The 72089-nt window shown below is 42.7% G+C and overlaps 1 protein-coding gene across 5 annotated transcripts; it reads right to left on the reverse strand.

Annotated features, from left to right (window-relative positions):
* Positions 1-20751: 20751 nt before the first annotated feature.
* On the reverse strand, positions 20752-52487 carry COX18 (cytochrome c oxidase assembly factor COX18). Of its 5 annotated transcripts, XM_089679601.1 has the most exons (7): positions 52358-52487; positions 40470-40959; positions 34109-34209; positions 31021-31187; positions 25284-25405; positions 22577-22684; positions 20752-20934 (listed from the first exon to the last, which is right to left on the reverse strand). In XM_089679601.1, the coding sequence occupies exons 2-7, from the start codon at positions 40950-40952 to the stop codon at positions 20761-20763; spliced, it is 1155 nt and encodes a 384-aa protein (XP_089535727.1). In that variant the 5' UTR covers positions 40953-40959; positions 52358-52487; the 3' UTR covers positions 20752-20760. The 5 variants fall into 5 exon arrangements, with proteins under 5 accessions (XP_089535727.1, XP_089535731.1, XP_089535729.1 ...); XM_089679605.1 differs by lacking the exon at positions 40470-40959 and having other exon boundaries at positions 34109-34213; positions 52358-52372; XM_089679603.1 differs by lacking the exon at positions 52358-52487 and having other exon boundaries at positions 34109-34213; positions 40470-40608.
* Positions 52488-72089: the final 19602 nt, after the last annotated feature.

The following is a 72089-nucleotide window of genomic DNA, read 5'->3' on the forward strand; positions in this document are numbered from 1 at the left end:
TTAATAAAATGCACACTTATAATCTACGGTGATGCTATTTTTTTTAAACTAACACTGACCAAAATAGAACAAACAGCTTTTTTTAATATATTCCTTTTTTAATATATGGATTGCATAGAAAATAAAAGTAATTTTTGCGATAAAAAAAGCACAAAATTTAAAAAATCTTGCCTGTATTTCATTTGTAAGTAATGTTGCAATTGTTAGTACCAAATTATCATTTTATTGTTGTTAATAATGGGATTCATGTATAATTAATACTTAATAAAATGCATACTTATAATCTGTGTTGATGCAATTTTTTTAAACTAACACTGACCAAAATAGAACAAACAGCTTTTTTTAATATATTAATTTCCTAATCTATGGATTGCATAGAAAATAAAAGTAATTTTTGCAATGCAATTTGTTTAAAGTTTTGTTCGACCTGAACAACTTTATGTATTATTTTGTTGTCTTAAGTAATCATCAAGTTATCTCTAAACAGGCTCATGGCTAAAAAGAAAAACATTGCTATGGTCCATGGGTATACAAGTAATTAAACAAACAAAGCATGTGTGGTTTGGTCAGTCATCCATACTGTAGATGATGTTCTTTTGTTAGGTGTGTGTATATTAATGGTTGCTGGGATAGTATATTATTTAAAACAGAGTGACTCACAAAAAATGTTAGTGCTGGAAAACATGAGAGTGACTTGTAAATTCTGCAGGTGTTTAAGCTATTTCATTTTATCATAGTAACAAAGACTGGACAGATGCCATGGAATAAGGAAATCTAGGTGAGGACACGGGCCACATAAACATACATTTATAGCTGCTCTAAAGTAACCGCATTAGCAGTGTTCCGGATACTTTTGACATTAATGAACCCAAATAAATTTGTTTTCTAGACTCATTTTCTGTTCACATGTCTGCAATACTATAACGGAAAAAGAGGAAATGCACTGCATATTTGTCAAAGTGTCTTCAAGCAAAACTCCAGGCAGATATAAAAGCACTAATGAATGCAGCTCCAGTCAGTAATGTAGCATAAAACCCCAAAACAAAGATCTATTATTTTACCTGGTTATTAAAGGTGAAAATGAAGAAAAAAGCCTAAAAAAAGAACTAATGCAGCCACCACATCATAAATTGGTGATCTGAAATTTAATAAATATTAGTTTTGGGGTTTAATTCCACTTCAATAACTTAATAAATGTATTTTTTAAATGCAACATGTGAAAATGTCTGCAGCACTTAGACTGGGTGAGTAACAGGCGGTATAAGCAGCCAATAAGGTTACTTATGCACATGTGCTAACAAGAAACATTCTGAGAGGAAAGAGCAAAGTGAGCAGAGAAAATTGAAAATTTTCAAATACTTACTGTAATTTTCCTTTCCTGATGAACTCCATGGAAGCATACGTTTGGGTTGCTCCATCCTTGCTCCTAACCCAAAAGACCCAACTCCCATAACTTTTGAGGCTTAGCCAGAGACCGCATTCCATAACTAGCCTACTCATGACACTGCAAGAGGACTCATGCTGCCATGGAGTCAATCAGGAAAGGAAAATGATGGTAAGCATTTGATAGAAATAATGGCTTTGAAATGACAGAGCTCAATTCTTTAAGGACCCGTGGGTGTATGCCATCTGGTCCAGGTGCTTTATTCACCTTTATTTTGTCTAAATATTTTTGGATCATATCAATTGTGAGCCAATGTGGATCATCTGGAGCTGTGTCAACACAATGCCCATTATGGACAAGAGCTCCCCCATGCTCCTTTGTATACACAGAGCTGAAGAAGGCATTTAATAAATTTGCTTTTTCTTTGTCCCCAGTCACCCACTCTAGATTATTTTGTATAGGGCCTACATGCTCGGACTGGGCCTTTTTACTATTAATATATTTGAAGAATTTTTGCGGGTTTGTCCTGCTATCTGTCGTTCATTTTTGCAGCCTTGATTTCCTTGTTACATATTCTATTACATTCTTTGTAATAATTAAAAACTTTTTTCTTATTATTTATAGCTATTTTAACTTTGGCCGTAAGCCACATAGGTTTACTTTTTAGCCTTTTAAACTTGTTGCCTATGGAAATATATTTTGCAGTGTGTTCACATACAGTCTTTTTGAAGAACTCTTATTTCTGTGTTGTATTCATCAATGCCAATATTCGCTCCCAGTCTAAGTCTTGGAGAGCAGCTCTCAGCCTTGGAAAATTAGCTCTCTAAAAGTTGAGTGTTTTTATTGAAATCATGTTATGGTCATTGCTACCCAGATGTTGTTTTATATGGACATTAGTAATAAGCTCTGCATAGTTTGAGATTACTAGGTCCAGCAGAGCATCATTCCTAGTTGGGGCCTCTATGAACTGTACCATAAAAATGCCCTGTAGTAGGTTTATACAATTTTGTCCTTTAACTGTTCCTGCAGTGTCATTTCTCCAGTCGATTTCCGGGTAGTTAAAATTCCCCATTATTATCACTGTCCCTGCCCTTGCAGCCCTTTCGGTCTGTGCAAGGAGCTGAATCTCTACCTGCTCATTAACACTGGGAGGCCTATAACAAACTCCAATGATTACCTTTGTAATACGCACCCCCATGTGCAGTGCCACCCATAATGCTTCAGCCTCATCACACGCTCCAGCAACTAGGTCCTCTTTCACGCTCTGAGATCACTTCTCACATAGAGACAGACACCAACACCTTTCCTTTTCACCCTGTCTCTCTGAAAGAGAACATAGCCAGGAATATTAATGGCCCAGTCATGTAAAGAATGAAGCCAAGATTCAGCAAAACCAATTAAATCATAGTTCTCTTCATGCACAAAAGCTTCCAACTCACCTATTTTGCTTGGCAGACTTCTGGCATTGGTGAACACTTGAATTCACTGTCACCTTTTGTACCCGTATGTTGCACGTTTTTTATTTTCATACAAATGGTACCAATTCCAATGGTTGTTTGTAACACGGGAACTTTCTTAGCACCTGCCATAGCCCTCATCCCATCATTCCCCATTCCACCCACCAATAAGGACTCACCCCTATCTAATTTGCCTGCCCCATTACAATCTAATTCTCCCACCTCCCTCGATCCTAGTTTAAATACTCCTCCATGGCAGCATACATTTGGGAACTGACTAGCCCAAAAAAACAAAGGTGGGATGCTAAAAAAGTAGGGTCTCAATCACAGCACTACATCATAGCCTACAAAAATCTTACAGATACAGTATAAGGAATCTAGCCACACACTACAATGAGCTAGAACAGCCTTAATGGAAGACAAATATTCCTGGCACTCTTTCACAGGGAGCCCATGAAGTCTACACACTCCTGGTTGAGTGTGTTGTCACTGCTAACATAAGAAAAAAATATTAAGCCTTATAAGCCAGTTGGCTAGCCAGAATGACATTTCTGTCCTGCTGACAAATATTCCTGGTACTCTTTCCCAGGGAGCACATGAAGTCTACACATTCCTGGTTAAGTGTATTGTCACTGCCAACATAGGAACCAAGCCTTAAGCCCTATAAGCCAGTTAGCTAGCCATAATGATATCTGTCCCGCTGGTTCTCCTAGAGAGAGCAACAAAGAGGCGTCCTAAAAATCTAAGCAACCTGTAGCTGTAGCTCTAGCCTAAAGCCCAGATCCTGGAAAACCTCCTGACTGAGGAAACTGCTTTCATAACTGATCCTTTACTCAAAAACTGGACTGAAAGAGATCCCATCTGGATCAGCAAACCAAAGGGTCCCAAAGGCCATGATCCTGGCAAACTACCTGGCTGAGGATGTAACCCTTAGAGACATTGTCATCATGGCTCAATCCGTACTCTACCTGGACTGAAGGTGATCCCACCTGGAGTTGCTGACCACCAAAGGATCCCTCCTAGCCCAAAACCCTGATCTTGGCAAACTTCCTGGCTGATGAGATAGTACTTAGAGTGGCTGTATTCCTAGCTCAGTCTTTACCCAAACTGGACTAAAAGGAGATTTCATCTGGAGCTGGCAAGGGAGTCCAGAGCAAGAAGTAAGTCTCACATAGAGAGTCTTAGCTCTCCCTCGAGTCTCATATGCAGCCCCCCATCAAGGTATTGGATGAGTAAGGGATAGTCCACCTATGTAACACTGAATATGACAGGGACTGCAGAGATCTGCCCTCCAAAATACTTTCAATAAAAATTACCTAATTAAAAAAAAAAAAGAGCGCTTTAGATCAGTTGAAGTCCAGAATGTACCTGACCCGAGGACTGAGGCAGCAGAAAACAAAGCAGTCCAAATTGAATAAGCTTTATACAAATCCTGTTTTAGGATTTATAGATATCAATTTAAGCCGGCCATAGATGGTTTGAATCTTGTCCGGTTCATCAGGAACTGATTGAGATATGAACCTTCTATGGGCAGACTGAATGTATCCAAGTTGCCTGATTGATCAATCAACTTGGGTACAATCAGCCAGCCGGATTTTACATGTAATTATTGCTAGCAGCTATTAAAGCTGCTAGCAGTAATCACTGCATTCCCAGCTCTTTGCTATCAAATTAAGCTCGCCCTTAAAGAGGACAATTTCAGCTCATGCAAAGCAGACAAGATCTCTCACTTGTCAGAATTATTCTTTAGGGTAGAATTAATATTTTTCATCCCAACTTCCATTGCATTGGAAAAGAGGAAAGGGATAGGGCAGTTTCACAGGCTGCAATTGCAGACATATATACCCCCTAAGGTCAAAACCAACACAAAGTTACTACCAGAAGATGCCACACCCCCCAAGGACACATCCAGTCATCATGATTGAGTATACCCCTGAAAGGCACAGTATCCTCTTATGGAAAATTCATGCATCTGGTTAATCCCATGAAGGCCACGTCAACCAAATAAGTGACTCCTTATGCTTGAAAACCTCTTCCACATGTATACTAGACCTCTTCCACAGAGCAATCGATGCATCTGCAGGGCGATTCAGATACCAGAGGCAGGAACACAGCTGCTGTATCCTCGTTGGGCACACTTAACAGCCACCAACAGATAGCAGGGCTCCCAGCCACTGCAAATGCCCACCAATGGCAGGGCCCACTCTCCAGGCTTCAATCCTCTCCATATGTGTGCCATAACACCACCCCGCTTATAGTTGGGGGATATGGAGATAACTCATGTCATCCTGTTGAAGCTGGAAGTCTCTTGGATGTCACAGGATTCTACTTGTATCTGCGCAGATGTTTCTGCAAGAGACCCGACCACTGATGCTCCCAAAAAGGTAGGAAAAACTCCAGGCATCAAGGGTCTTATGAGCAGATATGGTAACAGAGAATGTTTGTTGTCTTCTTGGCTGAGGCGTGGGGCATAAAAACCCGGGAATATTCTATATAAATACACTATATTGCCAAAAGTATAGGGACACCCCTCCAAATCATTGGATTCAGGTTTTCCAATCACCTCCATGGCCAAAGATGTATATAATCAAGCACCTAGGCATGCAGACTGCTTCTACAAACATTTGTGAAAGAATGGGTCGCTCTCAGGATCTCAGCGAATTCAAGTGTGGTACAGTGATAGGTTTCCACCTGTGCAATAAGTCCATCCGTGAAATTTCCTTGCTACTAAATATTCCTCGGTCAACTGTTAGTGGTAATATAACAAAGTGGAAGCAACTGGGAACAACAGCAACTTGGAAAATGACAAAGCGGGGTCAGAGCATGCTGAAACACACAGTGTGCAGAAGTCATCAACTGTCTGCAGAGTCAATAGCTAAAAACCCTTAAACTTGGTATGGCCTTCAGATTAGCACAACAACAGTGCATAGAGAGCTGCATGGAATGGGTTTCCATGGATGAGCAGCCGCATCCAAACCTTACATCACCAAGTGCAATGGAAAGCATTGGATGCAGTGGTGTAAAGCACGCCACCACTGGACTTTAGAGCAGTGGAGACATGTTCTCTGGAGTGACGAATCAGGCTTCTCTGTCTGGCAATCCGATGGAGGTATCTGGGTTTGGCGGTTGCCAGGAGAATGGTACTTGCCTGACTGCATTGTGCCAAGTGTAAAGTTTGGTGGAGGGGGGATTATGGTGTTGGGTTGTTTTTCAGGGGTTGGGCTTGGCCCCTTAGTGCCAGTGAAGGGAACTCTTAAGGCATCAGCATACCAAGACATTTTGGACAATTTCATGTTCCCAACTTTGTGGAAATAGTTTGGGGATGGCCCCTTCCTGTTCCAACATGACTGCTCACCAGTGCACAAAGCAAGGTCCATAAAGACATGGATGAGCGTGTCTGGGGTGAAGGAACTTGACTGGCCTGCAGAGAGTCCTGACCTCAACCCAATAGAACACCTTAGGGATGAATTAGAGCAGAGACTGTGAGCCAGGCCTTCTCGTCCAATATCAGTGCCTGACCTTACAAATTCTTTTAGAAGAATGGTCAAACATTCCCATAGACACATTCCTAAACCTTGTGGACACCCTTCCCAAAAGAGTTGCAAATGGTGGGCCAACTCAATATTGAACCCTACGTACTAAGATTGGGATGAAGTAAAGTTCATGTGCGTGTACAGTCAGACATCCCAATACGTTTGGCATTATAGAGTATATGGATTTCATATGTGCATGTTTGCAGGTGGCATCAAACTTTGTAAACGATGGGCTAGTCGGCTGACAACACTGAGCCAGTCCATGCTCTGGGGAAATCCAGACTTTAATGTCAGGATCCACCCAGATGCCTGAACCAGCGGCTAGCTCAGCTTCTCAGCAAGCTGCTGAGAGCTTGAGCCAGCCTTTCTTGCCCCCTCCACAGCTCGGTGCTCTAGTGACAGTCACCAGCTCTCTGCTCAGTGAAGACTGAGAACTGAGCGATCAGAGGTCTTTGATCGTTCAGTTCTCAGTCTAAGAGGTGGCAGGGGACAAATGCAGCATTAGACCAATGCTACATCCACCTAGGTGAGTAGGAGTTTGTTTTTTTTATATTCCCATTCCCATACTTCGATTTTAAAACTTTCTTGGGGGGGGGGGTGTGACTGTAGCTAGAGGGAGTAGAGATTGTTCCTTGGGTTGGTGGCCACTGAGAAAAGTGCCTTTGGTCAGTAGAATGCCCCATTGTTGGTGTCAACAAAAGGGGCAGCGTGACATTGTTGGCATCAGTTGGAGGAATAGTAGCTCATCATTGGTGTCAGTGAGAGGAATTTAGCCTGATCATTGGTACCAGAGGGAGGAATAGTGTCTCATTGTAAATGTCATGGAAGGAATATTGCCCCATTGTTAATGTTAGTAGGAGGGATTTTGCACAATCATTGGTGTCAGTGGGAGAAATAGTGTCCTATTGTTTTTCTCATTTTGAAGAATAATGCCCCATCATTGGTGTCAGTGGGACAAATTATGCCCCATAATTTGTATTGTAGAAGGTATTATATTCCATCATTGATGGTAGGAAAAGTGGCCAATTGCTTGTATCAGTGGGAGGTATACAGTAGTATCCCATAGTTGGTGTAACTAGGAGGAAGTACTGTATGTCCCATCACTGGAGTCACTGGAAGGAGAAACACGTTACATACACACGCCGGAGTGAGAGCAATAATTCTAGCACAAGACCTTCTTCGTAACACTAAACTGATGACCTATAGGGGCTTTTGAAGCATCGCCTATAGAAAATATAGGGCACTGAAGGTTGTCGCCATTTCATAGGCGCACACAGATTTAAAGTTTGGCATGTCTATTTACTTTCTGCAACCTCATCTTTTATATTTTACCCAAAATTTGGGTAATATTTTGCATTTGTTTGCCCTAAAATTCACTTTAGTGTGTTGTAATGAATGTTTGCGTTTCCTAGACCTTTGCGGTGATATCGTGTGACATAAAAAAATGAAACTGCCAGTATTTTATTCTCTAGGGTGTCTGTTTTCAGAAAATATATAACGTTTGAGAGGTTTGTGTAATTTTCAAGCCTGAAATAATTTTTATACGTGTTCAAAAAAATGCAAAAACAATTCTGGCAGCAAAAAGGTTAAAATCTGGGTTAAAATCACTGCATGGGCAGTGACAGCTAATCACCCCACCAGAGGCAAGTTCAGCAAAGACTGGGGCGGAGTGGGGAGGGTATAAGGTGTAAGTTCACCTTTTCTTTTTTTGGGAAAGGGTGACTTACAGGTTTAGGAGTGGCAGGTATGTGAGGTTGTAGGGGTTGTCAGTGGAGTGGTTAATCTCCAAATTCCTACAGTTAGTACAGTAAAACAAACAAGGAATGAAGCATCACAGAGGGTTCCTTTAAATAGGGAGCACAGTGGATAAATGGTTAGCACTTCTGCCTGGCAGTACTGGGGTCGCTGGTTCAATTCCCAACCACAGCACCACCTGCCTGGAGTTTGTATGTGCTCCCTGTGCCTGCGTAGGTTTCCTCTCACACTCCAAAGACATGCTGGTAGGTTAATTGGATCCTGTCTAAATTGGCCCTAGTATGTGTATGTATGAATGTAAGTTAGGGACCTTAGATTGTACGCCCCTTGAGGGTCAGGGACTGATGTGAATGTACAATATACAGTTGTGACCAAAATTATTCAACCCCCACTGAAATTGAGTGTTTTGGCCAGTTTGACATTGCTTTTGATCATTCAGTCATCTTGCTTACATTTACATTAAAGAGGCACTTGTAGGTCAGACAAATATAACATAACAGTTATAATGAAATAACCACAAATGTCTTTTCTGTGCTCACAGCATTATCAGTTTTATTCAACCCCCAAGTGACATTCAATCTTAGTACTTAGTACAGCATCCTTTTACAGTTATAACAGCTTTTAAACGTGAAGCATAGCTTGACACAAGTGTCTTGCAGCGATCTACGGGTATCTTCGCCCATTCTTCATGGGCAAAGGCCTCCAGTTCAGTCACATTCTTAGGCTTGCGCACTGCAACTGCTTTCTTTAAGTCCCACCAGAGGTTCTCAATCGGATTTAAGTCTGGTGACTGCGATGGCCACTCCAAAATGTTCCAGCCTTTCCTCTGCAACCATGCTCTAGTGGACTTGGAGGTATGCTTGGGATCATTGTCCTGTTGAAAGGTCCAACGTCTCCCAAGCCTCAGGTGTGTGACGGACTGCATCACGTTTCCATCCAATATCTCCTGGTACTGAAGAGAATTCATGGTACCTTGCACACGCTGAAGCTTCCCTGTACCTGCAGAAGCAAAACAGCCCCAAAGCATGATTGACCCTCCACCATGCTTCACAGTAGGCAAGGTGTTCTTTTCATCATAGGCCTTGTTCTTCCTCCTCCAAACATAGCGTTGATCCATGGGCCCAAACAGTTCTAATTTTGTTTCATCAGTCCACAGAACACTATCCCACAACTTTTGTGGTTTGTCCACATGGCTTTTGGCATACTGCAGTCGACTCTTCTTATTCTTTGGAGACAGCAAGGGGGTACGCCTGGGAGTTCTGGCACGGAGGCCTTCATTACGCAGTGTGCGTCTTATTGTCTGGGCTGAAACTTCTGTACCCACATCTGACAAATCTTTTCTCAGTTCCTCAGCAGTCACACGGGGACTTCTCTCCACTCTACGCTTCAGGTAGCGCACAGCAGTCGAAGTCAGCATCTTCTTTCTGCCACGACCAGGTAGCGTTTCAACAGTGCCCTTTGCCTTGAATTTGCGAATGATGCTTCCTAAGGTGTCTCTTGGTATGTTTAACATCTTTGCAATCTTCTTATAGCCATTGCCCTTCCTGTGAAGAGAAATCACCTCTTCTCTTGTCTTCCTGGACCATTCTCTTGCCTTCACCATGTTTGTAACCACACCAGTAAATGTCTAGAAGGAGCTGAGTATCACAGTCATTTTAAAGCTGCCTAATTGGTGCTTATTATGCTTGATTGCTGCTCGGTGACATCCACAGGTGTTTTCAATACCTGATGGAAAGCACCTGTATGAACCTCTGTTCTTCAGAGTGGTAGTCTTTAAGGGGTTGAATAATTGTGGCAATGAAGAAACCACATAAGAACCATTTACTACTGTATTACATAAACAATTGATGTCATTTTAGTTGCATTTGGGTAGTTACAACGTCCTTGTAGGATTTGATTCTGAATACAATTCCAAATGTACACTATAGTCCCTAAACCCCTTTACAGCATTGGGGGTTGAATAATTTTGGTCACAACTGTATATGTAAAGCGCTGTGTAAATTGATGGTGCTAAATAAGTACCTGAAATAAATAAATCAAATTCAATGATACAGAGATAATCTAAAGCTGTAAGTTACTGGTTGTAAAATATTTGAATGCTGGTCAGAGTGCCAGCTATCTGGATTCAATGCAGAAGAGTAGTTTTATTCTCATTATGGGACTGGCACTGTGAAAATGTCAAGCCCTATCTGCTGTATGTCACATTTTAGCATGTTGCAACAGGTAGCAGGAAAAGCTGTTCTTTTGGAGAATGCCTTTCCACTGCCTGAGAGGTAAGGAATATTAAGGGTTAATGTTATTTAAATTTTTTAAACCTCTAGTGCATTTGATGTGTTTTCTTTCTTTTTTCCTTTAACTTCTGGACAGATTTGTTTTTATTTGTTTCTGCTAAGGTAGTAGGATAATTATGAAATACTGCATATGTTTCATATTTATCAACCTGTAGATGGTGGTGCGACAGACAGCAACATCAAGATTTCTTCTGTGATTTAGTGCTATGCTATGAATAGCTTGAAAACAGCTGCACTTACAACTAGATTACAAAGAAGGATCATTGTAACAAGCTGTGATACCGTCAGCTGGTGCAGGTACCCTATAATTTATAATGTCATCTGGCTTGGTGGAAATGTGCCCAAGAAAGTACACAGAAGGGGTTTGGGTACAGACCTCTGGGCATTTTACAGCTGCTGTTTTTGGCTTTTGGCATTTTTTTTCTACAGCCAGTAAACTCCCCAGCATGTTATCCTATGTGTCCTTGCACACATAGGCTTTCATCAGTGCTTTTTGTCAGGAGTGCTTTCTGGTTGGAAAAAAACCCCAGAACTAGTGGGTCTCAAGAGGAAGTTTTTAGCTGTAAAAATGCTCTAACGCTGATAAAAGCTGAAAAACACTGATAAAAGCTGAAAAACGCCAATTAAGGCTGAAAAACGCTAAAAAAACTTGGCTATCTGGCGTTTATGAGCATTTTTGAGCCTGAAGATTTTGTGAGAGCATTTTGCTAAAAAATGCAAATGCTGAAAAACACTAAAAAACGCTGAAAAGCACTAATACAAAAAAGCTAAAAAAAACCCTCACGTTTTTATTGCAGCATTCTACAGCTAACACTACTGGCGTTTTTATAACATCCAGTGTGCATGAGTCCTAAGAGTTTGCAAACACATCCTTGAGGCTTAATTGAAATCCTTGAGGGCAAACATACACCCATAAGGACACGCGATAAGCAAATTGTCTAAAAAATTTTGCGGAACCACTGATTGAACGATTTTCTCTTCGTTGATGAGCAGGATGTTTTAACCGATGACGATATTGTGAACAAAAAAAATCTGGTTGAACAACAGTGAAAAATGTCGTCGTATCTCATACGAACAACCGATTTTCTATGCGGTGGTATGACGGTCGTACAGAAAAAATCTATCAAGCGCTATCATGCATGAGCGGAAACAGATGACCCGGATGTTTATGTCCAAGGAATCTTCATAAACATGAACGAAAAATCCAAATGTTAAAAGTAGATTGGCCTAATGAGATAATGAAAGCAGAATTCTGCATATTATATTTTATGTATCACTATTTATGTATATAGGTCATGTAATAAACTATATTATACTCATTGCTGTTAATTGTTGTGTATATCGCCGAAAGGGCGTGGCTACAAGGTCACACGCACATTGCATCACTTCCACTTGTACGGAAGACGTCAACCCTACGTATTGCCCGACAATTTTTTTAGACTGGTTAATGTGGGCCACATTTTCGACTAACGAACGAACACCTCTCAGTCGTCGGATGACCGATCGGTCAATTTTCTAATCGTGTATTCCCACCTTTAAAGATCCTCAGGTGGGTACATTTATTCCGAACGCTGAATGTGTTAACTTCTTTTCAGTGTGTAATATAAAGCTTGTAATTTGACCGTGGCCTACTTGCATACAAACAGGATATAGGTAATGACTTGACGGACAATTTATCGTTGCACTATTCTGTATTATTAAAAGGTGATAATATACACTGTTAGATCATATCAAGTACAGCAATAACCATTTCAGCTTAGTTCTTTTTTTAAACAAAGCATTGGATGAAAATATATTTGGAAATGATTCCAGTGTTGTAAAGTTTAATAGCACTGGACAGGTTAGTAAGAAACAATGTTAAAGGTATTTCCATCCCTTTTCTATTAAAATAACAGACAGACAACTGCATGAATGACCCACTTCTCTTTGAAAGGGAACACTTGTTCTCTACTGCCATCTATTGGGATATAAGTGAATTACTTTTTATATTTCCAGGTGTAGAACTGCATATAAAATGTTGCATTGCATGTCACTAAATATACCCAGTTAGTTGATCACTTGCAGCTGTAAATATCACTAGATGTACAATATGTATCTAAATCCATTTTTACTTTATTTTTAATCGAGTAGGGAAGGTTTAGACTCTGTCAGGTTGCTTTTTCCCTGCGCTCGCTGGGAAAATTGTCACCAGTACCAAAAGTAAGGATAAATCCAAAATTGAAATCTTCAACATGAACATTTGTTCTATTAACCACTAAGGCTCCATTCACACCTATGCCGTTTGCTTTTTGTCCGTTTTGCAGTGCTTTTCACAGTTCATTTTGCATTTTTCTACACGCTTTTTTGACACGTTTCACGTTTTGTTCAGCATTTTTTTTTTTTTAAAGTGGGATTTTTTTTCGTTGCTGAGCAGAATAAAAATGCAAAGTGCAAAACGTGGCAAAAACCCCCCTTACTTGAATTTCAGTAGCTTCTCTATTGAACTCTATTGTAGCAAAAATGCTGCTTTTTGCTTTTAAAAGTCTCTGACCCTTTGCAAAAATGCAGCTGCTCCAAAAAGCATAGATGTGAACATGTTCCATTGGAAACCATGCTAAATGGACTGTAGTGCGCTTCTGCACAAAACACTAAAAAACGCATTGGTGTGAACAGAGCCCAAGAGAGTATTTTCCTTAGTTTGAAGAGATTTTCTATCACCGTTTGTTGTGCTTCCAGACAGGATTAAGAAAAAAAATCTTCCCAATGGGACCCAGATATTTCCTACTCTATCCAAAACCAATAAAAAAAATTAGGCCTCAGTTATACTTTACTGCAAGAGAAAACTTATCAGCAATACAGTTACTGTAGATATGAATCATCTGTGTATTTAAACCAAAAAGCAAACATGTATTATATTGCAGATTACCAGTTCCTAGATTAGTTTTCTTTTTTTTTAGGCTTTCTTTTATTTTCACCTGGTAATCTGGTCTGCTGTTTTTCAACAGAACAAGCTGTCCTGCAGATGTAGCAGTTAGAGGGTTGAAACAAATCATTTACCACTGACAGGGGTGCTTAAAATGATAATCTTTTATTTATGTAAAACCTTTATCTCAAAAGAAAACCTGTTGCTGTAACTGCTTATAAAGTATTAGCTGGAGTTTGGATTCAGTTTGTTCATCTTACACTCCCCTCCCACTTAAAAACAAAGTGCATTTATCCTTCCCCCCCCCCCCCTTTCCCTGTCATAACCTAACCCCCTGCACAGATGCATACTTACCTCGATTAGCCACCGTTCTGCTATACATCCAAGTGCATAGACTTCACAGTCCTGATTGCATCTGTGCAGTGCAAACCCATAGACTTCTGTCAGGCCTTGGGACACAGTCCCATAGAAGTCTATGGAGCACTAATGTGGACAGGGGAGTAAAGACTTGCACCACTGAATGTAAAAGAGTGGAACAGAAACTGTTGGATCAAGCTAAGTATGCATCTATGGGGAGGGAGGATGGGTTAGGTTAGGTCAGGGGAAGAGGGCAAGAAGGATAAGTGCACTTATCCTTTAAGGTTTTATATTTTGTGCAAAGTAATTTAATAGCTGAAATTAGAACTGATGTTGTAAGTGTAATGTATTTAATACATTAGTACTTGATTACCTTTTAACACTTGTCAAAGCTTCATTCGATGCCCTGTATCTGAAGGACCAAGTCTTTCAAGGATCAGCAATTTGAATGCTCCAAGTCACATCAAAGACATCAAGTAACAATGTGGAAATGTAACGCTCATTACAAAGGAGCGATGATTAGGGTTTAAGGTAGATGAAAGTCTCTGGTTAGAAAATAGGGATTTTCATTTTGCTGAAACTTGACCCTGTTGCTGGAAGAACAACAAAGAAACTGAACTGTATCTCCTATGTTCTGCTGAAAGAGGCTCGCTCACCACAATACAGTGGAGGGTCTGAGGTTCTTAATTAGCTGTGTTGTAAGTTACAGAGACTTAGCCGAAGGTATTACATTTTTCTTAGACCTTTTATAAGTATTCTAGAAGGAAGTAATTAGGAAAATGACTGAAGTCTGTCCATGGTGTGGAAATGTGGAATTATTTAAGTAATGATAATTTAGAAAACAGTGCACGTTCCTATTATTCTGGGATCCGCATATACAGTATCTTTACGGGGACAACGTAAATAGGAATTAGGCATTTTCCTTTATAGATTAAAGCCAGTAACTGCTTTTAAATGGAGATAACGTTAAAGGCCGAAGAGATATGGCATTGCAGTCTTTTTTTTATCAAAAACCCTCTTAAAGAGACCTAAAGTCTCAGTGTTGTTGGTTCTGATGGTCATTTGATTCAATTACTGTGATAAAGTATCTGCCCCCTTTTTAGTTTTCACAGCTTTTCCCCAAATTTATCTTGCTGTTTTTGTCCCAAAGTGGCATTGTGGAAATAACTGCTTACAGAAAAGAAAATGCAGCTACAAAAAATAGGAAGTACAGTATCTCAAAATAGGACATTTGCAGAAATCCCATGTCTAACTGATCCTGCAGAGAAAAAAAAATAATTGGCTGAAATTAATTTTCCTTGGTAGTCACTTTGTTCTTCTGATTTCCGCCAGTATCAAAGATGTATGTTTAGTGCATAAGCATACACACACACAGTCAAAATGATTGTGTTTATGCCACAATTGTTTTATAGACTGAATGGTGGCAATTAGATCTTCCAGTCTTTATTTCCAATTTATAGCAAACCTAAAAAACTGGAGCTCATGGCCTCGAATTTCTAATCCACTTTCCTACTAACGCCTACAAATTTCAGTAGCTAAAGTGAAGCTGAAAACCCAGGCCTGCATAACCCCATGCACTCCTAGCAGGCCTTCAGTTTTGTAGTAAACAGTACAGGAGTGATCACAGACAGAGGGGAGGATCCTGTGTCCTTTTGTATTTATCCTACAACACAGGACTGGTTAATTTGTACACCAATGGGCATCCAAATGCAATACCATGAGGGGTGGGCAACACAGCAAACAAATATTTAACAAGACTGAACTCCCCCAAGAAAGCAAGACAGAAAAGAACAAAAAACAGGATCACACAGGGCCGTCTGTTGGACCTTCTGGCTGCAGCTCAAATCTGACAAGGTTGGAATGTCCACCTGGTAAAACTGCAACTTGTGGGAACCCACTGGAAGGACAAAGAGGAAAACTGAATGCTTAAAGAGCTGAGAGTTAAATGTTCGCAGTGGGGTTGCTTTACAAAAACTGGAGAGTGCAAAATCTGGTGCAGCTGTGCATGGTATCCAATCAGCTTCTATCTTCAGCTTGTTCTATTAAGTTTTGAAAAAAAGAACTGGAGCCCGATTGGTTTCTGTGCAGAGCTGCACCAGGATTTTTCACTTTCCAGTTTAGTAAATCAACCCCAATGTGTACGTACAACCCAAAAAATGGAGAGAAATCTCCCACTGATATTTTGAAGTAGGACAAAATGAGGAATGAATGATGTACTGGGGAAGGAGGAAAAAGGGGAACCTCCTTGGGAAAAAAAGAAGTCTTTAAACTTCAGGACAACCTTAGCCTTGTGCAACAGCATGAAAGGCTCCTTGCAAGAGAAGGCTGCCAATTCAGAGATTCGCTTTGCAGAGGTGATAATCATGAGAAAGGCCACCTTGCAATAATCATGCAAGAGAATAGCCTTTGTTGGCTCAAGAATCAGTTTCTGAACGGCCAAGAACACTAGGTTGGAGTTCCACTTCAAGGAATCATCAGGGGGAGGAATATGTGTGATTGTAACGAAGGAAAGAGGACAAAGCTTGCAGAAAAAGAACTACCGTGGCAGAGATTTGTCCCTTGGTGGTTTTTAAGGCCAAATGCCAGTTTTGACCAGATTTGATAAAGGACAAAACATGTCTCACGGAGGTCTAACTCCCACCATGCAAAATAAGCTTTCCAAGTGTGGTGGGAGACTTTTCAAGAAGTCAGTTCCTAGCTTTCAGCAACATATGGAGAATACATATGAAATTACCTTGTATCTCAGAATTGTGTCTTCAACAACCATGTAGTCAAAACCAGCAACTGAGAAGCAGAATGGTGAACCATTCCCTGAGACAGGAGGTCCGCACGATCCAGGAGAGACCACAGAGGTGTCTGCCAGGAATCCGAGTATATCTGAATATCACATCCTCCTGCTCCTATTACTCCACTCTCCCACTGACCCGAACACCTCCAGCTTGTTCTATTAAGTTTTGAAAAAAAGAACTGGAGCCTGATTGGTTTCTGTGCAGAGCTGCACCAGGATTTTTCACTTTCCAGTTTAGTAAATCAACCCCAATGTGTACGTACAACCCAAAAACCCAAAAACCGTACAAACCCCCCCTCCCTATCCTTCTCCTCCGAGGCCCACTGCGTCCGACTATTCTCCCCAACCCCCCTGAAGATTGCTGTGATATACCGGCCTCCTGGATCCATACCCCACTTCCTGGATGACTTTTCCTCGTGGCTACCCTTCTTCCTCTCCTCTGAGCTACCCACCATCATCCTTGGGGATTTCAACATCCCTGTCAACCTCGACAACCCGGACACATCCCATCTCCTCCACTTAACCTCCTCCTTTGCACTTGCACAGTGCATACAATCCACCACCCACTCCAACAGTAATATTCTTGATCTTGTCTTCTCCAACCGCTGCGCTCCCCACAACCTCACTAACACCCCCTTTCCTCTCTCTGACCACAACCTGACTACCTTCTCTATCTCCTCGTCCTCCAACGCCTACCCCTCCAAATGTCACACTACTACCAGCCGTAACCTCTGCAACCTTAACCCTGCCCCCCTCCACTCTGCAGCTGATCAACTCCATGACAGCATCCTCCCCCTGTCCTGCCCCGACTTGGCTATGACTGCCTACAACAACACGCTGTCAACAGCCCTTGACTCACTAGCGCCTTTAACCACACGCAACATCAGACCCCGACCGCTCCAGCCACAGTCGTGCCCTGGAGCGACTATGGTGCAAAACCAAATCCCAACAAGCCTTCACCCGCAACAAATCTGCCTTCCACACCTACACCTCCTCCCTCCACGCAGCCAAACAAGCCTACTTCCTGACCCTCATCAAGACCCTCTCCTCCAATCCTCGCCGACTCTTCTCCACCTTCAACTCTCTACTCTCTCCACCCCCATCTCCACCCAGCACCTCACTCACCGCCCTTGAGATTGCCTATCACTTCAAAAACAAGATTGACACAATTCGCAAGGACATTGCCGCAACTCACACGCCCTCTCAACCTGTCCCCTCTCACACAGCTACCCCCTCATCCCCCCTCCCCCTCGACATAACCCGCAGGGACTTCGTCGCTGCTCAAACTCCCTCCAATCCCGTTCCCCCTCACTCAGCTACCCCCTCATCACCCCTCTCCCACGGCCCCACCACTGCTCTGACCTCCACTTCCACCCCACCCTACATTCCTCATACTGAAGCTCCCCCAACACTCCGCACATTTGACCTTACTACCATCGAGGAAGTCTCCAAGATCCTCTCTGATGCCCGCCTCACCACCTGCCCCCTCGACCCTATCCCCTCACAACTCCTATGACCCCCCTCCCCCTCCATCCTACGCTCCCTCACCCACATCTTCAATCTCTCCCTCTCCTCAGGCACTTTCCCCTCCCCTTTGAAATGCACACATCACCCCCATACTTAAAAAGCCCTCTCTGGACCCCAATGACCCGAACAACCTCAGACCCATCTTCCTGCACCCATTTACATCTAAACTCCTTGAGCGCCTCGTCTACACCCGCCTATGCTCTCACCTCAACGACAACCACCTCCTCGATCCCCTACAGTCTGGCTTCCGTCCCCTACACTCCACCGAAACCGCCTTACTCAAACTCTCCAACGACCTTCTAACCGCCAAAGCTAATGGCCACTATTCAGTGCTCCTACTCCTTGACTTCTCTGCAGCCTTCGACACAGTCGACCACCCCCTCCTCCTCAAAAAACTAGACTCCCTCGGCCTCAGAGATTCTGCTCTCTCCTGGCTCTCATCCTACCTGTCACAATGCTCCTTCAGCATTACCTATAATGCTACCACCCCTCTCTGTTGGGGTCCCTCAATGCTCTGTCTTTGGGCCCCTTCTCTTCTCCATCTACACCTCCTCCCTTGGCCAACTCATACACTCTCACGGCTTCAACTACCACCTCTATGCCGACGACACACAAATCTATCGCTCAACCCCCTACCTCACCCCCTCAGTCTCTGCCCGAATCACACACCTACTGAGCGACATATCAGACTGGATGTCGCTCCACTTCCTTAAACCGAACCTCTCCAAAACCAAGTTTCTTGTCTTCCCCCCAGCCCGGACACCACCCCCCATTGACTTCTCCATCACATCCAACAACGCCACCATCAAACCCGCCCTGCAGGCCAGAGTACTTGGTGTCATTCTGGACTCCAACCTATCCTTCCAGCCCCAAGCCCAATCTTTAACAAACTTGTGCAGGCTCCACCTCCGCAACATCGGCAAAATACGCACGTTCCTAACCCCAGAAAACACTAAACAGCTCATGCACTCCCTCATCATATCACGACTCGACTACTGCAACTCCCTCCTCACTGGCCTGCCTCGCCGCTGGCTATCCCCGCTTCAGTAGATCCTGAATACGGCTGCCAGACTCATTCACCTTTCCAACCGCTCCGTTTCCGCCACCCCCCTCTGCCAATCCCTCCACTGGCTTCCGGATGCGCAACGGATCAAATTCAAAATCCTAACACTGCTGTACAAAGCTGTCCACCATACTGCCCCGAACTACATCACTGACCTAATATCCAAGTACCGCCCAGCACGCACACTCCGCTCCTCACAAGACCTCCTTCTCTCTAGTTCCCTGGTCTCCTCCTCCCATGCCTGCCTCCAGGACTTCTCCAGGGTGTCACCCATCCTCTGGAACTCCCTGCCCCAACCCATCAGATTATCACCTACTCTCCTCTCCTTTAGGCACACCCTGAAAACCCATCCCTTCAGGGAAGCCTACCCCACCCCCTGCTAACCTGCCGACCTCCTCCACTCTTCCTACCACTTCATCCCCCACAGCTATTTCCTCCTGTACCACTATCCCCTCCCTCCTAGATTGTAAGCTCCAAAGAGCAGGGCCCTCAATCCCCTCATGTTTTGCATTATATTGGTATTGTTCTGTCACATGTTCTGTCCCCCTTTGTAATGTGCAGCGCTGAGCGAACTATTGGCGCTTTATAAATACTGTATAATAATAATAATAAAGAGGATCACCAATTCTTCATAGTAGGCAAGGAAGGAGCAGCAAAGAAAACTAGCAAAAACACTGAAGCTATGCCCAGGAGTAGGGGGAATTATGCAGAGGTGGGTTTTCAGCTTTGATGTGCTAGTGTCCAATCACCTGGAGGTGGAACATAACCCATTGTTCTAACAATTAACCAATTGTGTACCCTGTGATGTATAACATACAATGGTTTATGACCCAGGGTTTCAAGAGTATCATTACAATACAAATAAGGAGACTGTAACAGCATTTTTTCCATCTTGATTTATTTATTTTTTAAGCTGAACTTTGGTGCGATATAAAAAGATAAAAAGATAACACTAAATTCCCTTATACACTTATTACATGTATATTTAATGTAGAAATTTGATTTGATATAATTCTCCCCAGCACCCAGACTGGGAGGAGAGGGATGGAAGCACTAGAAGCCGATCTGACTCTGCAGTGTCCAAATCTGTACTAATAAATAGTAAACATGCTGAAGGTAAGAAACTGAGGAAGCACACTGTCCCAACAGCAGACTTTTAAAAAATTTAATTTTTAAAAAAAATGTATGAATATCAGTAAATGAATGTTAATCAAAAATCACTAGAGTTTCCATTTAAAGGAGCATTGGTATACACTAGCAATTGTAACCACTTATGTGCAGATGGTAATGGCAATCTCTTAGATTGTAAGCTCCAAGGAGCAGGGCCCTCCTAACCCTCTTGTATTGAACTGTATCATTGCTGTATTGTCTCCCTTTATATTGTAAAGCGCTGAGCAAACTCTTAATATATAAAATCCTGTATAATAATAATAATGGCCAACAATGTTTGGAGTAGAGCAGTATCCAGCATTGTGACAGTAATAAATAAATGGTCATGATAATTACTTTGCTTACATTAAATTATAAAACTAATCTCCATTCCATGCTTGCAGAAATGAACAAATGTCAGGTGCAAATGAACAGAAGAGACTTCATACACATGTGTTTTATGACAAAATTCATTAGAAACAAAGTTTATTTCTACAATAAAAAAACTGTACTGCGGCAGACAAAAAAACAAAGGGCAATGTATATCACAAGAACTATTTTTTATTAAAGTACTTTGTTATGAGTGCTGACAGTAGGTCTTTGTAGGGGGTGTCAGAGTAGGCCTTGGTCCGTGGAACTCTGAATAGTCGTTGTACAGCTGGTGATTTTAGCAACAAATTTTGCGATAAGCCTACAAAGCTGGAGGAGACCCAGTACAGGGCCATACACTGCAGAAAATAGAAACAAGTCTGTATTTAGGAACATTCAGCATTCTCTGGCAGTTCAATCTGTAAACCGGAGTTAACACTAGAAGTTCCGCAATACGGAATGTAAGAAATGCCCACTCACCGGAACCACACTTGATACAGTGCAGTGTATAATAGTTATTCCCTGGTGTCACTGGAAGTATACATCTGGTTCAGCCCTTGGAAAAGTATCCCTCTTTAGATCAGACAGGTCCAGGGTCACAGCAAATAAGGCTCTCCCTCTGACGATGTGCGTGGCACGTAACGCGTAAGGAGGAGCCTGCTCGCGCCGTTGACGTCACGCCGTCAAAGCATCGTGGAGCTCCGGCGGCCATTTCCTTCTAGGGACGAAGCTGTGTTACTCCGATTCCATCCAGAGTGGGAGGTTTCTATTTGCTGCAAAAGTAACACCCACACATCCCTTAAGGGGAACTCTGTGTCGGAGCCTTATTTGCTGTGACCCTGGACCTGTCTGATCTAAAGAGGGATACTTTTCCAAGGGCTGAACCAGATGTATACTTCCAGTGACACCAGGGAATAACTATTATACACTGCACTGTATCAAGTGTGGTTCCGGTGAGTGGGCATTTCTTACATTCCGTATTGAGGAACATCCACTGATCGGGAATAACTGAGGACTATTGATTTAAGCGCTGCACTATTTCTTTGATATTATTTATTGAGGTTTTACTGGTTGCCTTGAGTGTACAGCTGCTGAACTGATTAGCGTTCACTTTTTTACTTTGTTTACCTAACACTAGAAGTTATTTTCATTCAACTCAGCGGGCTGAACGGAAAAAAAAAGAAAACAGAGAGATTGCCATACTAACACAAGCGATGTTAGCGCAGTGACCTCCCCCGCTGCCAGCGCTGATTAGATGTGGTTCAGATGCTGGTGCTAGTTTTTCAACACGCCTGTTCAACAGAAGCTGGTTCCTGCTGAACTGACTGATTTTCAGCCTGTGTTTATAAGGTTTAAATGTGTCACCTAAAGTGCATATTTGTGATATACCCATAATTAGGAGGACCAGCTGATTACACTCTGAGATAATGTTCGGGGCTTGAACTAGTTATGTTAGAGCTGTTGTGGAAAAGAATCGATTGGAATTAAAATTTTCTCTGTTGTCTGCAATTAAGACATCAAAGCTGCCAGTAAATGAAATATCTATCTCAAAAATGTTTGGTTAGAACAGACAAATACATCAAAAACCTTATTTTGTGCATTTTTGTATATATTATCCCACATTCCAGGTGTACAGATTGCTTACTATGGTTTTAGTGATTACCCATTACATTCATGTATACCTTGTGTATTGGCTAGCTAAGGTCTCACAAGCTGCAGGTAGTATGGATTTGTCCTGTTTTTCTGATGTACATGTTATTACTATAAGCCAGATGGATCAACATGTTCTTCCTGGGGTTATTTCCCCACAGCCACCAATCACATTCAAACTTGCAGAGCAGGTCTGATGCTGACTGGTGGCTTTAGGTAAATAACTCCAGTGCCAAATAGGATCATGCTGACACATAACACTATATGTGTAATGTATTTTGTAGGTTCACTGCTGTCTGTGCTTCTTTATCGGATAAACCATTACTGACATAGTAGTAAGTAACCACTTACCGAAGGAACGGTGGCTGCAATGGGGATCATCACAACAGACGCTGCCCGAAGAAAGTTGGTTATGTATCTCTGAAATTTAGACAGCTCAATCTTACGAAGGGTAAACATCTGTGAAAAGATGGAAAAGCATACTGAGGGAAGTGTCTAATTTTAATGTTTCTCCTGACCACAGAGGAAACCATGAAATGGTCTCCTAATTTGACTGGTTTCAGGATTATAGTTGAGTCAGGTAAGGATTCTGCAGGACAATAGACACAGCCACACCCCACAGTGATCAGCAGCAGTCTTTCTGGGGACTATTCTGCCCCACCCTGAGAAAAATTAGCAAAGGGCATGCCTGCTTGTAACCCTTGTCCCTGCATCACTGAAATATAACTGCTTGCCTGGGCCATCTGACCTTCCATGTTTACAGTATGTGACATGAGCAAAATAGCCTTCTAGCTGCCTAAATTGGCTATATGCACAGAGACTAGAGAAGCCAATGAATTCACCATTATTTGAATTAATCTATTTCTATATACAGTTTAAAATAATGTGAGAAAAATTCAAACTATTTGGAAACAAATGTAACCAAATTATAGAATACAGTAACATATGATAAGCTCAGATGCCAAAAGGAAATTAATGTGTATGTGAACTCTAACAATAAACTTTCTATATGTAATTTCTGTTCGTCTGTCAAATATACCCTTGAAAGATCTTTGTTATTTCTGTTCAATAAGTGCAAAAAAATCAGTTGATCCTGCCAGACATTTTGTAACCTGATAATTTTTGTGCTCTACACCTCTGCTCCTACTTATCAGTAAATCAGTTTCCAGCTCTCTCGCGCTATGTGGATTACAGAACACCACCCTCCCCCATATTATATAGAGGAAGGTGTTCTGAAGTCCTAAAACACTTATGGTCCTAGGATGACAATGCTGATCCTCCTTATATACAGTCCAATAAGTGAGTGAGTATCGTCACCAAAGAGTAGCATATTTGCCAATAGTCCCAGATATGCCCGTACAGTCCTAATTTTTACACAGCTGTCCATGACTGTGTCCTGGGTTATGTCCCAGGTTCACAGTAATCTGCAGAAGTGTCCCTAGCACTGGGCACCTGGGGCATTTGTCTATCTCTTGGCGAGTGCTCCCACTGGCCCAAGTTCTGACACAGCAAACCATGCCAACACTGTTGAATTGGCCACTGCCAACTTCTCTTCCCACCAATTAGATTGAGTGCCTGCTCTGCAGGCAACTTTCAGGCATGAGAGCCAGTAGCAGAAAAGACCCCTGTCCAGGCTGCTGCTCTGCTCACTATGATGTATCTAGTTGTTGATTGGCTCACTTCTTCCTGACACTGCCCTGAGTCACATATGCTCCTGCTAAGTAGACGATCCTTGGCTTTGGCCAGCAGGCAGTGAAGCCAAGTAGGATTTTCCAAGTGGAATCAAGCTGTAGCCTCCAGCATGGGACAGCAATGCACCAGCAGCATGGCAAAATGGACTGAGGAACACCTGAGCTTCAAGAGCTCCAAGCCATTACCTTCTGCCCCTTTTAAACCAGATTACAGGCAATGGATGACAGGGCAAGATTAGTCTCAGCACCCACATTATCAGACTCTTCCAGCACTGGAATAAGCACTATTAAGTCCCCACCTGTCACAGCTGTGGCCTCTAGCTGGAAGAAGCTAACAGATAAAAGTAAAGCTGGTCAGACACCAATAGATTTCTTTCATTCAACCTGCAGGCTGAACGAAATAAATCTAGCTCCTACATCCATACTAACAAGGTACAGATAGACTCACTTCTCACTGTGGATATTGTATTCTAATAGTCAGAATACCTGAACAGTGACTGCATCAAATTGGATCAGCCAACAATTTTTGACATAGCGCCATCGAATTTTCAGTTGAAGGATGTTGGGTGAACAGGGCAACCCACTGATTGTATTTTTGCTGGTTCATTAGGAATTGTCCAAAATTCATTAATAGGTGGATTGTATCTGGGCCAATTTAGAAGGGGCTGCCCAGTCAGGGAAAAAAAATACAAATTCTTGAATCCTGGGCTCCCTTGGACCTCGGATTTGTCCCAATGCTGTTTCCCGTCTTTACTACCTCCACCCTTGGTGCTGGGTGGTGTATCTATTCTGCAATGGTACCCGCTGCAACAGGATAAGCTGAAGTGAGCCAGCAGCAGGCAAGGAAGGCAGCAGTGAAGGGTGGTCCAGCAGTCTTGCACACTGTCACTTAGGCTCATAGGTAAGTGAACAGAAGTGGCAGGCTGAGTTATAAGCAGGGAGGAAAAGAAAATGATCTGCGGGCCTCACTCACCACAAGGTTACAACATGCAGTAACAGCCCCCCACACTGAGCACCAGAGGATAAAGAGAATATCAGTTTGTTTACCAATATATATATAATTGCTTGATAAAGGTTTTAAAGGGTACAAAATATTCTTTTTTAATTTTATACAAACTAAAAGAAAATATTTAGAATGCCAATTTTTTTTAGTATCCTCAAAGCCTCAATATATTGGAGATATTGTAAATGTATCCACTGTGGAAGGTAGATATCTATATATCATATCCTTAGACTTCTATTTCCCTCAATAGTAATGTACATTTTTCCAAGGTTTAAATACACTAATACATTGGAGTGGATCTCTGACATGTATCCATAAAAATGTACACAAAAGGGCTAGTTTCTTTATAAGAGTATATTTGTACCTCTACAAGAAGCAGGTTGATGAAACCCAAAGATATTGGGAGGATCCAAGTAGAATCTGGAACAGTGAGATCAGGAAACCAGAGTGTCCCCCCTTCCTGTAGTTGCTTGTGAAGCAATTGCCCTGAAAACAGACATTTTGTTCATATCAGTAAACAAAACAGTTTGATGCAGTTTGATGAGTCTCCCATGAGTGTTGTTTGGTGACAAAGAAAAATGGAAAGTAAATTATACCCTCTATTCCTTGTTAATGACACCAGGAGTCAAATGATGAAGATTTGTATACAGATAATAAAAAAAACAAAAGCAAGTATAAAAAAAGTGGCACCCTCCGAGGGACCCCAGCTGAAAACATCTCATTTGATCTCTGCCAGCTTACTCTGAGCAAACTCCCAGAAGAGAAAGCAAAGAGAAGGTGCTTAAAATGGCACTAAATTTTGGGTTAAAAAAATTCTATTCAAGCATGTAATATGTATTATGTATGAGATTTGTATTAGTGCTGTTGAATCTCCTCTTCCAGTGGTTGTTCATAACAAGGTTTGCAAAAAAACCACATGTAACAGAAAAAAGGGTAATTAGGGCACCCACTTATCTACATGAATGGTCCTAGGCGATGCCATGTCTTTTCTGTTAATGTCCCCACAAACGCCAGTGAGTACAACCTGGAAAAGCAGCATCCAGTTGAGTTCAAGAAAGAAGAAATGGCTCAAGGCCAGCTAATGAAGAGATTGAGATGCTACAAGCACTTCCAAGATCTCACCATTCCCATCTCCTAACACTGATATGTTAGAATTAATTTCCTCCAAATGACAAAACAATGGGAATGGAAGTGCAGGACTACATATTTTTTTTAAATAGAAGTAAACTTCTATGAAAAACATTTTTTTTTCTAGGGCACACTGTTCTCATCGTGTATGCAGGAGTTAGAAATGTTTTCTTCTACAGTATAGGTCTGTGAAAGTTTTTGTTTAATCAAGTCATGGTATAGCTCAGCAATGGGCAAACTACGGCCCGCGGGCCGTATACGGCCCCGCGGACCTTTTAATCCGGCCCGCGGAGCTAGGCTCCTCTCACAGTTCGCCCTGAAGACCGGCGTAGCATGAAAATCTCCTATGAGGATCTGTCCCCCTCGACGTATCTGCGCATGTGCTGGAGATCGCCGATCGGCTGCTAATGCCTGAAACTGGCACATGCGCAGATACGTCGAGGGGGACAGATCCTCATAGGAGACAGATTTTCATGCTACACCTGAACGGCGCGGGACACGGCGAGAGGAACGCGCGGAGCAAAGGTAAGTGAATTGACACAGGGGGGACTTGGGGACTTAATATGGGGGATGAATTAATATGGGGAATGAATTACTATAGGGGGGATGAATTACTATATGGGGGATGAATTACTATATGGGGAATGAATTACTATATGGGGGATGAATTACTATGGGGGGTGAATTACTATGTGGGGGATGAATTACTATGGGGGATGAATTACTATGGGGGACGAATTACTATATGGGGGATGAATTACTATGGGGGATAAATTACTATGGGGGGATGAATTACTATATGGGGGATGAGTTACTATATGGGGGATGAATTACTATGCTTACTATGGGGGAATATTACTATACTTACTATGGATGACACATACACATCATTCATCTACTCTTGGTCCGGCCCCCGGGTCCAATATATGAACCCATTGCGGCCCTCAAGTCAAAAAGTTTGCCCACCCCTGGTATAGCTCATAGTAGTTGGCCACATTCAACTGGACTTGCTCTGTGATGCTAAAGAGCTTTCACTGCTTATTCATGCCACATCTTTAATTCTACCTGCTATTAGCTTCTACGGCATGCCTTTTACAACTGCAGTCAGGAGTATTAATATTTTACTCTTATTTTACCAAATCATTGAAAATGAAAAGAAAAAAATGTAAGTTATGCTTCTGGGAAATAAAGATGAAACTGGACAACATCTGGTGAATAATAACTCACCACCATTGTGAATAATACAGCTGATCTGCACTTTAGAAGCCCTGGACTGACTTTGCATATCCAGATTGTGACCCAACCAGTATTACCTACAGTGGATATAAAAAGCCTACACATCTCTGTTAAAATGTCAGGTTTCTGTGATGTAAAGAAATGAGGCAAAGATAAATCATTTCAGAACTTTTTCCACCTTTAATGTGACCTATAAACTGTACAACTCAATTGAAAAACGAACTGAAATCTTTTAGGGGGGGATAAACATAAAAAAATAAAATAATGTGGTTGTAGAAGTGTGCACACCCTCTTATAACTGGGATGTAGCTGTCTTCAGAATTAAGCAATCACATTCAAAATCATGTTAAATAGGAGTCAGTACACACCTGCTATCATTTAAAGTGCCTCTGATTAACCCCAGATAAAGTTCAGCTGTTCTAGTAGGCCTTTCCTGGCATTTTCTTAGTCGCATCCTACAGCAAAAGCCATGGCTCGTAGAGAGCTTCCCAAGCATCAGAGGGATCTCATTGTTAAAAGGAATCAGTCAGGAGAAGAGTACAAAAGAATTTTCAAGGCATTAGATGTGCCATGGAACACAGTGAAGACAGTCATCAAGTAGAGAAAATATGGTGCAGCAGTGACATTACCAAGAACTGGACGTCCCTCCAAAATTGATGAAAAGACGAGACGAAAACTGGTCTGGGAGACTGCCAAGAGGCCTACAGCAACATTAAAGGAGCTGGAGGAATATCTGGCAAGTACTGGCTGTGTGGTACATGTGACAACAATCTCCCGTATTCTTCATATGTCTGGGCTATGGGGTAGAGTGGCAAGATGGAAGCCTTTTCTTACGAAGAAAATTATCCAAACCTGGGTAAATTTTGCAAAACCACATCTGAAATCTCCCAAAAGCATGTGGGAAAATGTGTTATGGTCTGAATGAAACCAAAGTTGAACTTTTTGGCCATAATTCCAAAAGATATGTTTGGTGCAAAAACAAGACTGCACATCACCAAAAGAACACTATACCCACAGTAAAGCATGGTGTTGGCAGCATCATGCTTTGGGGTGGTTTTTCTTCAGCTGGAACTGGGTCCTTAGTCAAGGTAGAGGGCATTATGAACAGTTCCAAATACCAGTCAATATTGGCACAAAACCTTCAGGCTTCTGCTTGAAAGCGGAACATGAAGAGGAATTCCATCTTTCAGCATGACAACGACCCAAAGCATACATCCAAATCAACAAAGGAATGGCCTCACCAGAAGAAGATTAAAGTTTTAGAATGGCCCAGCCAGAACCCAGACCTGAATCCAATTGAAAATCTGTGGGGTGATCTGAAGAGGGCTGTGCAGAGGAGATGCCCTCGCAATCTGACAGATTTGGAGTGCTTTTGCAAGGAAAAGTGGGCAAATAAAGCCAAGTCAAGGTGTGCCATGCTGATAGACTCGTACCCAAAAAGACTATATGCTGCAATAAAATCAAAAGGTGCTTCAACAAAATATTAGTTTAAGGGTGTGCACACTTATGCAACCATATTACTTTAGTTTTTTATTTTTACTTCCCTTCACCTAAAATATTTCAGTTTGTTGTTCAACTGAGTTGTACAGTTTATTGGTCACATTAACCACTTGTCCTCCTGAGGATTTACCCCCCTTCCTGACCAGGCCATTTTTTATGTTACAGCGCTGCGTTACTTTAACTGACAATTGCGCGTTCATGCAATGCTGCACCCTTATTAATTTTTTTTCTTGCCCACAAATTGAGCTTTCGTTCGGTGGTATTTCATCGCCTGTGCGACTTTTATTTTTTTGTGCTATAAAAAAAAAGACCGACAATTTTGAGAAAAAAAACTATATTTTTTACTTTTTACTAATTAACATATCCAGTAAAAAAATCCAAAATTTATTCTGCTACATGTCTGCGCTAAAAAAATCCCAATATGTGTAAATGAATTGGTTTACGTGAAAGCGTTTACAAATGGAGGTATAGATACTGGGATTTTTTTTTTTTACATTTTTACTAGTAATGGCAGCGATCAGTGACTTATAGCGGGACTGCGGCGGGCATTCTGACACTGGGGTGAACTAACTTGGTTTCACTGACATCCCCAATGAAACCAATACAGTGATCAGTGCTAAAAAAAAAGCACTGACACTGTACTAATGGCACCGGGCAGGAAGGGGTTAACATGAGGGGCGATCAAAGGGTTAACTATGTGGTGTGTCCATGTGCTTCACTGTAAGCACACTGCTTTGCATGGCTGTGCTGTGCACAGCCATGCAAAGCAGTGTGCAGGAGCTGGCAGGGAGGAGAACTGTTTTGTTTACAAACAGTTCTCCCCCCCCTCGGAGATGCTCGGCAATTACCAGGGGTCGGCAAGTAATCACCATCTGGGACCCGGTGATTGGCGGCCGCGGATGGTGGCACTGGTAGGGCACGCGCACCCCCTACCCAGAAATGCAAAATCATATATATATATATATATATATATATATACACAGTGGGGCAAAAAAGTATTTAGTCAGCCACCAATTGTGCAAGTTCTCCCACTTAAAAAGATGAGAGAGGCCTGTAATTGGCATCATAGGTAGGCTGGGTCTTCCAACATGACAATGATCCCAAACACACCGCCCGGGCAACGAAGGAGTGGCTTCGTAAGAAGCATTTCAAGGTCCTGGAGTGGCGTAGCCAGTCTCCAGATCTCAACCCCATAGAAAACCTTTGGAGGGAGTTGAAAGTCCGTGTTGCCCAGCGACAGCCCCAAAACATCACTGCTCTAGAGATCTGCATGGAGGAATGGGCCAACATACCAGCAACAGTGTGTGCCAACCCTGTGAAGACTTACAGGAAACGTTTGACCTCTGTCATTGCCAACAAAGGATATATAACAAAGTATTGAGATGAACTTTTGATATTGACCAAATACTTATTTTCCACCATAATTTGCAAATAAATTCTTTCCAAATCAGCCAATGTGATTGTCTGGATTTTTTTTCTCATTTTGTCTCTCATAGTTGAGGTCTACCTATGATGCCAATTACAGGCCTCTCTCATCTTTTTAAGTGGGAGAACTTGCACAATTGGTGGCTGACTAAATACTTTTTTGCCCCACTGTATATATGTGATTTTGCACACCCATGCCACCCTGTAGCAGCGTATCTGCTATAGGGTGGTCGGGAAGCAGTTAAAGGTGGAAAAAGTTCAGAAATGAGTTATCTTTGTCTCATTTTTTCACATCACAGAAACCTGACATTTTAACAGGGGCGTGTAGACTTTTTATATCCACTGTATACTGTTTGGTGGGGATGACACTCCCTGAATGGCTGACTCCGGAAGAAAGAGCTTTTTAAACTCCCTTACTTTCTTTTTCCACTGTTCTTTGTCTCATTCTTTACAAACCATCTATATCTGGTATTAACTTTCCCAGCGTGTCTTACTCAACCCAGATGAATAAAAAAAACATCATCTGTTCAGGTCAGTATAGGTACAAAGACTTGAGCATATTAAGAGGTTTCCTCATGGTCTCAAGAAGCAGTTTGGATTTAGAGTGATAGAATAAAGAGTAACTTCTGTGAACATGGTTTCACCAATACAATAATAGGTCTTCCATGCTCAACCAGTGACACAGCCCTACTATGTTACTTTGCTTTACTCTTATACTGTAGTCACTCTCTTTTAGTTTACTCTTGTTGCATGTCTACATTAAACCCATTAAAATTATAGGAACATTGAAAAATCAAATATGTGACAATTACCTGTGGTGGATCCACTCGTAGAAAAGCTGAAATTTCTCAGAGCCAAAGACACAAATATCCACATGGGGATTTGGATCCACATAATCAGGCTGGCTTTAACAGGGTGACAGTTATCCCGAACATACAGTTCAGTTACTATTCTTTTCATGTTTTTACGAAAATGAAATCTATTTTTAAAGAAAAGGAAAATATACATATAAAATACTATCATAACATACATCTTTTTAGTTAGCTGCAAAAGTTCTGCAACATAGCATGTGTGCTGAATGCAGGACAGTGATCTCATATAAAATGTGTCTACAGGCTACATATCTATGTTAAAAGCCTCTGATTATGGAGGGCATCTCTAATTACCAGGCCAAAGACTAGTTTCAGGGTTGTCACTCACAGCACAACTGAACTGAACACATAAAAGGTATGCATGGTTATTTGATGATTGTCACTAGCAAGATTGGAATATCTACTGTATGTCTAGAACTGATTTGAGAAGAAAAAATTAAGCAGTCAGGTTGGAGTCTTCAGATGACAGTTCCTATCTCTCCTGATATTAGAGTGGTGACAGATGTGTTTCCTGTGCACATAGATTGGGATATGACGCAGTCAGGAGATAGGAAGATCATTTGGCACTGGGCTCATCTGCAAATAGTTGATGGCCTGTGCTGTCAGAGGCAAAATTAACACCTGCTTTCCACAAATAAAAAAGTTCTCACCAGGAAATGAACATTTTGTGTTTGGACTAAGAAAATATAATTAATGTAAAAACATGTATTATTAAGCAATGTAAAAAAAAATCTCAATTTTGGTTTCCTTGAGATTTCACAGAACAATTTGTATAGAACAGTAGTAAAAGTGCTTGCCCAGACTACAGATCAGTGTTTCTCAACTTAATTATATTATTTACCCCTTTACAACATCAAGCACCTGATAAAATACTCCTTGGTATGTGTCAACTTAATCCATGTATCACCTAAAGTATGTATTTTCAATCCAATAACCAGAACTAATATTTCCATCCACTTTTTGGGACTTGCATCAAGTATCAACCTGTAACTGGGATTTTGTCCTCATTCACTGTATTGCTATAAGCATTTGGAACATACAGTGCATCCAGAAAGTATTCACAGCGCTTAACTTTTGCCACATTTTGCTATGTTACAGCCTTATTCCAAAATGGATTAAATTAATTTCTTTCCTCAACATTCTAGAAACAATACCCCATAATGACAAATAGAAGGAAGTTCGTTTTAAAATCTTTGCAATTTATTAAAAATAAAAAAACACATGTACATAAGTATTCACAGCCCTTGCTATGACACTCAAAATTGAGTTCTGGTGCATCCTGTTCCCACTGATCATCCTTGAGATGTTTCCAAATCTTGACTGGAGTCCACCTGTGGGAAATTCAGTTGATTGGACAGGATTAAGAAAGGCCTAAACCTGTCTATATAAGAGCACAAACTAAGCCATGAAGTCCACGGAATTGTCCGTAGACCTCCAAGACAGGATTGTATCAAGGCACAGATCTAGGGACGGGTACAGAAAAATGTCTGCAGCATTGAAGGTCCCAATGAGCACAGTGGCCTCCATCATCCGTAAATGGAAGATGTCTGGAACCACCAGGAATCTTCCTAAAGTGGGCCACCTGGCCAAAATGAGCGATCGAGGGAGAAGGGCCTTAGCCAGGGAGGTAACCAAGCACCCGATGGTCACTCTAAAAGAGCTCCAACGTTTCTCTGTGGAGAGAAGAGAACCTTTCAGAAGAACAACCATCTCTGCAGCACTCCACCAATCAGGCCTGTATGGTAGAGTGGCCAGACTTAAGCCACTCCTCAGTAAAAGGCAAATGGCAAGCCGCTTGGAGTTTGCCAAAAAGGCACCTGAGGTACTCTCAGACCATGAGAAACAAAACTCTCTGGTCTGATGAAACAAAGATTGAACTTTTTGGCCTGAATGCCAAGCATCATGTCTGGAGGAAACCAGGCACTGCTCACCACCTGGCCAATACCAGCCCTACAGTGAAGCATGGTGGTAGCAGCATTAAGCTGTGGGGATGTTTTTCAGCGACAGGAACTGGGAGACTAGTCAGAATTGAAGGAAAGATGAAAGCAGCAATGTACAGAGACATCCTTGATGAAAACCTGTTCCAGAGCGCTCTGGACCTTAGACTGGGGCGACAGTTCATCTTTCAACAGGACAATGACCCTAAGGCATATTTGAGAGACTAAAATGGAACAAGTAATAGATATGTATTGTCGGCAATTACATAAATTTTAATTGTAATGTCCCTAGCACCCAATCAGATTCCAACTTTCATTTGTAAACTAGCACTAGAATAATTTTAGATGGGAGCTCACCGGCTACACATTGGGTTTTAACTCTGAAATGCATTTGTAAAGCAGTTTTAAAGGAACTACAGAGTGGAATCCGAATCTTTAATTGTAAGCTACGGAACAGTGTTCGCCTACTGCTGGTTTAAAACGAGAAGTATAAGCATAGCTTTTTTGGCCATTCTTCTCCTGGGGATCACAGGAGCGCACATATTTCTGCATTCCTGTGTCCCAGATTCAGCTGACAGCGGACCAAAGTCCACTGTCGGCAGACATCACAGAGCCGGTTTAGGCTCTGCATGGATCTCAACAATAGGGTTCAGTCTCTCAGCATGCTGCTGATAGCATGAGAAAGCTGTTCCTGCACCAACCACAGCCTGGTGCATCAGTGAGTCTGCAGGGGCAGAGCAAAGAGCAGTCACTGCCTCTCTGTCACTGAAGATGAAGAAATGAGTGATGAGCGGTCTTTGATCGAGAGTCCTTGGTGTACAACTGGTGGGGTACAGCTGCAGCATTGGATTGATGCTGCAGCCATCTAGGAGTGTATTTATTGTTTGTTGTTTTTGTAAGCCCGCACTTTTCTTTTAACTTAGATTGCTTTGAAACTTCTATACAAGCCCCTAAAAGCATGCTACATGTGACCTTTTTCACTGGCTCATGCTCTTGTACAGCACCCTACAGGTAGTTTTGGGTACCACCTTCACATTTCCTCTTCTGCACTGTTACAGTGACTATTTAGTCGTAAGTACTCTGAAACTTACTTTGCATCTTTATCACTCCATCCTTGCTGCTTTCCATAGACAGATACCTCGTATTGAAGTTCTTTTGCTAAACGTTCAATCTCTGACTGCAAATTTTCCACCTAGCTGAAGAAAAACATACATTACAACAAATTAAGAGTTTGTTCAGCATTATATACTGTTGAATGCTGCTTCATATGCAAATATTACAATCTGCCCAGACACTAGTCAGAAAAAACACAGGAGTACAATGACAAGATGGAAATAAAGGGGTTCCATCTGTTATCTAAGACACAAATAACTTTTACAATTCAAGCTGACAATACAGAATGGGAGGTGGAATAAATCCTGCGGGCTGCTCAACCGCTAACAATTCAGTCACTCTCCCTTACAAGCAAACCCCTACTGCTCCCCCAATCTTTCCTCAACCCCCCACCCCTTTTCTTGAACCATTTTTTCATTACACAACATCATGAGATCCCAATATACTGCTTTCCATACACATCAATACAACCCTTAACATATCTCTGACCAGTTCACAATGACGGTGCTCAAAACTGGTGTTACCTCTCCCATGTGTGAATTTGCAACACACATGAGATAGGTTAACAACAGTGTGACTATCCATAGATGCACAGTTTAGCAGTGTCAGTATGTGTCAGTTAATTTGACAATAACTCTATGACAAATTTTTCAGCTTGACATAGGTCCTGAGAACTAGGAGCACACATTATTGTGCATTCCCAGTTCTCAGCTGCAAGGGTTAATTAACATTCTCACGACAAGGGGCATTTTTATATACAATATAATTCTTGAGACAGAATTTAATCATGATTCAATTTAATCAAAGTCCCATTTAATTCCCAACAGACTAAGCAGCCAATGCTCCATAAAGGCTAATAGGAATGTACTATGATGTGTAGCATCCTATCTATCTGTTTCCTACATCATCAAATAGGAAGGTCTAAATCTGATTGGTGGCTGGAAGCTCTCTGTATGTAAGAGACAGCAAACATCCTGTAGTGCGCGGTTTATCCATAGCCGGTGCACTGGATACTTACCAGATTACTGAAAAAAGAAAGTGGGATGGACTGGTGCACTACAGCAATGTTTGACTGAAGTACTGAAGAAGTACTCTATATGTAAAGCCGAACTTCATATGTACTTCTAAATACACAGATGAAATACCCATTAGGAGCCAATTTGTCAGCCAAATGATTTGTATTTCTGTCCATCCAGTTCTGAGATTCACACAGCTGTGCCACACAGCACTGCCCCATCTGCCAGGGCAGAGCACCTGACTTTTTACTTCTGGAGTTTAGTAACACAGCTCTCCCCTCTCTTCCAACCTGTGACTGAATGGCGAAAGGAAATGCAGCAGACTTGTGAGCTCATCTCTCTGTCACTCTGATTCTCCTTCAACCAGCATGCTCCTTCTTAGCACATGAATGGTTTGTCTGCTTGTGCTGATTCAATCTTTTAGTCTGCAATCTGCTGTACAGGTATTGCAAGGGGCTGATACCAAGTCAAATTTATGTACTTACACTGCTTGCATTTAAAAATACATTTATTGATGTAATAATGAATTAATTTGTATATTTTATATCTATAATTACAATGTGAAAATGATATCCTAAAACACCCTTACACCTATACTAATTCGAAATTGGAAAAAACTTTCAACCCTTGAAAGCTTGAACTTAAATAAATAGGTCCAAAGAAAATCTACCCTCTTTAAACAAATAATCTACCTATATGTGCAACAACAAAATTATCCCCATATAATTATATGCATAAACTGACACAAAATCATAAAGTCCAGTGTCTCATTGATCCAAAACCAAATCATAAAAGTCCAGTGTCTCGATAAAGAATAATAGAAAAAAAGTTGTATTTCTTGCAGTGTTGATTGTGAAAAAACCTCAAAAATAAAGAAACTCACAATAGTGCATTACCATAATATAATCAGAAGAAAAAAAAAAAAAAAAAAAATTATATATATATATACACATACATGCACACATAAATGTGTATCATAAAATTGTGCAACTTTTAAGTGATATAAAATAGTGAAACACTTGTGAAAACCTTCCAAAAAAGGTAATAAAACACTCGTGCTCAAAAATTATAAAATCCTGAAGTGATCCACTCAGTGAGATTCCTACCCACACGTGACACTTCTAGTGAGTAAGGCCAATATACCCTTACCAACAGTAGAAAGAACCCACGCCTTGATCATATATTATGTAGAAATCCTCCAAAGGAACTTTATCCTCCTCTCCTCCTTCACTTTTTGTTAGGGTAATGTTAAAATGTCATTCACATTCATAGGTCTATAAAGCATGACGTACCTCCATATATATTCAGAGTAATATCATTTTAATGAATCTGCTTGCACATTGAATTAAAAATAAGCGGTTTGGACAAACCCCACTCTGTGGGGATTACCAGGCAGTTCCCACAGTTTCCCAGGCAGTTCACACACAAATATCCAGCGATTCCCCAACAAAGATGGCCGCTGTGACACTTCCGGTTCCTGCTCCTTGCATATAACGGAAGAGGAAGTGACGTTATACGCAAGGAGCAGGAACCGGAAGTGTCACAGCGGCCATCTTTGTTGGGGAATCGCTGGATATTTGTGTGTGAACTGCCTGGGAAACTGTGGGAACTGCCTGGTAATCCCCACAGAGTGGGGTTTGTCCAAACCGCTTATTTTTAATTCAATGTGCAAGCAGATTCATTAAAATGATATTACTCTGAATATATATGGAGGTACGTCATGCTTTATAGACCTATGAATGTGAATGACATTTTAACATTACCCTAACAAAAAGTGAAGGAGGAGAGGAGGATAAAGTTCCTTTGGAGGATTTCTACATAATATATGATCAAGGCGTGGGTTCTTTCTACTGTTGGTAAGGGTATATTGGCCTTACTCACTAGAAGTGTCACGTGTGGGTAGGAATCTCACTGAGTGGATCACTTCAGGATTTTATAATTTTTGAGCACGAGTGTTTTATTACCTTTTTTGGAAGGTTTTCACAAGTGTTTCACTATTTTATATCACTTAAAAGTTGCACAATTTTATGATACACATTTATGTGTGCATGTATGTGTATATATATATATATATAATTTTTTTTTTTTTTTCTTCTGATTATATTATGGTAATGCACTATTGTGAGTTTCTTTATTTTTGAGGTTTTTTCACAATCAACACTGCAAGAAATACAACTTTTTTTCTATTATTCTTTATCGAGACACTGGACTTTTATGATTTGGTTTTGGATCAATGAGACACTGGACTTTATGATTTTGTGTCAGTTTATGCATATAATTATATGGGGATAATTTTGTTGTTGCACATATAGGTAGATTATTTGTTTAAAGAGGGTAGATTTTCTTTGGACCTATTTATTTATATTTTATATCTGCCTAAATTCCAGCTGTAATTTTCAATTCTGGAGTGTACCTTAACCCCTTTGCGCCGGCGACTCCCGGCCCTTTAAGAGTTCCAGAAGCCGGGAGGCGGGTGGGGTTTTAGGGTCATGTGAATGCCGTGATTCGCGATTCCCGATCACAAGGGAAGATCATGACCTTTCCGTGAGTCACGGACATACAGTGGGGCAAAAAAGTATTTAGTCAGCCACCAATTGTGCAAGTTCTCCCACTTAAAAAGATGAGAGAGACCTGTAATTGGCATCATAGGTAGACCTCAACTATGAGAGACAAAATGAGAAAAAAAAATCCAGACAATCACATTGGCTGATTTGGAAAGAATTTATTTGCAAATTATGGTGGAAAATAAGTATTTGGTCACCTACAAACAAGCAAGATTTCTGGCTCTCACAGACCTGTACCTTCTTCTTTAACCACTTCCCGACCGGCCGTTGTATATAAACGGCCGGACGGTGGCACTGCAGGGTCGGGTGGCCGTCTATAAACGGCCTCCCCGCACCCTGCTTGTGCGCGCTCCCTGGGAGCGCGCAGCACCGCGATCCGGTGCCCGCTGTGTCCTCCGGACACAGTGAAACACCGATCGTCGGACGGGACCTCTGTACGAGGTCCCGATCATGTGATCACTGATTGGCCAATCAGTGATCACATGCAAAGTAGTAAGCAAGATGTCACTTGTGACATCATTGCTTACTATGTGTGAAATCTGTGAATGATCACAGAGGTCACATGGTACAAGGCTATTCACAAAAGCCTTGTACCATGTGACAAGTTGTGACCAATCACAGCTCACTCTGTATTTCTCAATGAGTGCAGGAATGCACACAGAGAGAAAGAGAAATGATTGCTTTTACATCCTATATGGGTGTAAAAGCAATCAGTGTAAAAAAAAAAAAAAAAAATCTTTATCACCCCTCACAAGTAGTACAGTGTCACCATGGTGACACTGTACTGCTAGGGTGACAGTATGTAAAAAAAAAATAAAAATGAAAAATAATAATATAAAAAATTAAAATAAAAATGTAAAAAAAAATGTAAAAAAAAAAGTTAAAAATTATAATTTTTGCTTATAAACTAATTTGGATTTTTTTTTTTACTAAAAAGATAACGGAATAAATTTTGGCTAAGATTTATGATGAAATATTATTTATTTGCAAAATTTTATAAAAAAAACACTTTTTTAAAAAATTTTTGGACATTTCATTTACATAGCAAAAAAAATACAAATCCCAGTGGTGAATAAATACCACCAAAATAAAGCTTTATCTATCTAAAAAAAATGGTAAAAAATTCATTTGGGTACAGTGTTGCATGACCGCGCAATTGTCATGCAAAGTGTGATAGCGCTAAAAGCTGAAAATTGCCCTGGTCAGGAAGGGGGTAAAAGTGTCCGGTCTGGAAGTGGTTAAGAGGCTCCTCTGTCCTGCATTCATTACCTGTATCAATGGCACCTGTTTGAACTTGTTATCAGTATAAAAGACACCTGTCCACAACCTCAAACAGTCAAACTCCAAACTCCACTATGGTGAAGACCAAAGAGCTGTCGAAGGACACCAGAAACAAAATTGTAGACCTGCACCAGGCTGGGAAGACTAAATGTGCAATAGGCAAGCAGCCTGGTGTGAACAAATCAACTGTGGGAGCAATAATTAGAAAATGGAAGACATACAAGACCACTGTGGGGTCAAAATGTTCACAAGGACGGTGAGCAAAAATCCCAGGACCACACGGGGGGACCTAGTGAATGACCTGCAGAGAGCTGGGACCAACGTAACAAAGGCTACCATCAGTAACACACTACGCCGCCAGGGACTTCGATCCTGCAGTGCCAGACGTGTCCCCCTGCTTAAGCCAGTACATGTTCGGGCCCATCTGAAGTTTGCTAGACAGCATTTGGATGAACCAGAAGAGGATTGGGAGAATGTCATATGGTCAGATGAAACCAAAATAGAACTGTTTGATAGAAACACAACTTGTCGTGTTAGGAGAGAATGCTGAGTTGCATCCAAAGAACACCATACCTACTGTAAAGCATGGGGGTGGCAACATCATGCTTTGGGACTGTTTCTCCACAAAGGGACCAGGGCGACTGATCCATGTACAGGACAGAATGAATGGGGCCATGTATCGTGAGATTTTGAGTGCAAACTTCCTTCCATCAGCAAGGGCATTGAAGATGAAACGTGGCTGGGTCTTCCAACCTGACAATGATCCCAAACATACCTGCCGGGCAACGAAGGAGTGGCTTCGTAAGAAGCATTTCAAGGTCCTGGAGTGGCGTAGCCAGTCTCCAGATCTCAACCCCATAGAAAACCTTTGGAGGGAGTTGAAAGTCCCTGTTGCCCAGCGACAGCCCCAAAACATCACTGCTCTAGAGGAGATCTGCATGGAGGAATGGGCCAACATACCAGCAACAGTGTGTGCCAAACTTGTGAAGACTTACAGGAAACGTTTGACCTCTGTCATTGCCAACAAAGGATATATAACAAAGTATTGAGATGAACTTTTGATATTGACCAAATACTTATTTTCCACCATAATTTGTAAATAAATTCTTTTCAAATTAGCCAATGTGATTGTCTGGATTTTTTTTCTCATTTTGTCTCTCATAGTTGAGGTCTACCTATGATGCCAATTACAGGCCTCTCTCATCTTTTTAAGTGGGAGAACTTGCACAATTGGTGGCTGACTAAATACTTTTTTGCCCCACTGTATGTGCTGGGAGTGCGCAGGGCACAACACGCTCTCAGCACATATGTATTTTCTAATGGCACGCAAATAAGCAGCCGCTTGGTGTCAAGGCCCAGATGCCGAGATGCCGCATATTTCCGTGCGCTCAACATCTAGGGGTTAAAAAAAATACAGAATCTGAACCAAAGGTCCAGCTATTAAACAAAATAAATCATGTAGAAAGAAGAATACGCACCTTAGCTAAAATATACATCTGATATATTGACAGAGGGAGGGTTACCGCTGTTCTAAGCATAACAGTTGCACACATAATGTTGGCCCACCATGGTAATCCTGTAATTTCTTGTAGTGATAGAAGCACATTTTCAGCCAAATGAACAGGAGCTGAGTCTGCCAGTTTGGCATACACGCCACGGTTACTAGTCACCGGTCCGGTTGAAGCTGCTGCAAATGAGGCTAAAGAGATAATGTTCCTATTAAGGGGAAGCAAGGGTATATACGACGCAAGAAGACGACTTTTACCACGGACTCCAAGAGATCTATGGAAGCTGGGCAAAATCTGAGCAGATTGTGCTAGTCCTTTTTTATGATTTTTGTCATCAACTGTCCCAAAGGGCCTTGCATACAGACATCTTCTAGGCAGCAGTAATACACGGGAATTGAATTCGCTGCCTCTGCTCCAGATGGACAAGTTCTTCAATGAATGACAAAACATCATCACAAATCTGAAAAGAAAACATAAAAATGGAAATTCATCACTCTTTTTAAAAAAGGCACCCAAAGCAGTCCAAAGACATGCTGGTAGGTTAATTGGCTCCTGTCTAAATTGTCCCTAGCATGGGTATGTATGAATGTGAGTTAGGGACTTTAGATTGTACACTCCTTGAGGGTTAGGGACTGATGTGAATGTACCAGGGGCGGACTGACCATTTGAAAACTCGGGCACTGCCCGAGGGCCCGGGGTCAGTAGGGGGCCCCATGAGAGGCCCCTGGTACCTTTTTCATAGGCTTTTTTTGAGTTTGGGCAAGGACACAGGGGCCCCATGATCCCCTATTGCCCGGGGGCCCCATGAGTTGTCAGTCCACCCCTGGAATGTACAATATATAAATGTAAAGTTCTGCATAAATTGACGGTGCTATATAAGTACCTGAAATAAATAAAATAAATAAAGCAGAAAGCATACACAGATAAAGGGCCAATGATTTGACATTGTTATTACTAAATGTTGTTTCTGATTAAAGTTCTTCTTTAAAGGTACAAGTAAACCCAATCATAAAATATCACATTCATACAACATAATCTTCAACTTCTTTTAAATCTGCCATTTTCAAAACAGTGCTGGATCTTGGAGGTCCTTGTTCACGCACTTTCTGTTATATGGTGACCATGCTCTGTTCCTGCCTCCAAATATGCTGCTGCGTGGTCATTCTGTTCCACAAACTTCCCATGGAGACTACAAGTGGCCATTTCAACACATTATGCAGCATTGGCCCACTGGTTTTTTTTTACCATCAGGAAACCCTCTCTGATAAAGAAAAACATGTATATAGACAGAAAAAATGCTGCAAAGAGGCTGTAGAAGATCAGCAGCACAGAGATACAGTAAGGGCTGAAATGAAGGCCATTATTTAGGATACACCATGCTTTAACAAACTGAGTAGAATATAGTTTGAGATTACATCTACATTCACATATCTTGGCTCAGCTTTCCACGGATTGGTGTGGTTAAGCAGCACCTGCTGGATTCTATGAAAAATACAAAGAAAGGCTGAATTCCACATTAGCGACAGCACAACTCTGCACAAAATTATCTAACAAATAAGGCCCCTTGCAAACGGGGCAAACTATCTGCAACAATGTGCCCCGGAGAGACAGGTGCAGTGTCCTGCCCTGCAGCAGGCAGCCTGTCAAAGTCTAAGGTGGGCTGTGGCTGCATGGGGCTAAATGCCATACAGAGTTAGGACCCTAATGTTCAGGAGTGATGTTCTAGAATGCAGTTCTGTTACTCCATTGGACACTTCCAGAACTCCACCTAAAGCATTTGTTTACCATTTTAAGTAGAGGAATGCAGGGGCAGGACCTGTTACAATTTTTTTCTTTTGATTTGCTGGATATCTCCCTACTTGGAAGAATACTCCCTCACTGTTGGTTTCAATAATAGTGGTCATGGACACAAGAATCAGTCATAAAGACAGGAAGTGAGAAGAAATCTCCCTAAAGTGGAACTTTAATCAAAAAATGAAGTCCTGCTAGATCATTTCAGTCTGGCCCCTTTTACAGGTATAGCTAGGTAAAACATTAAAAATAAGTGTCTATACTGTGTAAAATCTAGTAACACACTGTCTCACCCTGCTTTGCACATGCTCAGTTGCTCTCTATTTTCGGCACTGTACTAAATTTGTAGAGGCCGATCTGCCGACAGCCTAAAGATTTACTGATGCTCAGGGGCTTTGGCAAAATGGTAGTCTACAGCAAGAAGAAACAAGAGCAATGCTGGAGGCAATTTACAGCACACACTAATTTTGGTAACATATAATAAGCCTGGGTTCACACAGGAGCAGAGGGGAAACCACATGCGATTTGGGCAGGAATCATACTGCATTCATGTTCAAATCGCATGCCATTCTTTGCGTCCATATATTTTGTATTGATGCAAATTGCACCGCAAAGTATCAGTTCTCTTAGATTGTAAGATCCAAGGAGCAGGGCCCTCCTAACCCTCTTGTATTGAACTGTATTCTCTCCCTTTATATTGTAAAGCGCTGAGCAAACTGCTATATAAATTCTGCATAATAATACTCCATACTGGCAAGTACTTGACCAAAAGTATCAGTACTCGTACTCCCCATTTGAAAAAAGGTACCAGTGCATCCCTAGTTCTAACCCTTCCACCCTCTATACTAACCTGAAATAAAAATTTGCTAGATTTTAACCACTTCAGCTCCAGCAGATTTTACCCCCTTCATGACTATGGCATATTTTGCTATTCAGCACTGCAATAATTTAACTGGTAATGCATGGTCATGCAACGAGGTACCCAAACAAAATTCATATACACTGCTCAAAAAATTTAAAGGAACACTTTTTAATCGGAGTATAGCATCAAGTCAATTAAAATCCTGGGATATTGATCTGGTCAGTTAAGTAGTAGAGGGGGTTGGTAATCAGTTTCAGCTGCTTTGGTCTTAATGAAATTAACAACAGGTGCACTAGATGGGTAACAATGAGATGACACCCAAAACAGGAATGGTTTTACAGGTGGAGGCCACTGACATTTTTTTCCCTACTCATCTCTTCTGACTGTTTTTCACTAGTTTTGTATTTGGCTAGGGTCAGTGTCACTACTAGTAGCATGAGGCGATACCTGGACCCTACAGAGGTTGCACAGGCAGTTCAACACCTCCAGGATTGTACATCAATGCATGCCATTAACAGAGGGTTTGCTGTGTCTCCCAGCACAGTCTAAAGATCATGAAGGAGATTCCAGGAGACAGACAATTACTCTAGAAGAGCTGGATAGGGCCGTAGAAGGTCCTTAACCCATCAGCAGGACCAATATCTGCTCCTTTGTGCAAGGAGGAACAGGATGAGCACTGCCAGAGCCCTACAAAATACCTTCTAGCAGGCCACTGGTGGTAATGTCTCTGACAAAACAATCAGAAACAGACTTAATGAGGGTGGCCTGAGGGTCCAACGTCCTCTAGCGGGCCCTGTGCTCACTGTCCAGCAGCACATTGCTTGATTGGCATTTGCCATTGAACAACAGAATTGGCAGGTCTGCCACTGGCGCTCTGTGCTTTTCACAGATGAGAGCAGGATCACCCTGAGCACATGTGACAGACGTGAAAAGAGTCTGGAGAAGCCGTGGAGAACGTTATGCTGCCTGTAACATCATTCAGCATGACTATTTTGATGGTGGTTCATCGATGGTCTGGGGAGGCATATCCATGGAGGGACGCACAGACCTCTACAGGCTAGACAATGGCACCTTGGCTGCCATTAGGTATCGAGGTGAAATCCTTGGACCCATTGTCAGACCCTACGCTGGTGCAGTAGGTCCTGGGTTCCTCCCGATGCACGACAATGCCTGGCCTCATCTGGTGAGAGTATGCAGGCAGTTCCTAGAGGATGAAGGAATTGATACCATTGAATGGCCCCCACTCTCGCCTGATCTAAATCCAATAGAACACCTCTGGGATATCATGTTTCGGTCCATTCAACGCCACCAGGTTGCACCTCAGACTGTCCAGGAGCTCAGTGATGCCCTGGTTCAGATCTGGAAGAAAATACCCCAGGACAACATACGTCGTCTCATTAAGAGCATGCCCCGACGTTGTCAGGCATGCATACAAGCATGTGGGGGCCATACAAACTACTGAGGACCATTTTGAGTTGCTACAATGACATTTCAACTAAATGGACTAGCCTGCTGCATAATTTTTGCACTTTGATTTTTGGGGTGTCTTTGAATTCAGTCCTCTATAGATTGATAATTTTCATTTCCATCAAACAATTGGGTATCCTTACGTTTCTAACACATTACCCAGTCCATGTCAGTATAGATATCCAGCATGAGATTTTTCCCCATTGAGATCTGATGGGTTTTCAAAGTGCTCCTTTAAGTTTTTGAGCAGTGTAATTTTTTTCACACAAATAGACCTTTCGTTTGGTGGTATTTGATCACCACTGTATTTTTTTTTCTGATATAAACAAAAAAAATCACATTGGGGATCGAGGGAAGTTTCGGGCCTTCCAGAACTCCTGCCAATTATACTTTGAACTACAACCGCGGACCTTTTCTTCCGAAACCGTGAAGGCAGGATTCATCATATCCCTATTACAGGGTGAACCCCAAGGCTGGGCTCACCGTTTGTTGGAGACTCACCACCCTCACCTGAACTCAGTTTCTACATTTTTTAAAGCAATGGTGGAACTATACAATGATCCGCAACGAGCTGCTTCTGCTGAAGCAGTTCTACATGTCTTGCAGCAGGGTCGCCGGGCAGCAGAGGACTATGCCTCAGAATTCAGGCGCTGGAGCGGGGACACCCAGTGGAATGACGCGGCTCTGCATCACCAATTCCGCCTAGGCCTATCTGAACCACTGAAGGATGAGCTAGCCAGAGTAGGTGTACCTGGCTCCCTGGAGGGATTGATAACTCTGGCAATTCAGATTGACCGCAGGCTTCGGGAACGGAGGTCTGAAAGATCCAGTCAAGGGTTAAAACCCACATGGATGCTGTCATGGGTTCTGACCTTTCCGAACTCCCCTGCCAGTATTCAGAATCCAGAACCATCGGATAGGGCCGAACCGATGCAACTTGGGTTGATGTGGCCCTCCCTAACATTTGAAGAGCGGCAGAGACGCCGGGTAAACAACCTTTGCCTCTACTGTGGAGCAGCAGGCCATGTGGTACGTTCCTGCCCGGAGAAGTTAAGAAAGTGTTCTTCCACTGCTTCTGCTATGACTCCTGCTTGTTTAGATAAACCCTCTCACTTAGCCATACCGATCTCATTTCAGCTCCCCGGAAGAACCGTGCTGGTGACGGTCATTATTGGGGCCTGCAGTTGTTTTATTGATCTCAATTTTGCAGCTCAGCAGCAGATTCCCTTACTGACCAAGGAGCACAGCCTAAACATCCTCTTGGCTGATGGGAAATTAAATCTGAGTTGGTAGACCGGGAGACCCCCTCTATATGCACTATGATGGCCGGTCATCATCAAGAACTCCTCCGCTTGGACGCCATTGCGTCCCCACTATTCCCAGTTATTTTGGGGCTTCCTTGGCTACGTGCACACAACCCCCAAATTAACTGGAGGACTGGGTCAATTCAGTTTAATTCATCCTATTGTCAGGAGCATTGCTACCCCAGGTCACCAGACTCTGCTTTGTGTAAACGCAGACATTGAGCTAGCACAAACGGTTCCTACAGTTTACCACCACTACCTTGACGTTTTTAGTCCACGGGGAGCAGACATTCTTCCCCCGCACAGGGCGTATGACTGTACAATTGACCTTCTCCCGGGATCTGAAATTCCCTTCGGCCGAATTTTTCCCTTGTCTGAATGGGAGTTGGGAGCATTAAAAGAATATATTGACGAAAGCCTTCGAAAGGGATTTATCCGTCTGTCCACGTCACCGGCGGGGGCCAGAATCTTTTTCGTGGAGAAAAAGGACAAATCCCTGAGGCCCTGTATTGACTATAGGGATCTGAACAAAATTATGGTTGAAAACCGTTATCCTCTCCCCTTAGTCCCTGAGTTATTTCAGAGGTTGAAATCAGCCTCTATTTTTACCAAGTTGGATCTCAGGGGTGCGTATAACCTGGTCCGTATACGCAAAGGGGATGAGTGGAAGACCGCTTTCCGCACTCGATTCGGTCACTTTGAATATTTAGTCATGCCCTTCGGGTTATGTAACGCATCGGCCACTTTTCAACACTTTGTAAATGACATATTTAAAGATTTCTTGGACATCTTTGTAATAGTTAAGCTAGACAATATCTTGATTTTTTTCATCGTCTTTGGAGGCACATCGAGGTCATGTCAGGAGTGTGTTGGAGTGACTTCGCCAGCACGGGCTCTACGCCAAAGCGGAAAAGTGTCGTTTAAAGCAGCACAGCATCCCATTCCTGGGGTTAATCATTTCCACCATTGGAATTGCTATGGACCCTCAGAAGATCCTGGAATGGCCGGTACCCACAGATAAGAAAGGGGTTCAGCAATTCATCGGCTTTGCCAATTTCTACAGAAAGTTTATTAAGAATTTTTCAGGCCTGGTGTCTCCTATCACCCAACTCACAAAGATGGGAGTACGCTTTCAGTGGACACCAGAGGCATAGGCCGCTTTTGAGTCTCTAAAGAAGCTGTTTACGGCAGCTCCCATCCTAAGTCACCCTGATGCGTCACTACCCTATATATTGGAGGTAGATGCGTCAGAAAATGCAGTGGGGGCAATCCTGTCACAAAGAAAGGGTGTAAAGGAACTGATGCATCCGGTAGCCTTCTTCTCCAGGAAGCTTACCCCGTCAGAGAGGAATTATGACATCAGAGATCGGGAGTTGTTGGCCATTAAAACAGCACTAGAGGAATGGAGATACTTATTGGAGGGAGCCTTGCATCCCATTCTGGTCTACACAGACCATAAAAATTTTGAATATCTGAGGACAGCTAAACGCCTCAGACTGCGTCAAGCCAGGTGGGCATTATTCTTTTCGAGGTTCAGCTTCCATATAACGTATCGACCAGGGTCCAAAATTACAAAACCTGACGCACTCTCGCGTATGTATGAGGACCCCAAAGAAACGCCCAAACCAGATACCATCCTGCCGGCAGGTAGTTTCCTATTACTGCAATCGGAGCTTCTGTCTAAATTACAGGCTGCGTCTATGGGGCCCCCCAACTTACCTGGAATCCCGATACAGAGTATGGAAAGGGGAACAGATCATGGTACCGGAAGGAGCTCGGACCTTGGTCCTGGGCTACTGCCACGACCATCCGTTGGCGGACGATTTTGGAGTACACAAGACTTTAGAGTTGGTGCAACGTACATTTTGGTGGCCAAGTATGACCAAAGATTGCGAGGCTTACGTAAGAACCTGTGTTGTCTGCAACAGGAATAAGCCCTCCAGGAACAAAGCTTGGGGCCTGTTGCGACCTTTACCGGTGCCCGACAGACCATGGAGCATGATCTCCATGGACTTCATAGTGGAACAACCGCCGTCACAGAATCATACTGCAATTTTCGTGGTGGTGGATCGCCTTTCAAAAATGGCCCACTTCCTTCCGCTGAAAAGTACCCCGTCTGCTTCTGAGACAGCACAAGTTTTCATCAGGGAAATAGTGAGACTGCATGGTGTACCCAAAAATATAGTCTCAGATCGGGGTGTTCAATTTACTTCTAAATTCTGGAAAGCTCTATGCGAAAGTCTGGAAGTGAAACTGTCCTTTTCCTCAGCTTATCACCCGCAAACGAATGGGCAGACTGAGCGGACCAACCAAACGTTGGAACAATATCTCAGATGCTACACCGCGTTCTTACAGGACGACTGGTTGGCACTCTTGCCCCTGGCGGAGTTCGCCTACAACAATGCAAGTCACTCTGCCACCAAGCAGTCCCCGTTTTTTGCCAATTATGGTTTCCATCCCACCTTCTTGCCCGACCTGATCCCAGAAAACCCGGTTCCTGCAGCTCAAGAGTCCTTAAAATTCTTTGCGTCCAACAACAAATTGTTACAGGAGGCAATGGCAAAGGCCCAGGAAGATAACAAAAGGGCCTTTGATAAAAGAAGAAGAGGGGAATTGGTCGTGCACCCAGGGGATCAAGTTTGGTTAGCAACTACCAACCTAAAGATGGTGTGCCCGTTGAGGAAATTGGCACCCAAGTTCGTGGGCCCATTTCAGGTGAAGCGGCAAATTAACGAAGTGGCTTTTGAATTAGCTTTGCCCGAGTCTTTCAAAATACACCCAGTATTCCATGTATCTCTGCTAAAACCTGCCACTCCAGATCCGTTCCTGGACCGTAGATAAGGGCCGCCCTAGACGTTCAGGGAGAGGAGGAATTTGAAGCAGAAGCAAACCTAAACTGCAGGAAGAGAGGGGGTCGGACACAGTACCTCATAAAATGGAAAGGTTATGGGCCAGAAGAAAATTCGTGGGAACCAGCCCAAAATGTCCACGCTCCCAGACTAATTCAAGAATTTTTCCGTAACAACCCACAAAGGAGAAATCAGTTGGGCATCCAGAGGCTGCCCGTAGGGGGCAATGTCAGGCTTCCCTGCGGCGCGTAGGTCTGTGCATGCGCAGATTGCCAAGACACACTAACACGTAGGCGCTAGGACCTGGGCGCCCGCGGCGGCAGTTGTGTCCGCGCATGCGCACACGGGAGCGCACTTGTCACCAATGACAGCGCAGGGCACTCTATTTAAAACCGGCTCTTGCAATGCTCAAGTGTTGTATGGTCTTACTCCTGTTATCCTGTTGTATCCTGAGAGATTGCTTGTTGCCGACCCTGCCTGACCCTGATCTGTTGACCGTCTCCTGCTCTGATTCCTGGCTTGTCTGACCATTCTACTGTTTGCTCCTGAACATATTGACCTCCTGTTATTGAACTTGGCCTGTGACCCGTTTATCCCTCTGCCTGCCGCTCTGTACCGTTCTGCCTCCACTGTTACCAACCCGGCCTGTCTGACTACGCTTAATTCACCTCTTCACATCAGGCTCTCACCCGCTACGTGCCACTGGCAAGTACCTCTACCACAGCTGGTTGTACCCAGGGGCCGCGACCTGGTTTTGGCCTGCTCTAAGTCCATCCCCACCATCAGGGGCTCTGGTGAACAAGCAGGTCGGGGCTTAGATTCCGCACCTTGGGGAATTCCGGCCTGTGGGGCGCTAGAGGCTTCTGTCAGTTGTTCCTGACAGTCTGCTTTCAGAAAATATGTAGTGTTTTGAAGGTTTTATGTAATCTTCAGGCCTAAAATTATTTTTTAAATGTGTGCAAAAAAGCAAAAATGGCTCTGGAAGTGAAAGGGTTAATGCAGAAGAGACATAGTTTGTCATTTCTGCATTAAAAATCTTGCTTGTTTGCCTTTTTTCTACTAAAGCTCCACTCTAAAACTAACTGATCCCACTTTCACCTTCCCCTTCACAGATGTATACGGTCTAAGATCCAACAGTCATGGCCTCCAGTGTTCTGAACATCCAGCACCCCAAATCTCAGTCTCCTGGCCATGCCTGCAAAACACAGCCCAATAGACCTCTACTGTACCACCTCTCTTCAGTTCCAGCCTCAGGACACAGCCCCATAGATTTCTATAGGGCTGTAATGCACACGAGATAGTGAGACTTGCGACACTGGGTGTAAACAATCTCCAGAAGATGCAGCCATCGGACCGAGGTAAGTATGCATCTATGGAGGGGGAGGGTGGGTTAGGTTAGGGCAAAGGAGATAAGTGCTTGTAACCTCTCAGTATTCCCCTACACTACCTCTCCGGCATCTACATAAAAAGTTATGCAAGAACAGGGGTGGAGGAGCTGTGCCCGCACAGGTAGTAATTAGACACTCCCAAAAGAGAAAAGAGCTCTGATGTGCATTAAGGAAGGGAGGGGGACTGTGCTTGGAAAAGGACTTCTACTGGAGTAGTCAAATTCCATTGCAAGGTCTAAGGAACATTACAAGTCAAAAGGAAATTGTTTATGGAAAAGGAAAACACTGCAATGAAGAATTTCAAATACTTGACTGTTCTGTGCTTGTATCTGAAATTTTTTTGAACTGCTGACAGGTTCTCTTTAACCATTTGCCAACCGCCCCACAGCAGATACACTGCTACAGAGCGGCCGTGCTGTGCAAAATCACATATATAAACGTGGTTCTGCATTTCCTGGCTGCGGGCACGTGCATGCACTGCCGGCACATCGCTTCTGTTGTGATTTATCACAGCAGAAGCTGATAAGCAGGTGACAGCCAATGGATGAGTGCCTGCACCTGCCGATCGTCTAGGAGACTGACAGAACACAGCTCTGCCTATGTAAACAAGGCAGAGTCGTGTCCAGTCAGAGGCAACGTGCTGGATTCTCTTTCCCTGCAAAGCAGGGAATAGAATCCAGCACATTACCTAATGAAAGCAGCAAACACAGTACCCTTACACTTAGCTATTTCTTTGAATTCAGTCCTCTATAGATTGATAATTTTAATTTACATCAAAAAATGGGGCATCCTTATGTTCTTAACGCATTACCCAGTCCATATCAGTATAGATATCCAGCATGAGATTTTTCCCCATTGAGATCTGATGTGTTTTCAAAGTGTTCCTTTAATTTTTTTGAGCAGTGTGTATATACATACACGCACACCATAGATTGTAGACACTATAAGTTTTGCGCAAACCAATCAATACGGTTATTGGGTTTTTATACCAAAAATTTATAGCAGAATACATATTGGCCTAAATTTATGCAGCAATTTCATTTTTTTTATTGTACATGTTTTATAGCAGAAAGTAAAAAATATCGGGGTGTTTTTTAAAAGTTTTTGGTCTTTTTTTGTTTAAAAAATGAAAAACTCAGAGGTTATCAAATACCACCAAAAGAAAGCTCTATTTGTGAAAAAATATTACATAAATTTAATTTATGTACAGCATTGCATGACCTGCAACTGTCAGTTAACCGCTTAAGGACCACCCTATAGCAGATATACTACAGGGCGGCACCTGTGTGCGAAATCACGTATATATATGTGATCTTGCATTTCCAGGTAGGGGGCGCGCGTGAGCCACGAGTACGCCCTACCCGTGCCGCCATTCGCGGCCGTCAATCACCGGGTCCTGGCCAGTAATTACCTGCCAGCGCCTGGTGATTACCGAGCATCTCCGCTGGGGAGGAAGATTGTTTTGTTTACAAACAATCTTCCTCCGTCAGCTCGAGCACACTGCTCGGGATGGCTATGCACAATACAACCATCCAGATCAGTGTGTTTACAGTGAAGAACACAACCCTCGCCCCCTAGTACAGCACCCAGTTAACCCTTTGATTGCCCCTCACATTAACCCTTTTGGCCTAAATTTATGACGAAACATGATTTTTAAAAAAAATTTTTACTGGACATATTTATTAGCAAAAAGTCCAAAATATTGTTTTTTTTTTTAAAAATGTCAGTCTTTTTTTGCTTACAGCGCAAAAGATAAAAAATGCACAGGTGATCAATTACCACCAAAAGAAAGCTCAATTTGCGAGAAAAAAAGGACGTAAATTTAATTTGGGTGCAGCATTGCATCACCACGCAATTGTCAGTTAAAGTAACGCAGCGCTGTAAAAATTGGCCTGGCCAGGAAAGGGGGTAAATCCTCAGGAGGGAAAGTGGTTAATATAACGCAGCACCGTATCACAAACAATGGCCTGGTTAGGAAGAGGAATAAATCTTCCAGAGGTCAATGGGTTAATATCTTGCTGAACATGAACATGGAGAGGCAAGCTGTAATCTTATCACTTAGCCTGTCATTAATAACATAACACAAACCATTTAGAAATGATTATCTACGATTCACTTCAAACAAAAATGTCCACTTTAGAGTTCCTGCTACAAATGCTCACTCTTCCTAGTACCCCATCTACTCTGGGTATATCACCTCTTCCACCTTTCCGTTCTTCCTCTCTTCTTTCTTCTTCCTGCCTTGCTAGCGTTTCAAACCTCACTTTCAGATACTGTAACCATGAGTCCTAATCCTCACTCAGATTTTTGCATCATGCGTTCCAAGCCTCATTCTCAGACATCACGCTGATGCGTTCCAAGCCTCATTCTCAGATATCTCTCATGTCTTCCAAGCCTCATTCTCAGATATCACTCTCATGTCTTCCAAGCCTCATTCTCAGATATCACTCTCATGTCTTCCAAGCCTCATTCTCAGATATCACTCTCATGTCTTCCAAGCCTCATTCTCAGATATCACTCATGTCTTCCAAGCCTCATTCCTAGGTCATCATATGTTCCCAGTCACCTTCTCATATAGCTACCTCATACATTCCAAGCCTCATTCTCAGATATCTGCCTCATATATTCCAAGCCTCATCCTCAGCTGCCTCATATATTCCAAGCCTCATTCCCAGATAGCTGCCTCATATATTCCAAGCCTCATTCTCAGATAGCTGCCTCATATATTCCAAGCCTCATTCTCAGATAGCTGCCTCATATATTCCAAGCCTCATCCTCAGCTGCCTCATATATTCCAAGCCTCATTCCCAGATAGCTGCCTCATATATTCCAAGCCTCATTCTCAGATAGCTGCCTCATATATTCCAAGCCTCATTCCTAGGTATCTTCATCATATGTTCCCAGTCACCTTCTCAAATATCTGCCTCATATATTCCAATCCTCATTCTCAGATAGCTGCCGCATATATTCCAAGCCTCATTCTCAGATATCACTCTCATGCGTTCCAAGCCTCATTCCTAGGTATCTTCATCATATGTTCCCAGTCACCTTCTCATATAGCTACCTCACGTATCCAAGCCTCATTCTCAGATATCTTCCTCATATATTCCAAGCCTCATTCTCAGTTGCCTCATATATTCCAAGCCTCATTCCTAGGTATCTTCATCATATGTTCCCAGTCACCTTCTCAAATATCTGCCTTATATATTCCAATCCTCATTCTCAGATAGCTGCCTCATATATTCCAGCCTCATTCTCAGATATCACTCTCATGCGTTCCAAACCTCATTCTCAGATATCGCTCTCAAGTTTTCCAAGCCTCATTCTCAGATTTCACTCTCATGTCTTCCAATCCTTATTCCTTGGTATCTTCATCATATGTTCCCAGTCACCTTCTCACATATCTGCCTCATATATTCCAAGCCTCATTCTCAGATAGCTGGCTCATACAGGTGAAACTTGAAAAATTTGAATATTGTGCAAAAGTTAATTTATTTCAGTAATGCAACTTCAAAGGTGAAACTAATATATGAGATAGACTCATTACATGCAAAGCAAGACAGTTCAAGCCGTGATTTGTCATAATTGTGATGGTTATGGCTTGCAGCTCATGAAAACCCCAAATCCACAATCTCAGAAAATTAGAATATTACATGCAATCAATAAAACAAGGATTGGCTCCCCAAATCAACACAGACTATGGAAACTTCACACTGGACTTCAAGCATCTTACAGTGTGTGCCTCTCCATTCTTCCTCCATACTCTGGGTCCTTGGTTTCCAAATGAGATGCAAAAGTTGCTCTCAGGTAAGATGCTTCTGACGTTATTTGTTGTTCAGGAGTGGCTTGACAAGAAGAATACGGCATTTGAAGCCCATGTCCAGGATCCGTCTGTGTGTGGTGGCTCTTGATGCACTGACTCAAGCCTCAGTCCACTCCTTGTGAAAGTCCCAAACACTTTTGAATGGCCCTTTCCTGACAATCCTCTCCAGGCTGCGGTCATCCCTGCTGCTTGTGCACTTTTTTTTCCACACTTTTCCCTTCCACATAACTTTCTATTAATGTGCTTTGATACAGCACTTTGGGAATATCCAACTTCTTTTGTAATTACCTTTTGAGGCTTTCCCTCCTTATGGAGGGTGTCAGTGATGGTTTTCTGCACAACTGTCAGGTCAGCAGTCTTTCCCATGATTGTGATTCCTACTGAACCAGACTGAGAGACCATTTAAAGGCTCAGGAACCCTTTGCAGGTGTTATGGCTTAATTAGCTGATTCGAGTGAGACACTTTGAGCCTAGAATATTGCACCTTTTCACAATATTATAATTTTCTGAGATTGTGGATTTGGGGTTTTCATGAGCTGTAAGCCATAATCATCACAATTATGACAAATCACGACTTGAACTATCTTGCTTTGCATGTAATGAGTCTATCTCATATATTAGTTTCACCTTTTAAGTTGCATTACTGAAATAAATGAACTTTTGCACGATATTCTAATTTTTTGAGTTTCACTTGTATATCTGGTCATCCCAGCTCCTGATTCCGGACATTATGACCAGAGGCTGAAGCGCCACCAGACACGCTGTACAGCTAATGCAGTGAATACCTAGGCCTTGGCAAGAGATCCTGCCGCTACCACCTGCAGCATGGCGACACAGGCCTCTGCTCTGGAACCTACATTCTCGAACTCTAAGAACTCTGACTCTCTCATGCAAGCTATTAATGGCTGCCAATCTGCCCTTACCACAAATACTGATCATGTGCACACTGAACTGGGCCTCATCTGCAGGGACCTGGATATGTTATGGGAGAAGATCAGCAAGGTCGAGCAGAGAGTGTCCTCAGTGGAAGATATTCAGAGAGACCACAGGGCAAATATCTGACCAATATCTACAGCTTAGACATGCACTACAGACCCAAAGCCAATCTCTTGCAATAAGCAAATCTATTTCCCCTCTGGTAGCTTAAGTTATATATGCCACCATAAGAAAAGGTCTGATTTCGCATATATATATATACAGTCCTATTAGCATCCAGTCAAGATCATACCACACTCAAGTGTAGAGCACAATGGGATCAAGATATAGGGGAAATTAGTGGGGACCAGTGGGACATGGCTCTGGAGTCAGTCCCTTCAACCTCCTTATTGGCTTCACATAAACTCTCACAAATATTTATCCTCTACTTGGCTTACCGGACACCTGCTAAGCTATTTGATGGAGAAGGAGAGAGACCATGTGTCCTAAGTGTAACGTACACAGGGGGGATTTTCTACACATGATCTAGCGGTATCCAAAACTTATACTTATCACCCACTACTGGGCGAAGGTTCTGCAAATCATATCCTTAACTGCCCAGGTCTCCATCCCTAACAACCAGCTAGTATGTTTAATGGGCAAAAGGGATACAGAACAGTTTCTACCTGGGGTTTTTATTATAGTTACCCACCTCTTATAACTGACTAGGAAATTACTTGCTAGATACAGGATGCCATCCACGATACCAACCAAGAACCAATGGGTAAACTGTTAACTCTCTCTTGCTACATGAACAACTCACTTATTGTCACCGTAATGCTCTCCAAAAATTTGAATTGTTCTGGCAGGGTTGGTTATAAATCCCCAGATTGGCCCCGAAGCAGCTGGTAATGACTAGGCTACTACAAGTATGAGGGCCAAAATGAGAAAACAATGAAAAAGTTTTCTAGGAGCATTGTTGATATCTTTGTTTCCACCTAACGTTCAGCTCAGTTAATGTATGTGTCCTTGGATGTGATAAATTACTCTTTGATATTTAACACAGATAGGCTGCTACCTATCTATTAAAAAGGTTTGTCATTAATGTTTGTAATGGATATGGTTATATCTGTAAAGCATAATGGGCGTGTTGTAGCCTGGATTGATCCTATATTGTGTAACAATACCATTCTGTACTCTATATGCCATAATGCCACTTAGTGGATGTTTGTCAAAAGTTTGCATATTCATAAAAATAAAAATGTTCATTTTCAATAGTCCAATATTAGGAATTTAGGGCTGAGGATGTGGAGAACCACAACCATCACAACAACCTGTGGATCATTGGGCTCCCTGAGGGTGCAGTAGGCGTGGACCCTACAACCTTTACCGAGAATCTCCTCAAATCTCTTCTGCCTCGGGCTAAATTCTCACTTTATTGTAGTTGAGCAAGCCTATCGCATGCATACGGCCTGCGGCCCGCATGGGGTATCACCCCGCACGTTCATTTTCAAACTTCTGAATTATATGGACCTTGTGCATCAGGTTGCTTGCAATCAAGGGAGATCTGCTCTATAAGAATACAAAGCTCCTCATATTCCCTGATTAGTATGTGGAAACCCAACAACAGAGGAAATCCTTTGACTATATCAGAGCTAAACTTCACACCAAAGGTTTGAAGTACAGCATGTTCCCTTGCAACCTGAGAGTGTAAAATGGTGACCGGATGCGCTTCTTCACTTCCTGAGGATGACACTTTTATAGATAGAAACTCTCTGCAAGTAATCTGTTTCTGGGCCTTGCTGCCTTTCTGGTTGCCTACATTTAGAGTTCCATGGGACTGCTTGCCTTGCCCCTATGTCCTTCCCAGGGGCGGACTGACCATTTGGAAACTCGGGCACTGCCCGAGGGCCCAGGGTCAGTAGGGGGCCCCATGGGATGCCCCTGGTACCTTTTTCATAGGCTTTTTTGAGTTTGGGCAAGGACACAGGGGCCCCATGATCCCTTATTGCCCGGGGGCCCCATGAGTTGTCAGTCTGCCCCTGATCCTTCCATAGATGTTTGCTGTGGGGAGAACCTGGGTGTTCTATCATACCGATGTTTAATATAGATTGCAGCTCGCTCCTCTTACAGTGCTCTTGACACCTGCCTGGCATTGCTTTGTGCTCCTTGTAACAGAACCGGACCCCGACTGCACTAGGGTATTTCCGTTTCCCTGTCTCTGACTTTCCCTGACTCCCGCTTCCCTGTCCGAACACAAACCACGGACACCACTCTTGAACGAAACCAGGAAACAGACTGCTTTATTTTAACACAGACACAAGATATAAACATTCAAGGGAACAACCAACCTCCCTGCATAAGGACACAGGGCAGGGCAAACCAAATCTAGCAACAAGAAACACATCAGCAGACAGTCCCATCAGGGGGAAGGAAACACCCCCCACCAAGCCAATACACAAACACATACATCCAATAATAGTTTGCTCCCAAGCAAGACACACAATAGAACAATGGGACACAACCACATGGCATTAAACAATGACCAACCCCCCACCCCACCTATACATGTCTACACAATATCAGGACATCTCACCCTGCACCCCTAACAGGCACAGGGTGACTTACACATAAGAGGGATATGGGGAGCTGAGACGGGTTTCCCCACCTGTCAGGAATGGACTCGCCAATAGTGGTGGGACTCACCTGCCTTATGGGTTGCAGTACCAGGACTGGCCAGTGGGTGCTCTCAGCAACCAGAGGCTCACTCCTGCAGTCAGTCAAAACACCTGAGGCTGATTGCAGGAGGTGCATATAAGGAATGGCCAGACTTGCAATCAGGGCCTTGGTGTATGTTTCCCAAGAGCCCCGTACCTGCATCCTGTCTGCTTCCTGTCTGATCCTGCTTGATCCCTGACTCTGATTGAATTCCGCCTGTCCTGACCTCTGCTATTCCTGACCACTCTCCAGTCTGCTCCTTTGGTACCTTGTCTGCCTGATTGTTCCTGACCCGGCCCATCTGACTACGCTCTGCCTGCTCCTTTGTACCTTGCCTGCCCATTTGCTACCGACCCGGCCTGCCCGACTACGCTTAGTATTGTTCTTTTGTTATGTGTTGGGGGTTTTGGTTTGGTTTGTTTGCACTGTGTTTATGTTTAGTCTTGCACTGCGTTTATGTATTGTTTAGTCTTAAATAAATTATATTGTTTATACTATATCTGAAGCCTGCGTTTCCCTGTGTCAGTCCACACACCTCTGGTCATACCCGGAGCCCTGATACCACCTATCCGAAGTGAGCTGTGTTCCATGGGCCCCCCACCCAAAGTGACTTCCGTCACACTCCTTTAATGTTTTTTCCTTCCCTGGCCTACTATCACCGAAGTGAAGGTATTGGAGCTTATGGAACTTTCACCCTGTTGGAAGTTTACTGTTCTTCCTAGTTAATGTTTAACTGCAATTGTTTTAAGTAATGTACCCTCCATTTTTTCCAGGTGACCTGCACCACAATTATTAGCTGGAAAAACTTTGTCATCATTGTGCTCCATACGAGTGGTCTAGAGCTTGTGTGGGTTAAGAATGTGTTTAGAATTGATTTGGTTTAATGTTTTTCTTTTACTGAAATATTGCATATGCTCATGTCTCTTTGGCTCTGTGTGTTTGGTACCACGTATTACCTACTGTGTCGAGTGTTATTCCCTCCATGTTCAGTTAATTTCTGCTGGATGGTTAACTGCTACACTTATCTCTCCTATGGTCACCATGTCTTATTATAGTTTGGTTTAGTGGAACATGAGGAGTCTGAACAACTAAGCGATCCCTGGTGTTTCAGTTTATAAATACCTGCAATCCACATGTCTGTGTACTCAAGGAGACGCATGTAGGACCCCGAGTCTAAAAAAAACGTGGGTTGGGCACCACTACCACTTATTCTAATTTTACCAGAAGCATGAGTATCATGGTGTGCAAAACCTTGTCTTTTAAACTGCTGGATTTAGTGCTGGACCCTCATGGGCACTTTATAATTATGCACTCACAAATTGGTTGTTTGGTTGTTTGGAGACAGTTTTGGTTGGTCTGTACTTACCTCTGCCTGCCTCCATCAGATTTCTACTTAACCACTTCCCCTCCGGAAGATTTACCCCCCTTCATGACCAGGCCATTTTTTGCGATATGGCACTGCGTTACTTTAACTGACAATTGCAGTCATGCAACTCTGTACATAAATGAAATGTATATAATTTTTTCCCACAAATAGAGCTTTATTTGGTGGTATTTAATCACCTCTGTGTTTTATTTTGTGTGCTATAAACAAAAAAAGACCAACAAATTTAAAAACAAACAAAAACTATATTTTTGACTTTTTGCTATAAAACATATTCAATAAAAAAAAATAAAATTTCTTCATAAATTTAGGCCAAAATATATTCTGCTACATGTCTTTGGTTAAAAAAAACTGAATTGGGGGGTGCTCGTGAGCAGCGCTAGCAGATGGCTGCTCGGTGATTGCTCTCCTCCACCGCTGGCTCATCCATGATCACCCTGGCTCCTGGAGAGCCCGCTGTACACTCCACCACTGCCCTAGCCCTCCGATGACCTCCCCGCCACATATGGGGAAGAAGTTGGCGGCCTCCCGCATCTCCAGCATTAGATTGCCAGACCCTTCCATTTCTGCGGCCTACCCGCCGTCACTTCCGCCAGAAGCCCCAGCCTCGATTTTGGTGGCTTCCCTGCCGCTACTCCCGGGCGAACGAATGTGCCCTCTGACCTGGAGAGCCTGCCTGACATTCATCCAGACCTCCCACAGCCTTCTTTGCGGAACGCAGACCTCCTGGCCAGGTTCAAGACCATGCTACAGCAGGCGCTTACTACAGCCACCTCCAGACTAGCCACTCATCTCACTAAGGAGATTTGCGAATTGGGAAGTTGCACTGACGTTCTTGAAGATAAGATGGACGCTGCAGCCACGGTGATAGAAAACCATGAGCAGGACCTTTCAGATCTGAAAAAAGAGCTTGACGTGGCTCTTCTGCATCTGGAGGACTTTGAGAATAGGTCCAATCGGGGTAATCTTTGTCTGCGCGGCCTGCCTGAAACCATTGTTGACCTCACATCCACTGCTATAGCGCTTTTTCAAGAGTTGGAACCAGCAAAACCGATAGACCGCCTGGAGTTCATCGTATTCATCGGGCCTTGGGTCTGAAGAAGTCTGAGGGTCCCCCCAGGGACACCATAATTAAGTTCACCTACTACCGCACGAAAGAATTGCTCCTGCACTCTGCCCGAGACAAACAGGATCTTCGCTTCCAGGGTCATCCATACCAGCTGTTTGCGGATTTGGCACCATCCACCATACAGAAACGTCAACAGATGAAACCCTTCACATCAGTCCTCTGAACCGTCACATCAGGTACCAATGGGGCTTTCCATTTAAGCTTACATTCGCTTACCAAGGTCGGAGCCATGTTGTCCATAATCCTCAATCCTCAATACCCAATTTTATATCTGGTGGAATACAGTACGAATTTTTAACATTAATACTCTTAATCTCATTTTCTACCATATTTTTAAATACCTCCAGAAAAGCATTACCAGAAATCTTAGGGTTAAATGTAGAAGCTTTTTTTAAACCACTATTTTGAAAACCATGAGAAGATGAAGTAGGATTGTTTCCTTGAGATTTATTCAATTCAAAAAAATTTTTAATATTAAGTTTTCTCACAAATTTTTGCAAATCAATAAAAACATCGAATTTATTTAAATTCGTCCTAGGTATATATTTCAAACCAAGGTCCAAAACTTTAATTTCTCTTTCAGAAAAAGTAACATCACTCAAGTTATAGATTCCTGCCCCTATTATTCTCTTTTTCTCTTTTTGTCTCCTTCCTCCTCTTTTGCCTCTGTCTTTCTTGTTCCCTCTTCTCTGCCATAATTCCCTTGTTCTCTCCAATCTTTCTCCTGTGGTCTGTAACCCCTTGGTGCCATATTCCACCCCCGGTGATGGTATGAAAAACCCCCCCTCGATGGAAAAAAATTTTGGTTTTGATAACCTCCTCTCCTATATCCATTACCCCTATATCCACCTTGACCTCTATAGAGTTCCCCTTTATTTGTGTTTAAAGTGTTACTGGCCCTTTAAGTTCCCTTTTTGAAACACAGTCTTAGAGGGTGCTGGCCCGTTAATGTATTTATTTAATTTATTTATCATTAGTGTTTTATTTAAATTTCTTTTTATTTTATTTTTGTTCTCTTGTTTTAAATTTTTTTTGCTTGTGATGGCAAATATATTGGATACATTGTATATCCTTTGTGGACTCCTGTCATCTGTGGGGCGGCTTGCTTTGCTTGATTCCCCATTGATGTCAGCTGTTCGTTTCCTGTGAGTGAATATTTAAGGAGGTTGAGACGTCTCACATCTATCCGCTCCGTGAGGACGTCGATGACGAAACGCGTAGGGCGGAGCTTGATTGATGTGACGTCATTACGTTTTTGGCTGCCAGCTACTGCGCATGTGCTGAGTAGCCAGGCTCGTTTATGTGATTGCTGTTATGCTGTTGATGCTGGTGTCGGCTGGGACACCTCTTGAGTAAGTGCAATGAGTACCTAATAAAGGAATTGGTTTTTATAATATTGCACCATGAAGTCTTTCTGTTTCTCTCGAGTGCTTGGCATTTCCCCCCATGGATACGTTTGAAGGTGGTCCTTTATCTATTGGAGAAGTGGATTTTCGATTAACTACAAAGTTTTTCATCCTGTTATTTCGATCGATGAGGATCGGTGTGTTGCAGAGTTTCTGTTTCTGAAGATATATTTATGGATGATCTGCCATTATATTATCAAGGTTTTTTGGTGAAAGTTTTCATATTTAGACACTTTTTTTGCACAAAAGTTTTTTGCACTTAAAAGTTTTTTTATATATTTTTTTTTTGTGGTATTGGCATATATATATTTTTTTCTGGACTTATGATTTGATGATTTCTTTATATATATTTATATATTTATACACATTTACTAGCGCAAATTATTTATTTATTGGTACACTTTATATATGGTGATTTTTTGCAGCTGGTACACTATTAGTAAGTTATATAATTTTGACCATAGGCGCTATTATTAATTTTTCAAATCTCATATTCCTTGCCAATCCTATTGCCACCCCCTTTGCTCTTTTAATTGGAGAGTCAGCGTAATACCATGTTGGATAATATTTGGATTTTAGTTTCACATTTGATTCTATCTCAAAATGTGTCTCCTGTAAAAATACTACTGACGTAGCCCTGTGATGTAACTCTTTAAACAACTTAAATCTTTTCCCAGGACAGTTCAACCCATTCACATTATATGTTATAAACTGTATTTCTTCCATCCTTCTTGATTCTGTCTATCTCTCTTCTGATTCGTCTCCTCCTATTAGGCCCCCCTACTATCTTGCAGCATATCAACCCAACCTCCCCTCCCTCTGGTCCTTCCCGCCCACCCCCCATCTCCCACTCCCACTCCCCTCTTCTTCTTTTTCCCCTACCCATTTTTAGGCTTATGGACTGCCTACAAATCATTTGTGGATCTGTTTCCACCTTTTGATTTAAAAATTAGGGCGTAAGCTCCGCCCATGGACGGCTCCCCTCTCCTCCGACCCCCCCAGATCCCCTCTCTCTACCAGCTAGACTCAGAAAGAATCTTTACTTCTCTCCCTTAACCGAAGCTTCCTGGAGAACCTCAACTTCCGGGGGGGGGGGAGAGACCGGGGGCGAGAGAGAGAGAAAAAAAAAAAATTATTTTCTACTTAATTCTCCCTCCCTTCCCTCCCCAACCCCGAAGCCTCCGTCCCCCTACCCCTGACCCGCTGCCAGTCCTCTTTTCTTGTATTCTCTGTATCTCCTTTATCTTCTTCTTCCCACTCAGCTATCTCCATTCTTTGCAAGTCCAGTCTATCACAAAAGTCCCTTAGTTCCTCCGGGAATCTCAAATAGGCTGTGACCCCGTTTTTCCAGCCAATTAGAGATGCTGAGGTACCCCATCTATACTGCACATTCTGTTTTCTCATTTGCTCCAGCAGGGGTCTCAGGGATCTCCTTCTCCATAGGGTCTCTGCTGTTAAGTCCGCATAAATTTGGATAGTCCAATCTCCATACTTAATTAATGATCTTCCCTTAGTTTTCTTCCAAATCTCATCTTTGACCCCATATTTTTGGAACTGGACAATTATGTCTCTCGGTCTTTCCTTCTCTGTAGCCTGTTTGGACTTTCCTATTCTGAACACTCCGTCCAACTCGATAACATCTGTATCAGGTCTGTCTCTTATGGAGTTCAGAATTTTTTAACTAGTTCATATAGCGTTTCCCCTTTTGCAGTCTCTGGGATTCCTCGTACTCTCAGATTACACCTTCTTTCTTTATTTTCTTGAGCTTCCATCCTATAGATCAATTTTTTCTGGGAGTTTTCCAATTGGTTTATTTTTTTCCTTAGATTATCTATGTTTTGGGCCTGGATTTTAACTTTCTCCTCTGATTCTTCCATTCTTGTTAGCAGGTGTCCCAAATCATTACGGATGGCTGTCATTTCATATTTTATCGTTTTTTCCAAATTTTGAAACATTTCTATCATCTCCTTCTTATTTGGTACTTGTAGTTCACCATCAAGTTCTTTTTTTCCCGAGCCATCCACTATTTGTTGGCTACAACTGCTATTCATGCCCAATGATAATCTAGGACTGTTTCCTAAGCTAGTGTCCATTTCCCCTTTTGCGCTTGCGCCTTGGGCCCTTTCTGGCGTAATATTTCCATATGATGTAAATTTCTTTAATGTTCCTGTTTGGGACCCTTTGAACCCTGCTCCCTTGGAACCTTTATTCTTCATATTCTCAATTTGGGATTTTACCGCTTCTTTATGTTTTATGGACCAGACAGGCTTGCTGTTTTTCCTATGTGTTTTTACTCTCCTGGGATCCCTGGGCCTCCTCTCTTCTTCTCTTCCAACCCCTGGGAATCCTCCCCTCCCCTCTTTCACCCCTTGGACTCCTGTGTCACTCAAGGGTCCACAACACAGTAAGCCCCCAGCAGCACTCACTCACCCTTCCCTTCTCAGGAGGTGGCTCCAGGCTTGTGGCTCCAGGCTTATGTGGAGGGCCTTCCCTGCTGCTCAGTCCTGGGGGGGGGGATTCCTCTGGGTTTCCGATGCTGTTTTTCTTTTGGATTCGTCCCAGGGAAGCAGGATGGGTCTCTTTGCATTCATGGGTCTCCCTGACCCAGGGTCGGACAGCCAGCCAGAGGGAGCTTGCAGCAATAGACCTGCGGCTCCCTGTCACATCAGGAAGCCGGCCGGTTTCCTCGTTCCCCCAGTAATGCTCCGCGGCAGGTCACGTGGTCCCGCAGCGTCTCCTCTCCTCTCCACCGCACGGATCTCCCACTCATACCTCGCCGGGGGATCCGGCGTGACACTGCAGCCTCAGACCAGCTCCCATCTCCGGCTCTCCAGGTTCACCTCCCACCCCGTCCAGACTCCGGTGAGTCAGCACCTGAGGGTCACTGGGTGGGTCGGGAAGCGGAACCCAGCAAGGAGCTAGAGCCACTCGCTCCCCACAGCCGCCATGATCAGGCTCCTCCCTCCAACAGTCCGATGAGCTCAAAATCCTTCTAATAGCTTTTATTTCCATACACACAAATGCATTGGGAACACTACACATTCTATTCCAAATCAAAACCTGAAGAAAAATATATCAAATTTGTGTTGTTCCTCTAAAAAAAATTGAAGAAAAGTGAATATTAGACTGTTCAAAAAAATAGCAGTGTTTGTATTCTTCTTTACAAACTCAAACATTAACTATATAAACTGAAAAATGTTTGAAGATTTTGCTTTCCTTTGAATCAATTAATATTTAGTTGTATAATCATTGTTTCTGAGAACTGCTGTACATCTGTGTTGCATGGAGTCAACCAACTTCTGGCACCTGTGAACAGGTATTCCAGCCCAGGATGATTGGACTACATTCCACAGTTCTTCTCTATTTCTTGGTTTTGCCTGAGAAACTGCATTTTTGATGTCACCCCACGTTTTCTATTGGATTAAGATCTGGGGATTGGGCTGGCTACTCCATAACGTCAATCTTGTTGGTCTGGAACCAAGATGTTGCACATTTACTGGTGTGTTTGGGGTCGTTGTCTTGTTGGAACACCCATTTCAAGGGCATTTCCTCTTCAGCATAACCTCTTCAAGTATTCTGATGTATTCAAACTGATCCATGATCCCTGGTATGCCATAAATAGGCCCAACACCGTAGTATGAGAAACATCCCCATATCATGATGCTTGCGCAACCATGCTTCACTGTCTTCACAGTGTACTGTGGCTTGAATTCAGTGTTTGGGGGTCGTCTGACAAACTGTCTCCGGCCACTAGACCCAAAAAGAACAATCTTACTTTCATCAGTCCACAAAATGTTGCGCCATTTCCCTTTAGGCCAGTCAATGTGCTCTTTGGCAAATTGTAACCTCTTTAGCACATGTCTTTTTTTCAACAGTGGGACTTTGCGGGGGCTTCTTGAAGATAGCTTGGCTTCACATAGGCATCTTCTAATTGTAACAGTACTCACAGGTAACTTTAGACCTTCTTTGATCTTCCTGGAGCTGATTGTTGGCTGAGTCCTTGCCATTTTGGCTATTCTTCTATCCATTTGAATGGCAGTTTTTCGCTTTCTTCCACGTCTTTCAGGTTTTGATTGCCATTTTAAAGCATTTGCGATCGTTTTAGCTGAGCAGCCTATAATTTTCTGCACTTCTTTATATGTTTTCCCATCTCCAATCAACTTTTTAATCAAGGTACGCAGTTGTTCTGAACAATGTCTGGAACAACCCATTTTCCTCAGAATTTCAGAGAGAAATGCACTGTAACCAGCATGTACAACATTAGCTGCCTTCCTTCCTTAAATAAGGGCAATAATTGCCACCTGTTTTTCAAAGAATGAATGACCTCACTAATAGAACTCTACAGTGCTATTATTTTGAACATGCCCCTTTCAATTAGTGATTCAATTACACAGAATCAGCAGCATGCATGTCATGACTGTTGGATTTCTATTACTCTACTACACCTGCTAGTAAATTATTTGCCATGTAGAAATATCATTTCTACCAAAAACAGTGATTGATCAGGTTAGTGATGTCTGACTGCTATTATTTTGAACACAACTGTAGGTTGTGGTCCAGTAAGTACAGTGCGGGGTGCAGCTGAGCGTGGCATTGTTACGCACGTGACAGCTCGGTTTTAGATTGGATAGTCCTTCGGTCAGAAGTCGGTGAGAAGGGCTAGGGGTCTGACGCCGCATCCGTCACAGATGGGAGTAAGGGGAGAGAGTGATCCCATCTGCATGCTTAGCCAGTGAAAACCCCTGAGAGCAGCTCATGCAATTTAGATACATTTTCTGAAAATTCCTACTATGAAACCACATGGAACACTGCGCCCCTGAAACAGTGGCAATTCCAGATAAAGGCAACGATTCAGAGCCAATCCTAAACCATTGTAGAGGGCCCTACTCTGGTATACCTCTGGCCCAGTTGGGTGGAAGGAACTGATCAGGGGTTATGGGAACAGTCTTAAGCAAAAAGAAAACTATTCAGAAAGACAAAAGAAAGCACATCCAGCACCTTTAGACACTAGGAAAAAAAAAAAAAAACGGAGGCTTTGCCGAGTTGGTAGGGGTTATGCCTGGGCAAGAATTCCTGTCTTTTTTTGACACATAACCCAAGTAGTCATGAATAATTAAGTCTCCTGGGATGTACAATTTAGAAAATATGTATGGTGTACAGAGTATCTTGATTGAATCAACAGGGCAAAAAAAGAAAAAGTTAAGGCCAACAAAAATATAGTAAACATTTTTTTGGAAGAGCAAAAGAAAAGATGTCCAACCTCATAGGACAGTAGCAAAAAAAAAAAAACCCCCAAAAAAACCATGATGGTTCAAAACAAGGTTATACAGGTGACGGCTTTAACTTTTGTTGGCAGTGTTCTTACCTTCTCTAGACAACAGTATAGTTCAGCTGATAAAGAATTTCTGCCTTTGTCATGTGGATGATAAAGACAGTACTCTTTATCAGCATCTGGGGTTTTAGGGATTCCCAAGTGCCCTTGAATATAATTGAGCATTCCTCATAGCAATTTACCTACGACTTTTCTACATAATCACTTAAACATTAAAATAATAATAGTTCTTAGTTCTAGGATATTGTGAATATCTGTAAAAGGCTATGCAACTGAAACCCTGTAGGCCAAAGTTAAACAGCAGGGTGTATTTTGTTTACTTGGTGTAGATACAAAAGTCCAGACATCCCATTTTATTCATTTCAAAATATTGCAGTGGCTAAGTGGTTAGCACTTCTGCCTAGCAGTACTAGGATAGTCTGTTTGATTCCCAAACAGGTCACTACCCTCCTGGAGTTTGCATGTTCTCCCTGTGTTGTGTGGGTTTCTTCTGGGTACTCCAGTTTCCTCCCACACTCCAAAGATAGGCTAGTAAGTTAATTGGCTCCTGTCTGAATTGGCCCCAGTGTGTATATGTATGAATGAGAGTTAGGGACCTTAGGTTGTAAGCTCCTTGAGGGCAGGGACTGATGGGAATGTACAATATATATGTAAAGCGCTGTGTAAATTGACATTGCTATATAAACACCTGTAATGATAAATAGACACAGTTTCAATGTTTCTAAACATTAGAAAAGTAGTAAAATTTACAAAGGCTCTAACGTGGCTTATGTGGGCCATCAGCAGGCCGAATTTCAGTCCATGCATGGGCTAAGCTGGTCGTACACAAGTCTAATCGATCAACTTGTGCACAACCAGCCCATATCGGGTTTTTCCTGAACGATCAGCGCCACCAGCTATAGCTGTCAACATTGATCATTGTATTCATCCAGCGTAGAAGGCTCCCAGCCAGTAGAATACAATAGCGTACAACGCGTGGATGGGGGAATCTGTTCATTTTTTCCATTAACTCCGCTGGTTGAATGAAAATAAAAAAATCAATCAAGTATAGCCTGCCTTAATGTATATTTGCAAATATATGCAGCGTGTAACCTTAAAAATTGTTTATAGATATTTTCTCTATGATGGCCAATTGAATTCTTTGTTAGGAACTTCTTTATATTGTTCATTACCTGTTTGCTCAAGTACAGTGTAAAGTGTATGTTCCAGGGGTGTGGCCGGGATGTGAGCTGAGGCGGACCTGCACCTGAAGAGCTCCTGCCATCCTGTAATTAATCCGTTGTCATCCAGACTCTATTGGGACTGTGAGACCCTCTGATCTCCTTGATCTCTACCCCCGCCCTTACCTCCGATGCCATCCAGGAGCCGTTCTACCAAGCAGGGACCCCCGTCCCGTCCCTCCCTAGCTCCGACCATGCGACCAGACGCCATCTTGGTCGAGCTACTGCAGGCCCTGCTAATGGAGAAAGACGTGGACCCGGTGATCCCTCTGTCCCATGCACCCCGATCCGGGTGGCACCCTCAGATGGTACATTAACCATCCTTGCGGCTATTGAACAGAGCAAAACCTCCCTCTTGGTACGCATAGATAAACTGGCTGAAGAATGTAATTTAATCCATTCTGATTTGGATAAAATTAAAGGCCGCATTACTGAAACTGAATCCAGGCTCTCTATTACAGAGGATCTCACTGCAAATCACGCCAATTCTATAGCTGTTTTGCAACATTCAGTGTCCGCTCTGACGGCGAAAGCAGATGATGCCAAAAATAGACAGATGCAATAATGTCAGAATCCTGGGTCTTCCTGAGGGTGCGGAAGGCAAGAAACCATCAGAATTTGCAGAATTATTTTTTAAAGAAATCCTTGATCCCCAATCTGTTTAATCCACTTATGTGGTGGAAAGGTGCACAGGGTACCACCTGGCCGCAATATACCAGGTAATAATCCGCACCCATTCCTGGTGCATTTTCTAAATTACCGTGACAGAGATATCATCCTTTCTGAAGCCAGGAAACACCCTGCTTTACAATTTGGAAATGCTTCCATTATGTTACTCCCGGATTTTTCAGCTGAATTACAGAAGAAAAGGAAAATGTTTTCGGACATTCGTAGATGCCTCCATGACAAAAATATTAAATACAGTATGTTATATCCCAGTTGCCTTCGTGTGCAATATGAGGGATCTTCCCGTTTTTTTTTTACTCCCCTACTGATGCAGATGGATGGTTTTCTACTCTGCAGTAACTAATGGTTTCCTGAAAAGTCATGTTTGTTTGTACTACTTTATATTTGGCCTTGCGTTACCTCCATGGGGCCCCACTTCCTGTTAACGGACATTCTCTCTTTTTGGTCTACTGCATTGGCGATGATCCTGTTTTTTTTTTTCAAGCTCTGGCTGCAGCTTGGGAAAGTCCCATGGTTTACCAGGAATTGCAGTCTAGCCGGTGAATCCTTATCTCATGAGTATGGAGACGGTTCTGACCATCTCCATCAGATGTTCATAATCCTATACTGGAGCTCTTTGGCTCATCTATTGATGATCTACACTGCCCCCCCCCCCCCCATTCTCAGTTCTTCCCTGAAGACGTCTGATTTGTGGGACTACCCTGTTGTTTTAGCCTTGTTGCTATTGTAGGAAAGGACTTCAAGTTTTGTTAAGGGTAAAAAACTGACCGATCAGTTGTTGGGGTTACTGGTCAGTAGGGTGGTTCTACTATTGTTTATAAGTATGTTTAAGTTTGTATATGACAACCATACGCTGTTGTGGCGGGATTTGGAGTATTTTGGAGTATTTGTGGTGGGTAGGGGGCTATGGAGGCCCCCCCCCCCCTCTAGGGCTGGTGGCCTTAACCCCCTATTAGCCCTTTCCTTCACTACCCTTTTTTGCTCACTTGAGTGGTCTATGGCCCTCCTTCCATTATTTCTTATCTTGGATATTTAATGGAGCTTAGAGTGATCTCATGGAATGTCTGAGGTTTAAACCATAAATTTAAAAACCGGTCCCTAATGTTTACATTTCTCCAATCTTACAAACCACATTTTTTTTTTTTTTTGCAAGAAACTCATCTCTTGGGTAGTAAAATATTATCCCTCCGTAGGGCCTGGGTGCAACAGGCTTTTCATGCTACGTATTCTAGTTATGCAAGAGGGGTTGCTATACTCTTCAATAAATCCTTACAGTGTACTGTAGTGCAGGTATGTTTAGATCCTGGGGGCAGATTTATTATTTTAATCCTAGAGATTTGCAATGTGAAATATGCTTTTGTCAATGTTTGCCACCGCCTTTCTCTGCTGAGGTATTATATAAGATACAGGAACAGCTGGCCCCGATACAGGTCTCTGAGGTGATTATTGCTGGTGACTTTAATGCGGTACTTGATGGCTCTTCAGACTCCTCAAACCCGGGGAGTACCATCTGTCCAGATTTGGAGATATGGTCCCAAGCCTTTGGTTTGACTGAGCTGTGGAGGCTTCAACATCCTGGGGTACGTTACTACTCATTTTTCTCGGCAACTCACAAGTCGGCCCCTAGAATTGATCTTGCATTTGGCTCTCGTTCACTGTTCAAATCGGTGCAGAGGGCTGCTTACCTACCGGCAGGTTTCTCTGATCATTCCCTACTAGAGTTGACATTGAGGTTGGGAACTGGGAGCCACCCAGGATGTTGGAGACTGGATCCTAAATAAATTCGCAACACCCAAGTACAAGCGTTGTTATCTGGGTCCTGCTCTCAGTTTTGGTAAATTAATGCACAGTCTATCTCCTCTTAGTTTGGGACGCTTTCAAGGCTTATACACAAGGGCAATATATCTCAGCTATTAAAACAGCAAGGAAGGATTTCACCAGCACCACTTCCATGTTGGAACTTAATGTTGCTAATATGGTTTCTAAATTTGCGGACTCCCCTAATGAGGGCAATTATGCCAGGTAGGCTGGGGCCCGCAGGGAGCTGGAACTACATTTTACGTCCCTGTCCCATGCGGATGCAGCACTTCCTGCAGACAGATTGAATCTGGTGATAAGAATGGCAAATTGTTGGCAAATTTAGTGGCAGAGTCTCATCAGCAGACAATAATTCCTCGACTTTTGTCCTCTACGGATGACCTCCTTCTAGAGCAATCTCAGATCCTGCAGGAATTTAGAAGTTATTTTCAGTCTCTTTCTAGTCCTTGCCCCTCTCCAGATCCCATGGTCTTGGGGGATAGATTGGGGATCCTTTCCTTGCCACGTTTGTCGGACGTTGATGCGGCTGAACTTGACAAAGAAATCACTCTCTCAGAAATTGAGGCAGCTATTCGTTCATTCCCACCCAATAAAACCTCTGGGCCGGACAGATTGCCTGGGGACTGGTAGAAATTATATATTTCAGATCTGGATTGGCATCTTTATGATCTCTTCAGGGAAAGATTGGCCCAGGGTGTCCTCCTCCCCTCCATGTATCAGGCTCACATTGTCTTGATACCAAAGCCTGGTAAAGATCCTCTACGTCGCTGCTCCTCCTATAGACCCATATCACTATTGAATTAGGATTTCAAAATTGACTAAAATTTTAGCAGAGGTTGAGGAAACTCTTTCCTTCTCTCCTAAGTATGGATCAGACTGGGTTTATCCCTGGGAAAACTACTGATATTAATTTGCGACACGTTTTGTAACATTCAGTTCCCTTCGGCGGAGTCACCCTTCCAGGTGATGGTCATGCTTAACGTTGAAAAGGCATTTGACTCTGTTGACTGGGTTTATATGTCTAAGGTATTGGAGCTGATGGGTTTTGGTCAACATTTTAGCTCCTGGTTAAGCATTTTACATAGTGATCCCCAAGCCCAGATCAACTTGGGTTGTGACCTTTCTGACCCTTTACCTGTGGGTAGGGGGACGAGAGGGATGCCCTCTTTCTCCTGCCCTCTTTGTGTTGGTTATGGAGCCCTTGCGGATGTCCCCCGAGGTTCAGGGCATACAGGTGGGCACTAATACAGAGAAAGTGGCTCTATACGCAGATGATATGGTGTTTCTCCACGATCCAGGTCCATCCCTTAAGGCAGCCTTGGCCCTGATTTCTTGCCATTATCGGGACTAAGGGTTAACTGGGATAAATCTTAAATTCTCCCTAGAGACCAGGGTGCTAACACTTTGCTTGATCCTGACATCCCCTTTCAGTGGGCCTCCAGTGAAATATTTGGGTATTGTGGTTTCATCGAAAACCCTTAGATTTCTGTAGGCTCA

This window comes from Staurois parvus, unplaced genomic scaffold, assembly GCF_062004578.1.
Source record: "Staurois parvus isolate SC_StPar_1 unplaced genomic scaffold, SC_StPar_1.0 ptg000227l, whole genome shotgun sequence".
Lineage (NCBI taxonomy): Eukaryota > Metazoa > Chordata > Amphibia > Anura > Ranidae > Staurois > Staurois parvus.

Bases quoted from the DNA above. Each gene is read 5' to 3' on its own strand.
- COX18 (XM_089679601.1), bottom strand. From the start codon at position 40,952: ATGATGTTTTGTCATTCATTGAAGAACTTGTCCATCTGGAGCAGAGGC. The intron at 34,210-40,469 runs GTGCGTATTCTT...TTCTTCAGCTAG, and splicing joins AGATGTATATTTTAGCTAAG to GTGGAAAATTTGCAGTCAGA. The intron at 20,935-22,576 runs GTAAGTGGTTAC...TATTTTCTGCAG, and splicing joins TTGCAGCCACCGTTCCTTCG to TGTATGGCCCTGTACTGGGT.